We start from the raw sequence: 72089 nt of genomic DNA on the forward strand, positions 1-72089 counted from the left end.
GGTTATGTTACCCTCTGTGGTTCCAAGGCTCACCACAGACTCAGCAGTGAGAGTGTTTCCTAGTGTTTGGAAACTTCTCTCTTTTTTAAGACTCCCTTTCCAGGATGGAGCTCCATCCCTACCTCTTTTGTCTCTCTTTTTCTTTTATATTTTTTCCTACCTCCTTTCGAAGACAATGGGCTGCTTTTCTGGGTGCCTGATGTCCTCTGCCAGCATTCACAGGTTGTTTTATGGAATTTACTCAGTGTTCAAATTCATCAAATTCTTTTGATGAATTTGTTGGGGAGAAAGTGGTCTCCCCATCCTATTCCTCCGCCATCTTAGGACTGCCTGTCTTCTGTGTATTCTTGCCACCTCTTCTTAGTATCTTCTGCTTCTGTTAGGTCCATACCATTTCTGTCCTTTACTGTGCCTATCTTTGCATGAAGTGGTCCATTGGTATCTAATTTTCTTGAAGAGCTCTCTAGTCTTTCCCATTCTATTGTTTTCCTCTATTTTTTGCACTGATCACTGAGGAAGGCTTTCCTATCTCTCCTTGCTATTCTTTGGAACTCTGCATCCAAATGGGTACATCTTTCCTTTTCTCCTTTGCCTTTCACTTCTCTTCTTTTCACAGCTATTTGTAAGCCCTCCTCAGACAACCATTTTTCCTTTTTGCATTTCTTTTTCTTGGGGATGGTCTTGATCACTGCCTCCTGTACAATATCACGAACCTTTGTTCATAGTTCTTCAGGCACTCTATCAGATCTAGTCCCTTAAATCTATTTCTCACTTCCACTGTATAGTTGTAAGGGATTTTCTTTAGGTCATACCCAAATGGTCTAGTGGTTTTCCCTACTTTCTTCAATTTAAGTCAGAATTTTGCAATAAGTAGTTCATGATCTGAGCCACAGTCACCTCCCGGTCTTGTTTTTGCTGACTGTATAGAGCTTCTCCATCTTTGGCTCCAAAGAATATAATCAGTCTAATTTTGGTATTGACCATCTGGTGATGACCATGTGTAAAGTCTTCTTTTGTGTCGTTTGAAGAGGGCGTTTGCTATGACCACCGTGCTCTCTTGGAGAAACTCTGTTACCTTCATTCTTTACTCCAAGGCCAAATTTGCCTGTTACTCCAGGCAAATTTTTAGCTTTATTGATTTTATGTTAATTTATATAATTGAATTTAAATTTAATTTATATAATTGACAAGTAAAGTTGCAAGATATTTAGTGATTATTGATATACATTGTGAAAGAATTTCCCCCATCAAATTAACAAATCCATCACCTCACATATTTACCATTTGTGTGTGTGAGAACATTTAAGTTTTACACTCTTAGCAAATTTCAGTTATAAAATACAGTGTTCTCAACTCTAGTCACCATGTTATACATTAGATCCTCAGACCTTATTCATCTGCAAGCTGAAAGTTTGCACCCTTTAACCCAAGGATTCCCAACCTACAAGATTTAATGCCTGATGATTTGAGGTGGAGCCAATGTAATAATAATAGAAATAAATTGCATAATAAGTGTAATATGCTTGAATCATCCTCAAACCATCCCGCAGGTCCATAGAAAAACTGCCTTCCATGAAACTGGTCCCTGGTGCCAAAAAGGTTGGGGACCACTGCTTTAACCAACCTCTTCCTATTTCCTCTACCCTCACAGACTGTAGAAACCACTTACTACTCTGTTTCTAAGTTTCTTTATTTGTCTTTTAGATTTCACATATAAATGATACTATGTAGTATCGGTCTGTTTTATTTCACTTAGTATAATGTCCTCCAGGTTCATCACATTATTGCAAATAACTGGATTTCCCTCTTTTTAAGGCTGAATAATATTCCATTGCATATATCCCACATTTCCCTTGACCTATGCATCCATTAATGGATATTTAGGTTGTTTCTGTGTCTTGGCTATTGGGAATAATGTTGCAGTGAACATGAGAGTACAGATATCTCTTCAAGATAATGATTTCATTTCCTTTGAATATGAACTTGGAGGTAGAATTGCTGGGTCATATGGTAGTACTATTTTTAATTTCTTGAGGAACCTCCACACCATTTTCCATAGTGTCTCTACAAGTTTACATTTCCACTAACAACATACAAGTGTTCTCTTTTCTCCACATCTTCACCATCACTTGTTATCTCCTGTCTTTTTAATAACAGACATCCTAACAGGTATAAAGTGATAACTCACTGTGGTTTTGATTTGCATTTCCCTATGACTAGTGGAGTTGAGCACTTTTTCATGTACCCATATGCCATTTATATGTCTTCTTTGGAAAAATGTCTGTTCTGGGATTTTTTCTATTTTTCAATTGGGTCACTTAGGTTTCTGCTATTGAATTATTCCATAGTCTCTACTTCTTCAGCATGACTGAGTTTCCACAATGACCTGCTGACCTATATACATGCACCTTGATTTTTTTGAGTCAAACACTTAATCAACTCTCTATATTTCTTCCTCAAATAGAAGGCAGGGATAAACAGAATGAAAACCCTAAGGACACTGGATTATCTCCCCTTAAGGAAGGGGAGCATAACTCCCCACTCGCTCAGTGAGGGCTGTGTAAAGGGTCTTCCTTCCAAAGAATATGGAATGGCAAGGGAGGAAAAAGAGTAATATAATGTTGGAGAAACATTGCAAACATTATCGCAAGCCATGTGATCGAGGTGAACATTAATAGAGGTAAGTCATTTAGACAGCCTCAATACAATGTAACGAAGACAGCTCATTACCTCTGTGGCCTTCTTCCCTGAAACACCTAACCCTAGTCTAGTCATGAAAAAAATCAGACAAATCCTAATTCAGGGACATCCTATAAAACTCCTAACCAATGTTTCCCCAAACTGTCAAAGCCATCAAAAACAAGAATAGTTTTAGAAATTGTCAGTTCAAGGGACTCTCAAGAGTCTTCTCCAACACCACAGTTCAAATTCTTCAGAGCAATTCTTCACAGCATCAATACTTCAGCACTCAGCCCTCTTCACAGTCCAAATCTCACACCCATACATGACTACTGGAAAAACCATAGCCTTGACTAGACGGACCTTAGTCGGCAAAGTAATGTCTCTGCTTTTCAATATGCTATCTAGCTTGGTCATAACTTTTCTTCCAAGGAGTAAGCGTCTTTTAATTTCATGGCTGTAATCACCATCTGCAGCGATTTTGGAGCCCAAACATATAAAGTCTGACACTGTTTCCCATCTATTTCCCATGAAGTGATGGGACCGGATGCCATGATCTTCGTTTTCTGAATGTTGAGCTTTAAGCCAACTCTTTCACTCTCCTCTTTCACTTTCATCAAGAGGCTTTTTAGTTCCTCTTCACTTTCTGCCATAAGGGTGGTGTCACCTGTATATCTGAGGTTATTGATATTTCTCCCAGCCATCTTGATTCCAGCTTGTGCTTCTTCCAGTCCAGCGTTTCTCATGATGTACTCTGCAGAGAAGTTAAATAAGCAGGGTGACAATATACAGCCTGGACGTACTCCTTTTCCTATTTGGAACCAGTCTGTTGTTCCACGTCCAGTTCTAACTGTTGCTTCCTGACCTGCATACAGATTTCTCAAGAGGCAGGTCAGGTGGTCTGGTATGCCCATCTCTTTCAGAATTTTCCACAGTTTATTGTGATCCACATAGTCAAAGGCTTTGGCATAGTCAATAAAGCAGAAATAGATGTTTTTCTGGAACTCTCTTGCTTTTTCCATGATCCAGCGGATGTTGGAATTTGATCTCTGGTTCCTCTGCCTTTTCTAAAACCAGCTTGAACATCTGGAAGTTCACGGTTCACGTATTGCTGAAGCCTGGCTTGGAGAATTTAGAGCATTACTTTACTAGCGTGTGAGATGAGTGCAATTGTGCAGTAGTTTGAACATTCTTTGGCATTGCCTTTCTTTGGGATTGGAATGAAAACTGACCTTTTCCAGTCCTGTGGCCACTGCTGAGTTTTCCAAATTTGTTGGCATATTGAGTGCAGCACTTTCACAGCATCATCTTTCAGGATTTGAAATAGCTCCACTGGAATTCCATCACCTCCACTAGCTTTGTTTGTAGTGATGCTTCCTAAGGCCCACTTGACTTCACATTCCAGGATGTCTGGCTCTAGATGAGTGATCACACCATCGTGATTATCCAGGTCGTGAAGATCTTTTTTGTATAGTTCTTCTGTGTATTCTTGCCATCTCTTCTTAATATCTTCTGCTTCTGTTAGGTCCATACAATTTCTGTCCTTTGTCGAGCCCATCTTTGCATGAAATGTTCCCTTGGTATCTCTAATTTTCTTGAAGAGATCTCTAGTCTTTCCCATTCTGTTGTTTTCCTCTATTTCTTTGCATTGATCGCTGAAGAAGGCTTTCTTATCTCTGTAGTTGAACGGTTCTATGAAGACCTATAAGACCTTTTAGAAGTAACACCCCAAAAAGATGTCCTTTTCATTATAGGGGACTGGAATGCAAAAGTAGGAAGTCAAGAAACACCTGGAGTAACAGGCAAATTTGGCCTTGGAATGTGGAATGAAGCAGGGCAAAGACTAATAGAGTTTTGCCAAGAAAATGCACTGGTCATAGCAAACACCCTCTTCCAACAACACAAGAGAAGACTCTACACATGGACATCACCAGATGGTCAACACCAAAATCCGATTGATTATATTCTCTGCAGCCAAAGATGGAGAAGCTCTATACAGTCAACAAAAACAAGACCAGGAGCTGACTGTGGCTCAGATCATGAACTCCTTATTACCAAATTCAGACTCAAATTGAAGAAAGTAGGGAAAACCACTAGACCATTCAGATATGACCTAAATCAAATCCCTTATGATTACACAGTGGAAGTGAGAAATAGATTTAAGGGCCTAGATCTGATAGAGTGCCTGATGAACTGTGGAATGAGGTTCGTGACATTGTACAGGAGACAGGGATCAAGACCATCCCCATGGAAAAGAAATGCAAAAAAGCAAAATGGCTGTCTGGGGTAGCCTTACAAATAGCTGTGAAAAGAAGAGAAGCAAAAAGCCAAGGAGAAAAGGGCATGGGGTGTATAAGAACATTATGCACTTACCAGGCAATTTTTCTCTAAGTTTCAGTTCAGTTCAGTCACTCAGTTGTGTCCAACTCTTTGCAACCCCATGAATTGCAGCACGCCAGGCCTCCCTGTCCATCACCAACTCCCGGAGTCCACCCAAACCCATGTCCATTGAGTCGGTGATGCCATCCAGCCATCTCATCCTCTGTCGTCCCCTTCTCTTCCTGCCCCCAGTCCATCCCAGCATCAGAGTCTTTTCCAATGAGTCAACTCTTCTCATGAGGTGGCCAAAGTATTGGAGTTTCAGCTTTAGCATCCGTCCTTCAAAAGAACACCCAGGACCAATCTCCTTTAGAATAGACTGGTTGGATCTCCTTGCAGTCCAAGGGACTCTCAAGAGTCTTGTCCAACACCACAGTTCAAAAGCATCAATTCTTCGGTGCTCAGCTTTCCTCATAGTCCAACTCTCACATCCATACATGACCACTGGAAAAACCATAGCCTTGACTTCTCTCAGTTTAATACTCTTCTAAAATTAAAAGTTGGTTACAAGCAAAAACAAAAAATCAAAGGGCACAAAACCTCCTTGTATGTGTAAATACATTTGATGCACTTGTATGGGTTCAGATGGAAAGCAGTGTTTTTACTTTTTAAATAACAAACTGTTGTGCTGTGCTTAGTCATGTCCAACTCTTAGTGACCTCATGGGCTGTAGCCCACCAGGCTCCTCTGTCCCTGGGGATTCTCCAGCCAAGAATACTAGAGTGGGTTGCCATGCCCTCCTCCAGGGGATCTTCCCAACCCAGGGATGGAACCCAGGTCTCCAGGACTGCAGGCAGATTCTTTACCATCTGAGCCACCAGGGAGCCCAAATAACAAATGCACACACTAAAAAAAAAATTTCAAATATTACTGGAAGTTTAAAAATGAAAACTAAGAAAGTAAACAAATTAAAAACTATGTAGTAAAGAAGTGAGATACCAAAAAAATGCATTTTTTTCATTTTTTAAAAAAGTTTGTATCCATGGAAACTACTTGATGCTATTTTAGAAAATTTGTAAAGTGTAGTAAAGTATAAAAGTCACCTGTTATCTCAGTTTAAAGGTGAGAAAAAAATCACCTATACTCATGAGAATGAAATTTCAATAATAAACTATATTTTTCTCTAAAAAAATAAGGTTTTTCCATAATATAAGATGCTATTTTAGAAAAAAACTATAAATGCAGAAATGTAGAAGGAAAAAAACATCACCTAAATTCATAAGAAAACAGATTCTTTTATTGTAAAAATTGTTTTGTTTTATTCCTGATTGGAAAATAATGCAGAAAATACTGAAAAGTATATAGTATGAAGAATAAAATTACTGATATTCTCATGAGCTTTTGAGAAACTTTCTTTTCCCCCCATATTTGAGTGTACATGGCTGAGAAGGTGTGTCAGACTACACACTTACACATTGTGATGTAGGAAAATGCATATGATCAAATGTTAGGTAAAGAAAGCACAATGCAATAGTGTATTACAGTCAAAACCTCCACTAAGTAGATGAGGTTATATATCTTGAAATTATATTGACTACTTTGTACTATGCTTGATTTACTTAATTTAAATGCTTCCACTTATACATGTCATTAAATATTATTCACCATAAAAATAAAGTTAAAGGGGGCTCCTTGCAAAGTATATGTGTGTGCTACATCATGTCAGTGGTGTCCGACTCTTTGCAATGCTATGGATGTGTAGCCCGCCAAGGAATTTCCCAGGTAAGAATTCTGGAGTGGATTGCCATGCCCTTCTCCAGGGAATCTTCCCAACCCAGGGATTAAGCCCAAGTCTCTTAAGTCTCCTGCACTGGCAGGCAAGTTCTTTACCACTAGCTCCACTGTATGGAGGACTGAAAACAAAATGCTACTTTTACCCCTTTCCTCTAATCTTTGATCCCTGAGGCAGGGCACCCTCAGAGTCCAGACATCTCTCTCCTCAGCTGGTAAAAGGCTGAGGGGTTGGGTTGAACCCTAAGACATCAACCAAGACAGCAATCTCCACTGGCGCAAACACTCAGTCCTTTTCTACAGAGAAGGGTCAACTCCCCAAGCTCCACTCATATCAGAATGGATGCTGGCTTTCATCGGCACACTGACTTCTAAGACCCACACAGAAAAATAGGAGTTTGATTTATATTATTAGCTCAGCTGCTTTACTTTACTTAAGGAGGTAAAGTGTACTACTAGTACTCAAAATATTTTATGTGACCAGGTTACGATGACCAATACAAAATTATCTCTGATGCATTTTTTTTTCAAAACAGCACATTCGAAACCAAGCAAATTCATTGTGACTTTTCATTTTTATCCTTAAAAAAAAAAAAGCAACCTTTTTTAGAAAATCCCTCCTTAGTTACAATTTTCTAGGACTCCCTTCCTTTGTTTGTGTTGTATCATGAGTGTCTCATTTCTGAATGGATTGCCTTATATGTTCCAGAAATTCTTCAACATCTCTTCTGACATGTCTTCTCTTCCTGGGGTCGTTCCTATGACGGGTTTGTTTGCACCACATATTTCCTCTGTCATTTCAAAGGTAATTTGGGGGGACAAAGAGGTCAGTGCAGGTGCCATCTGCTGATTTGGGAGTAGTTGCTCCTCATTCAAAGAGAACTCTGGCACCAGTGACAAGCATGAATGTAAGGCTGGAGACCAGGAAACAGACCACTCTGGTCATCTGGATGATGAGAAATGGTGAGAGCCAGAACCAGACTCACACCACTGTGACAGAAAGGAAGGAATATATTGATCTCCTCTTGCTGAGGAACTGTGCTGTGTTGGTGGAAAGACAAACACAACCTGACTTTCTCAGGCTTTATTAACTTATTAGAGGTCATACAAAGAGCATGCAAAGAGTAATATCTCAAATTTTGCTGATTTTCCCACCTGCTTCAACAGGACCCCAGTCCTTGGTAACATCCCCCTTTGTTATTTAAGAAGTTGCCAAGAGGTGGCTCACAATGCATTTATCCTGCCAGACTCCACTGCTCCAATGAACATCTCTAGGGATCAAGTCCTTATAGAACCACACAGTGTCTTAAAATAACACCCAAGCTATAATCTGGCTGAATCCCTTGACAAATAAACCTTCTTACTGGGTCAAGCTCAGTATCTCCTTTTTCTCCAACTAAATTATCAAAAGAACTTCAGTTCTCATGTAAATAGACCTCTGGTATGATCATATCCACTCCCCAATCTCCACAGGATTTATGTGTACATAACTGAATCCCATTTGAATTCAAACTGTGACCTCCCAGCTCACCACTCCCATTATCCCTCAAGTAAACATTTAAAATGATAAAGTAGCAATTTGCGAAATTCTTAAAGTATATACATATTCACAGATAAGAAGATTACTATAGTTAAGGAGAAAATATCTGAAATAAAGGAGAATCATAGTGGATCCTTGAAGGTCCTTGAGTGACTGGAGACCCAGAGTGGATAAAAAGCAAGAGGGGTTCCAGGAAAACTGATCAGCAAGAAGAGAGCTGCAAGGCAGGACAATGTCCACACATCCAGTGAATATGTGCAAGGTGCTATGACAAAACTTGGGGACACATACAGATGATTAAGGTAGGGCTCTGCCCTCTGGCAGCTTAAAACCTAGCTTAGATAATAAGATGTCTATATAGTCTTTACAACTCTTAAATGCAGCAAATGCTGTATTCGCCACACTTAACAGAGTGTTAATATTCAGAGGAGGAAGTGACAGAAAGCTTTAAGGATGAGGTGATATTAGAGTTGGACCTAGAAGAATGGGTAGCACTATGTCAGGCTCAAATGGGAAAAAGGAAATCCCATTCAGAGGAAAAAGTACAAGCAATATATAGGGCATGTGTTAGTCACTTAGTCATGTCCAGCTCTTTGTGATGCCATGCACCATAGCTTGCCAGGCTCCTCTGTCCATAGGATTTTCCAGGCAAGAATCTTGGGAGTGGGTTGCCATTCCCTTCTCCAAGGAATCTTCCCAACCCAGGGATCAAACCTGGATCTCCTGCATTGCAGGCAGATTCTTTACCATCTGAACCACCAGGGAAGTCCAATATATGTAGGGTATGTTCCAGAAATTATGCCAATTGCTTAGCCAGACCAGGAATGTGGTAGGAGATAGGACAAGAGCATTAGGACAGGCTCAGGCTGTGGAAAAACTTGAATCCCAGGACTGTGGACTTGATTCTGCAAGCATCAGGGATTCAACGAAGAGCAAGCTATAGAGCTTGAGCTGAGTTCTGGTGTGGCAGGGGTGGGGAAGTGAAAACAGTGTGTGGTATGGAAAACAAGAGTAGAGAGGACATTTATCTACAGATACCAAGATGAGTTAAGAATCCTGTTAAAAAAAATTAAAGTAGAAAAATAAGGCTTTGAAAGACATCAAATGAACAACCAGGAGGTGAAGAACATGAAAGATGCTGCAGAGTAGATAAACCAGGATTCAGCAGTTGGTTGAGGTAACAGGTGAGAGATAAGGATGAGCCAAAAAGAATGACATGGTTTCCAGCTGGGTGACAAGGAGGTTGCTGGTGCAATTAGGAGAAATGACTTAAAAGAGAGGGAGGGAAGAGATAATAAGGACTTACTGAGGCCCATATTGAGGGACTCAACTCCTAGAATGGACTTCTCAATAGAACTTTTGGAAATTCATGGATCCCCAAAGTTCATGCAAATTCTGACTGTTTAATGTTATTTTTGTTCGTGTGAGGGATTTTGTTGTTGCTTTCGTTCAGATTTTTGGAAAGAATGCATAGACACACACACAAGTATAAATAGACTCTCAATCACATCTGGACTCCCCCCACCCCCGCCACCACAGAATCAACTGGTCTAAATGGACAGAGATTTCATGTTGAGGAGTGAGCGGTTTAGAGGTGAATATGAAAGGGTTGATGGACTGGAGAGGAACTTAAAAGCCAGATAAGGGATCTTGCAGAAAAAGGGGAACTGGTATTTTTGGAATTGGGGGGAAAAGCAATGAAAGTCGTGTTTGAGAAGATTAATTTGAAGTGGAATGCAGAACTGAATGAAGAAAAATAAACCAGAAGTTTAAAAACCAGTTAAGAAGACGCTGCAACAATCTAAGTAACAAGAGGGCACTAGTGAGAACAGTGAAGGAAGAGCCTGGAGATAACTAGAGAAGACTAAGGACTAAGTGACAGCTGAACACAGTGGAGGGGGGAAAGGCGAGCCTGGCCTGGTGATCACGATGCCATTCGCAGACATGGGGCAGCGGGCAGAGATGGGTCTTCGTGAAGAGATATGTTGACTGTTCTCAGTGTGAAGCAATGATGGGACACACAAGCAGAAGTGTTCAGAAAGCCATAGGAGTTAAAAGTAGCACTCAGGGAAAAGCTCAGAGGCGGAGGTTGGGATTCAGGCATCAACACCACCAATAAAAACCCTGAAAGAGCAGTCATGAGAAAGTGATTACTAAGAAAACCAGACTCAAACTTGAATCAGAATAAACAGGAAATTATTGGAAACATATAAATAGAAACAAAATGGCAGAGAATTTAATATAAAGAATAGTCAACCAGGCAATGGGGAATTAGAAATACCAGAGGAACAACACTGAGGTGAAACAGAGATGTAACTGCAAGGAACAGTGACCATCCCTAGGGTGGGAGGACAAAAGGAGGAGGTTGGAAGTATTACAACCAGAAGTTTGAAGGAGGGACCTTCCACTGAATAAAGACAGCCCATCCGGTGACCATATTCAGCACTGTCAACCTCTTTTGAGGAAAATAATAGAATGTCAAAGCTACAAAAAGTGTTCAAGGCACTTTTTTTTTTCCCTAAATTGACATCTTAAAGCCTTGAAAAAAGATCACCTCATTCGAAAGCCTTGCTTCTCTGTAAATAGCAGTGAGGCCCTTCCGGGTCTCAGGGGGAGGCTCTGAATTACACACATTTCTCTCAAGCTGGGCATACCCTGAATATTAGCCAGAAGAGGGGATGGCTCAAAATAACCAAAAGACAAGTTGGAAACATTCACTTTTGCCCCTTCCCTTCTTACCCAACACAGGCCTCTCTCCCTTTCCCTCTCCCATCCATCCCAGCACCATTGTTCATTCTCTGGGAAGATCCATAATTGCTCCAGCCCCAACCAGCTGTCAGGAAACAACAGGCCCAGCATACATGGCACCTGAAAGAAAGCACACTTCAGAAATCCTCGGAAGATGAGAACACGGGCACAGAAGTCATTTCAAGATGCTGCAGCCATAACCCACATTTACTGACAGACCTGGTGCTGAAGCAGAGCCAAACCTGCCTTGTTCTTAGTCCACAGGTTCTTTTTCAGTGTTTGCTTTAGAATTAAACAGTGGGGGTGAGAGAGGGAGGGCCTTATCAGAGAGAGTACTTGGGGGAAAGAGGGGGAAAACTACTTTTATTTTTTCCTGCGGCAAAGAGAAGATGATGAAGAATTCTCATGCAATTCATTGATCTTAGCTCTTCAGAGATTCTTTCAGGAGTAATTAGAAGCTTTGTTCATAACCAACAATTCTGCACTCAAGAAGAGCTGTTTCCTAGGTGAAGTGAATTGATCATTTTGAAGGAGCCAGCTGAGCATTTTTACACAACTTTAGGTTGAAAAAGTCAATTTGATAGGATGTTCTATTTCAATCACATGATGAAATACAATTTTTTGGTTTGGGCTGGTTTGGTGTTTTCCATATGAAAATGCAGCTGTTTTTTTATAGATAAATGAAACATGAAAAACCACGTCCTTTAGAATCTATGCCCATTAGAAAGTGATTCTTTGCAAATTTCATGGAGTTAGGCTGGAAAAGAAATAAAAGCCTACTCATTCCTAAGGCATTTTTGTTCAAATGTATTGTATTATGATATAAAATATACAGGAGCATCCCTGCTGGCTCAGTGGTAAAGAATCCACCTGTAATGCAGAAGACATGGGTTTGATCCCTGGGTCGGGAAGATCTCCTGGAGGAGGTATAGCAACCCACTCCGGTATTCTTGCCTGGAGAATCCCACTGACAGAGGAGCCTGGTGGGCTACAGTCCATATAGTTGCAAAGAGTCAGACAGGACTGAAGTGGCTGAGCACACATGTAATATATACACATATATGTATGTATATATGTTAGTTGCTCAGTCATATTCAACTCATTGTGACCCCATGGGACTATAGCCCACCAGGCCCCTCTGTCCATGGGATTCTCCAGGCAAGAATAAGAATACTGGAGTGAGTTGTCATTTCCTTCTCCAGGGACAATATACAAGTTTACATATATAGAACACCTCACAGAGACACAAATTGCTGGAGTATTGTTGGGAGTGAATTCTACTTTAAATTCTTAGCAAACGTCATGCCAACCTAGCATCCCACCAGTAGTCACCCCCCACTGGTTGAGAAGAACTAAAGAAGCCAAAAGTCATGTAAAATTAAAGTGTAAAAGAAATAATAAAGTCGGCCTGGTATTGGTACTTATAGAAGCCAGAGTCCAGTCAGGAAACAAATATACTAGTTATTTTTAGTGAAGAGAATTTAATATAAAGAATAGTCAAGCAGGCAATGGGGAATTAGAAATACCAGAGGGACAACCCTGAGGTGAAACAGAGATGTAACTGCAAGGAACAGTGACCATCCCTAGGGTGGGAGGACAAAAGGAGGAGGTTGGAAGTATTACAACCAGAAGTTTGAAGGAGGGACCCCAGAGAGCTGGCACGCAGATCTCTGAGGGTGTTATAAAGAGAAATAAGACTTGCTTCCTGACCTCAAAAGCTTGATTAAGGAGACACACATGTGCATCTAAAATCCCAGCAAAAATATGATCCATACACTACTAACAGAGAAGAGAGCACAAAGTCAATGGATGGTATTCATTCAAGGGAGGAGACATTCATGCTGCTGCTGCTGCTGCTAAGCCAGTTCAGTTGGGTCCGACTCTGTGCAACCCCATAGACGGCAGCCCACCAGGCTCCCCTGTCCCTGGGATTCTCCAGGCAAGAACACTGGAGTGGGTTGCCATTGCCTCCTCCGAGGCATGAAAGTGAAAAGTGAAAGTGAAGTCTCTCAGTCGTGTCCAACTCTTAGCGACCTCATGGACTGCAGCCTACCAGGCTCCTCCGTCCATGGAATTTTCCAGGCAAGAGTACTGGAGTGGGGTGCCGTTGCCTTCTCCGGGAGACATTTATACTTAGCCTCAAAACATGGGTAGAAGTAGAGAAGAAGTAATCAAAGTAGGGAAATTGAATCGAGAGGAAAGGATTCAAAGCAGAGGGAACCACTCCGGCAGTGTAGCAAGAACATACTGGCAAGTTCAAGGAAGCAATGCTAGTTCTGCTGAGCACAAACATGAAGAGAGAAAAAGAAAAGGAAGGGCAGAACATAGCATACAGGAGCTCTCATAAAGTCCTAAGGGCACCAGGTCCCAAGCCTTGGTTCCTTTGTTTCTTAAACAAAGACAGTAATATTTACCAAATTAGATTTTCGTAAGGATTAAAGCAGTGTATATGAAACCACTCTATAACAGCTTTATAAGATGTAATGTATGATTAGGATTAATCCACAGAGGAGTTGAAAGTTATACCATAACAAAGATTGAAAACTCATGGCCCATTGACTGTTTTTTCCCCCATGGCATGCAGATGGAAAAATGCTCTTTCTAAAATAAGAGCATTTCTAATGAAAATCCATATTTTCAGCTTCTCTTGAATAATATCAAGATCTGATTTGCTGGCCTCTCATACGCACATGGCAATGACGGGCTAAGCTAAGAAGCAGCTGGTCCTTAGATTCTGACCTCTCCAGTCTGCAACAGAATATCCACTCCCTACTGTCCTAATTCAGACCACTTCATTTACATCACTGCACCATCATGGGGTTTGCTGACCTCTGTGCTAAGTGGTTACCAATTTAGCAATGGTTCTGTCTGCCCAGCCATCATCAGAGACATCATGACATCTCCAATCAGATCCTAAGCCGCTGATAACCAGCAAAGCAGTGTATTGAGAGCTCCCTCCTTGTAGTGGTTGAGTTTGATGGGTTTATAGTTATCTGCTTAAATCTGAGTAGCCAAATAGTGCTGGAGATTCACACAACCATGCTGACTGAACTCACTTCAGATTTCTGCCCACAAATCTCAAACAGGTTGAAACTGCCAAAAAATTCTTCTGCATTTTCCTAGTAATTCACTTTCCTTCTCTCTAAGATCTTTATATCTACCTTAGCCTTCCTTTAAATCGCCAAGCCACTGCTAACCACACCTCATAATCACCCTTATAATTTCACCAGTCTTTCTGCATGTGCTTGACTTTCTCCTCTGATAGAACAGAAGCAACTCTGCTCCTAAATTCAACCCCACTTCTAAGACACAATCCTACAATCTCCTCTAACCTGCATTTATTCAAAACAAAACCCCTTCAAAGAAGTTTCTCCACTTTCCAAACCTCCCATTTTTCCCTCAACCTACTCCAACTAGGAAATATGGGTTTTGTCTCATTCATCCCAATGCAATGACTTCAACTAACAACTACCCTGATGATTTCGTCTTGTTAAAGTCAATGTTGAGTTCCTAGTATTCAACTGACCTGACTTCTCAGTGAGAGTTAACAGAATTGATCACTCCCTCTCTAGGCGTCTCTGATGCTTAAAAGTGAAAATGAAAGTGTTAGTCTGTTAGTCGTGTCCGACTCTGCAAATCCATGGACTGACTGTAGCTTGCCAGGCTCCTCTGTCCATGGGATTTTCCAGGCAAGAATACTGGAGTGGGTTGCCATTTCCTTCTCCAGCGGATCTTTTCATCTGAGCCACCAGGGAAGCTCCTCTGATGCCTAATTTGATCTGCTAGTCATCTTATTCATCGGCCACTCTTTCTCATTCTCTTTTGCTGGACACCTGGATCCCTAAATGGTAGAAGACCCATGGGCTTGTTCTCAGGTCAGTTCTCTACATATACTTTCTCCTTCAGTTTCACAGAATGATTCTCAAATTTATATCACCCTCTCCAGATCTTTCTCCTGACTTCCAGACCCACATATTCACCTGCCTGCCCAACATATCCACTGAATGCCTAATAAGAACCTTATGATGAAGAACCTTAAAACTTATGATGGATAGATGTTTATCTTTTAAGTTATTTTAAATAACATGGGCAGATGTTATTTTTATTCTTAACATTAATAACTATAGCACTATCTAAATACTGTACTTAATTAAAATGCAAAAAAATTAAAACGTACTTTTATTTGTCATTGTTACTTTGGTCATTTATACCCACGTGCTGATTATAATGATAGTAGAAGAATTTTTACTATATTTCAATAAGTAATTCCAGTTTAACAGTGGGACTTTATTAAGGTAAATGTTTATATTCTTAAAGGCATTTTTCTAATTAACAAGGAGACCATATATCTAACTGTAGTAACTCTGATTTTTAAAGTCACACTAAGTCTTCTGACTAGAAATTGTTTTAAGTTTTATGTTATGTCATGGAAAGGATAAGATCAGTTCTTCAAAGTCACTTTGCATTTAATTATGCTAGTTGTCAAAGGAAGCAGGTAAAAGCACTCAATCTTTCATCTTGACTATGTATTTAAATGCGTGCACTGCCTAACCCAGAAACTATTGCTAGTGTTTCCTTTAGAAAACAGATTGCTCTATCTCTTTATTCCAAAGAAAGTGAAAATTATTTCTGGCTTACTTAACAAATGCAATCAGAGTATTTCATGCTGAACAACCTGATTCAGATACATGATTTGCAATCTGAAAATTGTAGAGATGCACCAATCATCCTTGCTATTCAGCCAAAAATCTGCTTGTTGGCTTCAGCTCTGGCTGCAGGCTTTGGAAGTTTGAAGAGCCAAATGCTCACTTGAGCATCATTTCAGTTATCCCTGAATTTGTGCCTGGTCAATGATCACAAGATGACATAGGTTAATATATCTAGTCATCATGACAACATCAGTAATAGCTACAAGGCATGTCATTCTGTTTCATCATTATTATCTGTGTATTTACTTTCAAGTATAGATAAGCTTTTTAGATATAAATCAAAATGAAAATATATGACTTATATGTTGAAATTCTACCTACTTGAATCAAAAATGCACAGTACTGCAAGAATAAAATTTTGCAGTAATAAATGAAAATTAAGTAGGCTGTTAATTTTATGCATGAAAATAATCATACTGTTCAGACATCAAAACTGATAAGGAAATTGATCTTTAGTTAATATAAATATTAAGAAAGTATATTAACAATTGATTTAGTAAGAATATATCTAGTTTTGAGCCAATAAATATTTATAAAACTTTAATAAAGAATGACTAAGCATAGACATCAGATATAATCTAATCTTCTGGTATATCAGCATGAATAACACGAAACATACATTTTAAGAAGCATACTTAATTTACACTTTTAAAAATGTTACTTAACTCATCAGTATCTTAACAAAAAGTGCTTTTTAGAATTCTTCACCTCTTGTAAAAATAAACTTGGAGCAGAACAATTTTGTAACCTCAGAATTACATATGGAGGAAAAAATTGCAAAGTCACATATAACCTACATGACTAATCATTTTTGGCCCAGACATCATAAATAATATAAGAAACATGGAGGAAAAAAGGAAAGAAAGTACTAGAAAATAATGAAATTACAAAATTATTTCTTCTCTTCTATCAGCCTCACTTGGACATGAAACACTTTATTTTGAGGGGCTCCAAAATCACTGCAGATGGTGACTGCAGCCATGAAATTAAAAGACATTTGGTCCTTGGAAGAAAACTTATGACCAACTTAGACAGCTTATTAAAAAGCAGAGACATTACTTTGCCAACAAAGGTCTGTCTAGTCAAAGCTATGGTTTTTCCAGTAGTCATGTATGGATATAAGAATTGGACTATAAAGAAAGCTGAGCGCTGAAGAATTGATGCTTTTGAACTGTGGCATTGGAGAAGACTCTTGAGAGTCCCTTGGACAGCAAGGAGATCCAACCAGTCCATCCTAAAGGAAATCGGTCCTGAATATTCATTGGAGGGACTGATAATGAAGCTGAAACTCCAATACTTTGGCCACCTGATGTGAAGAACTGATTCATTTGAAAAGACCCTGATGCTGGGAAAGATTGAAGGCGGGAGGAGAAGGGAACGACAGAGGATGAGATGGGTGGATGGCATCACTGACTCAATGGACATGAGTTTGAGTAAACTCCAGGAGTTGGTGATGGACGGGGAGGCCTGGCATTCTGCAGTCCATGGGGTCACAAAGAGTCAGACAAGACTGAGCGACTGAACTGAACTGAGCCAGTCTCACTTGGATGTGAGAGTCTATTTACATATCACCAATGAAACTACAAAAGGAATTTAGCAGCAGATAAATGGTTATCCTGCATGTTAATGTCAAAGATTTTAATTTTCATTACCAAAGTGCTTTATGATAAAGATAATAGTAAGCACATTTATTATGAAATTTTAATTTTAATAGTAGGTACAGTTATTAAGAAATTTCAGAATTATTTTTGTATCCCAGAAGTTCATTCTGATTGGCTTCAACCAAATATTCCTTTCATATTCAGCTACTGGACACTGTAAACTACACAACTACTTCCACCAGAGAAACAAATGTCCTAAAGAACAAAGTGACATGAGAAATATTCTCTTTCTTTATATGCTCACCTGGATTCTAGACCCTACTGTGGAGTACCTTAGAGTTACTGAGTGAAAAAGAAGCCACAGTGTAGATAAGCTCCATAAGAATATTTATTTCTCTGCTTCTTTACAAATCGTTATACAGAGAGGTAGAAATTTGCCAAATTCAGGTTCCTTCAGGGCTGGAAAGTACTTTATCATGGATTAGACACTGGCTAAAGGCTTTCCATAAGTGAAAGCTTCTTCAGAGTACTGAAGGCATCAGAGTACTTCCCCAACAGAAACATCAACTTAAACCACCACCCATGGTCAAAGCTACTTTCACAAGAAGTGAGAAGAGATTACAGCACCTGGAGAGACCACAGACATAGAAAAGACTTATTGACAAGGATGGAAGGACAGTGCCACATTCCCGTGGCACGTTTCCTCCAGGCCTGCACAACGCAGCACAGAAAGGGATACTCTCCTCCAAGAGGAAGGCCAGTGAAGTCAGCACCCAACTTTGCTGCAGAGTCTAGCTCTAGACCCTCCCCCAGTGAATCCCAGTAGCCCCAGATTCCCAGCCAGTCCCTGTAGACCCAAGTTCCCAGCCTACTCCAGCTTTGAGCCATCCCCTATGGACCCAGACTCCAGGACTGCCCAAACATCAGGCCAGCCCCCCACAACCTCACGCTCCAGGTGTGGACCCAGGAACCAGGCTTGCCTACCCACATTAGCTCCAGGCCTGCTCCCTTGGCCCATGCACCAGCCCTCCCCCTGTGGATCCAGACACCAGGCCAACCTTGGTGGACTTTGGCATCAAGCTGGCCCCCACAGACTCAGAATCAGGCTCATCTCCATGTACCCAGGCTTCATGCTGGTCCCTATAGACTCAGTCACCAGGACTACCCCAGCACAGGCCAACCCACTCACTGTTGCAAGCACCAGACAAGCCCATCCTAGAACTCCAGCATTAAGCCCACTCTAAGACCCACCAGCTAGCCACCCAGAATCTCTGGCTGCATTAACTGGTTACAAGCTTTTCCTACTGAAGCGAGGTTGTAAGGATCCCTGCTTCTGTAAGGATTCCACTGAGCTCAGCCTTCTGATTATTTATATGCCAACAATGAGTAGATAAAAAGATATTGCATGGAAATGGTAACCAAAAGAAAGCAGGGGTGACTATCCTTATATCAAACAAAATAGACTTTATGTCCAAAAATGTAATAGGAGACAAAGGAGGTCATTATATAACGATAAAGGGGTCAAATTATCAGAGAAAATAACAATTTTAAGTATATATATATATATATATATATATATATATATATGCCCTCGACACTGGAACAACTAAATATATAAAGCAAATATTAACAAAACTAATGGACTTCCCAGAAGGCGCAGTTGGTAAAGAATCCACCCACTCAATGCAGGAGACATAAGAGATGGGGTTCCATCAGCAGATGAATGGATAAGAAAGCTGTGGTACATATACGCAATGGAGTATTACTCAGCCATTACAAAGAATACATTTGAATCAGTTCTAATGAGGTGGATGAAACTGGAGCCTATTATACAGAGTGAAGTAAGTCAGAAAGAAAAACACCAACACAGTATACTAATGCATATATATGGAATTTAGAAAGATGATAACGATAACCATATATGCGAGACAGCAAAAGAGACACAGATGTATAAAACAGTCTTTTGGACTCTGTGGGAGAGGGAGAGGGTGGGATACTTGGAGAGAATAGCATTGAAACATGTATATTATCATATGTGAAACCGATAGCCAGTCCAGGTTCAATGCATGAGACAGGGTGCTCAGGGCTGGTGCACTGGGATGACCCAGAGGGATGGGATGCGGAGGGAGGTGGGAGGGGGGGTTCAGGATGGGGAACACATGTACACCCATGGCTGATTCATGTCAATGTATTGCAAAAACCACTACAATATTGTAAAGCAATTAGCCTCCAATTAAAATAAATTTTTTTTTAAAAGAGAGAGATGGGGTTTGATCCCTGGTCAAGAATATCCCCTAGAGGAGGAAATGACAACTCACTCCAGTATTCTTGCCTAGAAAATCCCATGGACAGAGGAGCCTGGTGGGTTACAATCCATGGGGTCACAAAGAGTTGGACACAACTGAACATGCACACACGCACAAAGGGAGAAAGAGACAGTGACAATAACAGTGTCAAACTTCAACAGTGAACAAATCATTCAGACAGAAAACTAGTAAGGAAATAGTGGACTTGAACAATACTATATATCAATGAACCTAACAGAATCAGGACATTTCATCCGACAGCACCAAATTACACACTTATCTCAAGCATACATGGAACATTCTCCAGAACAGATCAGATTTGGAGCCCTAAAAGAAGTCTCAACATATTCAAGAAGGATGAAATCATAGCAAGTATTTTTTCTGATCCCAACAATGGTACAAAACTAGAAATAAATAATAGGAGGAAAATTGGAAAATTCACAAATATATGAGAATCAAACAACATACTCCTGAATAATCAATGAGTTAAGGAAGAAGTCAAAGGGAAATCAAAAAATACCTTGAGACAAAAATGGAAACACAACATACCAAAACTTACAGGATGCAGTAAAAGAAGTTCTAAGAAAGGAGTTTATGGCAATAAATGCCTACACTAATAAAATAAGAAACATTTCAAATAAACAACCTAACTTTATACCTCAAGTATCTAGGAAAAGAAGAACAAACAAATCCTACAGTTAGCAGAAGGAAAGAAATAATAAAGATCAGAACAGAAATAAGTGAAATGAAGGCTAAAATATATTGAAACATCACATTGTGTACCTTAAATATATACAATTTTTATTTGTCAATTATACCTCAATAAAACTGGAAAATATGAAAATTAAAAATAATTTTTTTAAGTGTTCATTAGCAGAGAAGTGATAATGTTAGGAAAAATATTTAGAATGTACAAGAAAGGAAAATCTACATCTTAAGAAGGTAATAAAAGGAATTTAACATAGCTTTTAAAATTAACTTCTTTTTTATTGAAGGATAATTGATTTACAGAATTTTGCTGTTTTCTGTCAAACCTCAACATGAATCAACCATAGGTATACATATATCCCCTCCCTTTTGAAATTCCCTCCATCTCCCTCCCCATCCCATTCCTATAGGTTGATACCGAGCCCCTGTTTGAATTTCCTGAGCCAAACAGCAAATACCTATTGGCTATGTATTTTACATATGGTAATGTAACTTTCCATGTTACTCTTTCCATACATCTCACCCTCTCCTCCCCTCTCCCCATGTCCATAAGTCTATTCTCTATGTCTGTTTCTCCATTGCTGCCCTGTAAATAAATTGTTCAGAACCATTTTTCTAGATTCTGTATATATGTGTTAGAACACAGTATTTATCTTTCTCTTTCCATATATATGTGTTAGAATACAGTATTCATCTTTCTCCTTAAATACTGCAAAGATATGGTATTTATCTTTCTTTAAATAAAGAAAGATATTTATCTATCTTTCTCTTTCTGACTCACTTCACTCTATAATAGGTTCTAGGTTCATCCACCTCATTAGAATTGACTCAAATGTGTTCCTTTTTATGGCTGAGCCCAACCTAGACAACATATTAAAAAGCAGAGACATTACTTTGTCAACAAAGGTCCGTCTAGTCAAGGCTATGGTTTTTCCAGTGGTCATGTATGGATGTGAGAGTTGGAGTATAAAGAAAGTTGAACACCGAAGAATTGACACTTTGAACTGTGGTGTTGGAGAAGACTCTTGAGAGTCCCTTGGACTGCAAGGAGATCCAACCAGTCCATCCTAAAGGAGATCAGTCCTGGGTGTTCATTGGAAGGACTGATTTTGAAGCTGAAACTCCAATACTTTGGCCACCTGATGCAAAGAGCTGACTCATTTGAAAAGACCCTGATGTTGGGAAAGATTGAGGGCAGGTGGAGAAGGGGACGACAGAGGATGAGATGGTTGGATGGCATCACTGATTCAATGGACATGGGTTTGGGTGGACTTCGGGAGTTGGTGATGGACAGGGAGGCCTGGTGTGCTGCAGCTTATGGGGTCACAAAGAGTCAGACACAGCTGAGCAACTGAACTGAACTGACTGAATATTTCATATATATACCACAGCTTCTTTATCCAGTCATCTGTCAATGGACATCTAGGTTGTTTCCATGCTCTAGCTATTGTAAATAGTACTTCTATGAATAATAGGATACATGTGTCTCTTTCTCTTCTGGTTTCCTCAGGATATATGCCTAGAGTAGGATTGCTGGATCATATGGTGGTTTTATTCCTAGTTTTTAAAGGAATCTACATACCATCTCCCATAGTGGCTGGATCAATTTACATTCCCACCAACAGTGCAAGAGTGTTCCCTTTTCTCCACACCCTTTCCAGCATTTATTGTTTGTAGACATTTTGATGAGGGCCATTCTGACTGGTATGAGGTGATATCTCATTGTAGTTTTGATTTGCATTTCTCTGATAATGAGTGATATTGAGCATCGTTTCATGTGTTTGTTAGCCATCTGTATGTCTTCTTTGGAGAAATGTCTGTTTAGGTCTTTTTCCCACTTTTTGATTGGGTTGTTTGTTTTTCTGGTATTGAGTTGTATGAGCTGCTTGTATATTTTGGAAATTAATCCTTTGTCAGTTGTTTCATTTGCTATTATTTTCTCCCATTCTAAGGGTTCTCTTTTCACCTTGCTTATTGTTTCCTTTGCTGTGCAAAAGCATTTAAATCTAATCAAGTCCCACTTGTTTTTGTTTTTATTTCCATTCCTCTAGGAGGTGGGTCATAGAGAATTTTGCTTTATCTTACTGAGTGTTCTGCCTATGTTTTTCTCTAAGAGTTTTATAATTTCTGGTCTTACATTTAGGTCTTTAATCCATTTTGAGTTTATCTTTGTGCATGGTGTTAGAAAGTGTTCTAATTTCATTCTTTTACATGTAGTTGTCCAGTTTTCCCAGCACCATTTATTGAAGAAGCTGTCTTTGCCCCATTGTATATTCTTGCCTCCTTTGTCAAAAATAAGGTACCCATAGGAGCATGGGTTTATTTCTGGGCTTTCTATCTTGTTCCATTGGTCTATATTTCTGTTTTTGTACCAGTATCATACTCTCTTGATGACTGTAGCTTTGTAGTATAACCTGGTCAGGAAGCTTGATTCCTCTGGCTCCATTCTTCTTTCTCAAGACTGCTTTGGCTATTTGGGGTCTTTTGTGTTTTGATATGAATTATGAAATTTTTTGTTCTAGTTCTGTGAAAAATGCCATTGGCAACTAGATAGGGATTGCATTGAATCTGTAGATTGCATTTGGTAGTATAGTCATTTTCATAATATTGATTCTTCCTACCCAGGAACATGGAATATCTCTCCATCTGTTTATGTCACCTTTGATTTCTTTCATTAGTGTCTTATAATTTCTGTGTACAGTTCTTTTGTCTCCTTAGGTAAGTTTATTCCCAGATATTTAATTCTTTTCGTTGCAATGGTGAATGGGATTGATTTCTTAATTGCTTTCTGATTTTTCATTGTTAATATATAGAAATGCAAGTGATTTCTATGTATTGATTTTGTTTCCTGCAACTTTGCTAAATTCACTGATTAGCTCTAGTAATTTTCTGATACCATCTTTAGGGTTTTCTATGTACAGTATCATGTCATCTGCAAATAGTGAGAGCTTTACTTCTTTTCCTATCTAGGTTCCTTTTATTTCTTTTTCTTTTCTGATTGCTGTAGCTAGGACTTCCAGAACTACGTTGAATAATAGTGGTGAAAGTGGACACCCTCGTCTTGTTCCTAATCTTAGGGCAAATGCTTTCAGGTTTTCACCATTGAGAATTAACATAGGTTTTTGAAGAGGATAAATGTAGCTGCCCTAGAAACTTAGAGAGCAAGCCAACAATAACAGAGGTCAAGCAAAGATATAACATCAGAACAATCAGTACTACTATCTGAAAGCAATCTGAATTTCTGTGAAAAAAAAAAAATCCAAATACCCTAGAAAGAAAAGTAATAAACTGGTTAAAAAGATTTCAATGAGAATTCTAAAAGTGCATCAGATCAAAACCTTAAAAAAGGTAGCTACACTGAGAAACTTAACTGATCTATTGTTCTTAATTACAAAAATCTTTAATCTGGGGACTTCCCTGGCGATCCAACAGTTAAGATCTCACCTTCCAAGGCATGAAGGTTTGATCCCTGGTCAGGGAGCTAAGACCCCACATGCCATGTGGCCAAAAAAGAAAACATAAAACAGAAGCAATATTGTAATTGATTCAATAAAAACTTTAAAATATATCTTTAATGTGGAATTATGTTCTATATAATAGTGAGCATCAGTCAGATTGTCAGGACTGTGTATAGAGTGACTGTGTGTAGGGGGGGAGAGCATATGGAAAATGACCAGGCATGGTAGACAACAGGGAGCTCAGCTTGGTGCTCTGTGGTGACCTGGGAGGGTGGGAGGGAGGCTCAAGAGGAAGGGGATAGATGTATATACATGGAGCTGATTCACTCTGTTGTACAGCAGAAAGTAGCACAGCATTGTAATGTAATTGTACTTCAATTTAAAAAAAAAAAAAAAAAGAAAAGAAAATGACCAGGCATGAAGAAAGAAGATCTGAAGTGCCAGTGTGCACAGAACCTGCTACTTCCTCCCTGAGAGGTGGTAGCTTGAATCAGGGACTCTGAGATGCTGAGGAAGGATGCAAAACAGTGGAGATCCCTCTTGTCATAAAGCAGTCTTGTGCCCAAGTCAGAGAGCAAAGCCTTAGGTAAGCCCAGAGAACTTTCTGTGAGTCAATAAATAAGAGGAAAGAATCAGTCTCTGAGCAAAAAGAAAACAAAGATTGAAAAGGTATAATAAAATTGGTCAAAAATGAATGAGAAAGATACCAATTATATTTAAGTGGGAATTTTTTTCTTTAAATTATGCTATTCATTTACAGTATTAAATATAGTTTTGAGTTCACTATACAAAATTATTATTTGCATTTCAGTTAAAAGATCTATGACTCAGAAAAAAATAAGCACAATGTCTTCACCTCACTGATTTCGTAAGAGACCAGTCAAGCCATTTATTAAGGAACTAACGCTACCTTCCCAAGATCTTGCAGGCTTCAAGATCATCCAAAACAACACCATGAAACCCTCCTTTGCCAAGAAGTAGCTCCCTTTTCCCCATGCCGGCCCTCGCCCCCCAGTCAAGGTCTGCCCCTCCTGGTCTTTGTTGTGTAGATCTGCAGAGGGTCACCCTGGATGTGCGGGAGAAATTCCTAGAAGACAGGAAACAACCACTGGAACGGAGAAGGCGGAATAATTCCGAGTTTACACACAGCCAGAAATAGATCGTGGGCTTCCCCTACACCCCAGCCCTGTCCCACTTCCAGCCAGAGTGGAAAGACCTCCTATAGACCGGCATCAAGTGAAGTCCTCCAACAGGTATTGCCTCAATGTGCTGTGCTTATTCACTCAGTTGTGGCCGACTCTTTGTGACCTCATGGACTGTAGCCCACCAGGCTCCTCTGTCCATGGGGGTTCATCAGGCAAGAATACTGGAGTGGGTAGCCACACCTTCCTCCAGGAGATCTTCCCAACCCAGGGATTGAACCCAGGTCTCCTGCATGGCAGGCAGATTCTTTACCAACTGAACCACCAGGGAAATCTTCAATAGTGGGGCCAAGTTAGCCTTTGACTAAAGACTGTTTAAACATTAAAAGCCAGGTTCTAAAGGTCTAAAGAATGATGTATTGGGCATCCCAGGTGGCTCAGTGGTAAAGAATGCACCTGCCAAGGCTGGAGACTCGGGTTTGATCCCTGGGTCAGGAAGATCCCCTGGAAAAGGAAATAGCAACCCACTCCAGTATTCTTGCCTAGAAAAATCCCATGGACAGAAGAGCCTGGCAGGCTACACTCCTCGGGGTTGCAGAAGAGGTGGACACAACTTAGCAACTAAACAACAACAAGGATTAATGATTTCCAAGTGATTTAATTACATCTCAGAACAAAGCCCCCAAATATTCAGTAATGCCAAAAACCCTCAGCATCCCCAAACACTTCATTTACCATGCTTGGTAAGCAGTCAAAATTACCAACATGTAAGTAAAAATCACTCAGATGCAATTAAATGACCATGAATATCAGCAGGTCCTAAAGAAAATCTACCCAGAAAATTACCCAAGGAAGAAAAGAGAAAAGGATCACATGTGAGGAGAAGCAAGTCAACAGGAACAAAGGGTTCTTTCTTGGTACTTGTGGCCTCAGCCTATCACAAGAGAGTAGATTCAGCTCTGCCTTAGAAGAGACCAAGGACCAACTTGTTCAGGATGAGCCGGCAAATTCTCTGGGTGGTATTTAACTCTGAAATAATGATAGGAGTTCAGTAGTTAACTGACTGACAGTGTAAAGGAAGGGAAGGAAAAGTAACAAAGAAGAAAATAAATGTCAACAAACACACTGGGGAAACTAACTTGCTTGAGGAACAGGAAGTAGAGTTGAGAGCGCCTTCCTAGTACAGTCGGTGAGACCCTTCAGCCTGCAAGCGTCTGATTCTGAGTTCTGCAGCCTTTTTTTTTTTTTTTTTGGTTTTCCTGAGAATATCCTGGGGAGGGAACTTGGGGTTTCTGTTGGAGGCAGAGACTTTCAGTAACTAATTGACAAGAAGAACCTACCAGAGAGGAGTTAACAGGAAAGGAGTCGGGGGCGGGGGGAATGGGAGGGTGAGGACATAACAGATGCTTCCTCCTCACTATAATTTTCCTCCTACAAGTATAGAAACTTCCAGGCTGCTAATGCGAGGGCTCCTGCAGTATTTCAACAATGACTCCACAGTCTCCCTGAATAGAATACTTACATGTGTGGGTAGAAATTATCAAAAGTTCATAGCATCCCTGTGACTGATGGCTAAGAATATAAAATATTTAGCTTTCCTCTCTGCCTTTTTCATTAAAAAAAAAAAAAGTTTTCTAAAGGAAATAGCTTAAACTCTCTGTCAGACATTGACAAAGAAGCCTTTTCACTCACATTTAGCCTAGCTCTGCTTCCATTTACTACCAGTGTGACATGGGAAGAAAAACTGATTATTAAATCCAAAAAGATACTGTATCTGTGAGCTGTTTTTTCTTTTAAAGGATGCTCCTAGATTTCCAGAATATTTAGGACAGATAGACATAATGAGTGAACTGAGTGGTGAGACAGGCTAGATTCAATTGAGACCATAACATTTTATATCAAATTGGTTACAGAGTGCTTTTTAAAAGCCTTCAAAGGTGGGATTTCAGGGACAGATTAAAAGGCTGATAAACTTGAGTGGTATGCCCTACTGGGGAATTTTGTCAAACAGACATGCCAAGAGTCGTTGGCTCACAGTCCAAAATACTATATCACCACCTCTCACCATTACTTTTAGAGGACAGAAAATGACTCAGATGGTTTTATCTAGCCCTGCTTCCTATTTATCTTATGTTAGTATCTAAAACTTCCATTTATTTTGCCTTTATTTTACATCATCTGCAATTGTAGAATGAAAGTAATTATCACCCCTGAGGCCCAGTTATTTGCTAACATTTCACAGTAGTTTTGTATAGTTCAAGTAATAAATCCTTCACTAAAATTATCAAGCCTTATCTCTCCGCCTATTTGAAGTGATTTCTCCTCAGCTGCATAATATTTAGCTCTAACAACACCCGTAAGATGAAACAAGAAAAGGCAGGTTGTCCTGTCAGCAACACACATAGCGGTTTATTGGAGTGTGCGAATTAGTCTGTTCTCCTGCTATTTGTTCTTGTGCCAACGGTGATGGATAGGGCTACAGAGAAACTGGGTTTGCTCTTATGGGGGTTAACTGAGGGAGCCAGCGGTACTTCAACATTATATAAGGTACATACCATGAAACTTTTATCTTACAGGACTAGCTATTCAATTCAATGTCAAATTTACTGAACTCCTGCATGGTGCCTGGTCCTAGGGCATAAAAAGGGTGGGTAGACATAGTCTCTGCCCTCAAGAGGTTGTCAGACTCACAGGGTAAAGAAATCACTACAATGCAATACATCTAAAATTATAAAATGATGTGCAAGATGAGAGCCAGCAGAGATGAGAGGCCTATGAGCTACCTGAGAGACGGAAAGCATCTCAGAGGAGATGAGTCCTGAAAATTATCAAAGAAATTGCAAAATTGCTAAGTGTGGATGGGGCTCAGATTCCAGGCAACGAGAACAGGATGTGTAAAGCCCAAGAGTGTGAAAGGGCCCCCAGCTTGTTCAGAGATCTACAAAAACTCACATACTGATGGGACTATGATACGGAGGGTGCCCAGAAGAGGTAAGGGTGGAAAGAAAATGCAATGAAAGGTGGTGTTCAACAGGACTAGGAGAGCTGATCGTGAAAGGTCTTGACTGTCAAGATGCAGAACTGCCTTCATCATAGAGGTTATGGGACACCACTAAGGACTTTATGCAGGGGAGTGACATGATTGGATTTGCATTTTAGAGACAATAGTGCGGAGGGAGATCTGGAAACAGAGCAGACCAGAGTCAGCTGGACACTGCATGGAATGATTCAGGAGAGAGACTGTGGGCTTGAACTAAGGCAATGACAGTAGAAGAGAATAGAAAAGAGGGGCGGAGAGATCTTCAGAAGCTGGAATCAAAATTATTTGGTGACTGGTTGGACATTGGGGGTCAGGAAAGAGAATCACTGGCAACATCCAAGTTTCCCTCTTGGGAGACTCTAGTGGGGATGATGGTACCAGTCTACAGGTTGAGAACAAACAGGATGTATCCGTCAGGTTGCACACGGAACAGCCAGGTGAGAATGCTGGTTTGGCAGTGGACAGAGGGCTTTAAGGGCTTCCCTGGTGGCTCAGCTGGTAAAGAATCCACCTGCAATGCAGGAGATGTGGGTTCGATCCCTGGGTCGGGAAGATCCCTGGAGGAGGGCATGGCAACCCACTCCAGTACTCTTGCCTAGAGAATTCCAAGGACAGAGGAGCCTGGCGGGCTGCAGTCCATAGGGTCGCACAGAGTTGGACACGACTGAAGTGACTAAGCAGCAGCAGCAGCAGAGGGTTCTAAAGCTCAGAGATGTCAGGACTAGAAATTTAAATCTGGAAGTTTATCTTATAGGAGAGAGCTAGAAGCACTAGGAGTAAAGGCACTTAGAAAGAGGGACTGGAAAAAAGGGACCGTCAACAAGGTTCTCCCTGAGAATCAACATTAAAATATGTGAACAAAGGAAGAGGAACTAAGACAGAGGGTCATACCCTTAGCTCCTAAGGATGTTATTTCATTAGGCCACATTCAATAACATTGCATGCAAAAATATGTTTCTCAAAATAAGGTACTTGATTTCCCCTGCAAAAAAATGAAGAGCTGCCGGTTAAGAAGATTCAATCATAAGAGGAGAATCAAGAGAAAGTAGTAAGCATCATGGTGGTGAATGAAGTTCAACTTTTTTTCCCCACAAAAATACAATGTTAGGAGATAATTAAACTGCATTCCTCCAATGGAAAACTTTACAGCAAGGAGTTAACAAGCGAAGAGAAAGAGTCTACAGCAGCTTCCTATCATTGCAACCACTTTCTGTCTACCCTACTTCAAGTTCAGATATAATTAAATATGTGATTGCCCCATGCATACCTGGACTAAGTCTGAATGAAACAGAAAACTCATAAACACAGGTTGAGCCACTTTTAAAAATGTAGAGCGTGACTATTTTTTTAAAACTAGAAAAATTTGCAGATGCTACAAAACTGACTAAATTGTACTCCCAAATACTCCACTTCTATGCAATCTCTAAACTGCCTGAAATTTTTTTTCCTTCTCTGGCCCATCCTGGGAGTCCTTTACTCTCCTTATGTAACATAAACCATGCCCCCTCCTGGTTTTCAACCCTGCCAGCTTGTTCTTTTTAAGAGATCAAGAATACAAAACACTTTTCCTTACATTTTATTTCATCTTCATTTTATTTGTATAGTTGAACAAGAAAGAAAAAATGATTGGTGTTTAGGATTTTAAGTGGAGAAGCATCTGGAGTAGGACAAGATTCAGGGGTTCAGAGGGTCCTGAATCTCTGACCCAGCCATCAATCTGTCTAGCTATAACACTCTGCTCTTCTACCCAGATTATTCCTCAACTATTTCTTTGCTCATAGCATTCCCACTAGAATCTAAACTCTATGAAGAGAGATTTTGCACTGTTTATTCTCAGCTACTAGAACAGTACTTCATACATAGTAGATGCTCAATAATAACATGCCAAATAAGTAAATGAATAATTTTAGGATGTCATCAGAAGGAAATTTTATCCCTAAGAAAAATCACTGCATGGTAATACCTCATAACCATGGATTTCTTTGTGGGCTTTGAAATTTTGCTTTACATTCTTGTCTTGCATGGGAGTTTTTATCCCATTCAACTTTTCTGCTGGACTTGGGTTTGCCACAGCCTGACCCACTTGGATAGGCACAGACCATGTAACAGGGTCAGCGATGTTGCCCATTTACAGACAAAGCATCTCAAAGGCTCCTCCCACAAGAAGCACAGGCATCCCCTCTATTCTGACTCAGGTGCTTCTCTTTCCTATGGGAGGCACAGGCAGGGCTCCATTTCTAGCTGCAGTCCAGGTAATGTGGCATAATGAGTTTAGCTCCAGTTTTTCAGCTGGAAATGAGGTCCAATTCTCAGGTCTGTTCACCTGAGAAAGCTAAAGTTGTGTTCTCCTCTTTTCCTCCTCTTGTTTTTAAGCTTGTATATGTACTTTGTAATTTCTTAAAATATTTTTTCAACTATTTCCTAGACCTGTGTAATAAAGAGAATTATGCAATACATCATCTTGATTGAAAGTCAGCATAATTTTTGAAAGCTCAAAAACTTGGGGAAGTAGCAGGTTTTCCTTTCTCTTTGAATTTCCTTAATGAGATATTTCATTAAGGTTTTATACCTTAATGAATATGAAAATACCCATATCTTTAGTTCCTTAGCTCCTTTCTCAGAGCTAGATTTTTTTTCCAGAAAATTTTAATTAGTGGATTGCTTCAATGGTAAAATATATTTGCATTCCTGTGATTGACTGTATTAATCCCTTATTTATGTGACAAATATTTATGTAACACCATGTGCCAGTGCTTTACAGAGGTTAACTCACCTAATGATTTCAGTAGATTGTTTTCAAAGACAGTTGCAACAATTCCTCCCATCCCTGTATGTACACCCCTTTACAATGTGATATTATCATCCTTCTTATTAAGAGGTAGCCTCTTTCTCTGTCCCTTGAAACTGGGACACTTTGTGACTTACTTTGACCAACAAAATGCAGCAGGACATTGTGTGACTTCTAAATCTAGACTTCCAGAGGTTTTACAGTCTCTGTTCTCACCCTCTTGCTGCCCTCTTAAAAATGAGAAAGCACATGGAGAGAAAGATGCAGCCAACAGCCAGCACCAACTGTCAGACAAGTGAGGGAGAAGACTCTGGGCCACCCAACCTCCCTAGCGAGCCACCAGAAGGCTGAAGCCACCTGAATGACCACAGCTAGGCTAGCAAGAGAAACACCTGGTTGACGCTTGCACAAACTGCCAGTCCACAGAATTATTAGCTTGTTAGTGATTGTTAATATAAAACCCTAAGTCATCTAAGAACACTTACATGGCCCTAACACTAGACACTTTCTTGAATCCTGGCCTGATTCTTTTGGGGCATCAGTTCAGCTCGGTTCAGTTGCTCAGTCATGTCCGACTCCTTGCGACCCCATGAATAGCAGCAACCAGGCCTCCCTGTCCATCACCAACTCCCGAAGTTCACTCAGACTCACATCCATCAAGTCGGTGATGCCATCAAGCCGGTGATGCCATCGAGCCATCTCATCCTCTGTCGTCCCCTTCTCCTCCTGCCCCCAATCCCTCCCAGCATCAGAGTCTTTTCCAATGAGTCAACTCTTCACATCAGGTGGCCAAAGTATTGGAGCTTCAGCTTCAGCATCATTCCTTCCAAAGAACACCCAGGACTGATCTCCTTTAGGATGGACTGGTTGGATCTCCTTGCAGTCCAAGGGACTCTCAAGAATCTTCTCCAACACCACAGTTCAAAAGCATCAATTCTTCGGCGCTCAGCCTTCTTCACAGTCCAACTCTCACATCCATACATGACCACTGGAAAAACCATAGCCTTGACAAGATGGACCTTTGTTGGCAAAGTAATGTCTCTGCTTTTGAATATACTATCTAGGCTGGTCATAACTTTTCTTCCAAGGAGTAAGCGTCTTTTAATTTCATGGCTGCAATCACCATCTACAGTGATATTGAAGCCCAAAAATAAAAAGTCTGACACTGTTTCCACTGTTTCCCCATCTATTTCCCATGAAGTGATGGGACCAGATGCCATGATCTTCATTTTCTGAATGTTGAGCTTTAAGCCAACTTTTTCACTCTCCTCTTTCACTTTCATCAAGGGGCTTTTTAGTTCCTCTTCACTTTCTGCCATAAGGGTGGTATCATCTGCATATCTGAAGTTATTGATATTTCTCCCGGCAATCTTGATTCCAGCTTGTGCTTCTTCCACCCCAGCATTTCTCATGATGTACTCTGCATTAGAAGTTAAATAAGTGAAGTCGCTCAGTCGTGTCCGACTCTTTGAGACCCCATGGACTGTAGCCTACCAGGCTCCTCCCTCCATGGGATTCTCCAGGCAAGAGTACTGGAGTGGGTTGTCATTTTCCTTCTCCAGGGGATCTTCCCGACCCAGGGATTGAACCCAGGTCTCCCGCATTCCAGGCAGATGCTTTAACCTCTAAGCCACCAGGGAAGCCATCCATAAGCAGGGTGACAATATACAGCCTTGACTCCTTTTTCTATTTGGAACCAGGATTAGCTTTTTCTAATACCTAACTTTTGTTTGCCTCACTCCCTGCCTGTTTGTGTCTTTTTGAGGCATATCTTTCAAACTCTGTGTTTGACTCGTATTCACCATAAAGCTGAAAACAAACCCAACAAGTACTACTGTCATTTTCACTGCAGATCTGTTTGCCTGATGTCAAATACATTCAATGTAATATACGCAAAAAAAACCCCTCTATGATTGGGGTGGTATGTTGTGAAATATTCTGGAATTAAGTAGAAATAAATAGAATTATTTATTATTTAAATACTACTTCAGTCCATATGTCAATTTTTTAAAGTTATTCTTTTATTGAATTTTTCTTTATCAAAGTAATATATTTTTTTATTTTTTTATTTTTATTTTTTTTAGTTTTTTATTTTTTAAATTTTAAAATCTTTAATTCTTACATGCAGAATTTTTTTTTTAATTTAAGGACTATATTGCTACATGAAAATGACCCAGAGTTTTCTTTGTTGTGGCACATTATTGTTCAGTTTGATATTACAGTTTACTAGACTCAAAAAATCAGTGAGGTAATTTCCATCATTTATGCCATGAAATAATTTAAATAGCATAGAATTAACTATTCATTAATGATTTAATTGAACTTGCCCCCAAAATTATCTTTGCTGGTGGCTGCGATAGCACCCCACTCCAGTACTCTTGCCTGGAAAATCCCATGGGCGGAGGAGCCCAGTAGGCTGCAGTCCATGGGGTCGTGAAGAGTCGGACACGACTGAGCAACTTCACTTTCACTCTTCACTTTCATGCACTGGAGAAGGAAATGGCAACCCACTCCAGTGTTCTTGCCTGGAGAATCCCAGGGACGGGGGAGCCTGGTGGGCTGCCATCTATGGGGTCGCACAGAGTCGGACACAACTGAAGCGACTCAGCAGCAGCAGCAGCAGCATTCACCACAGATAGTTTACTGATTTTTCAACTTATTTTCAGTTTATTCTTTGCCTTTTAGGCTATTCATTTTCTATATTTAACAGTGACATTTTCCATTTTTAAGCCTGTTAAAATACTGCAAATATTGATTTTTTTCATTTATACAGAGAGTTAACAAAGAAAAGCTAAAGCTATGACAATTCTCTTGTTATCGATTGCCTTAATGCTGACTAAAAGAATTTAAGCAACAGTAATATTCAAATGGGGCTTCCCTGGTGGCTTAAACGGTAAAGAATCTGCCTGCAATGCAGGTGACCCGGGTAATATTCAAATGACTTCATAGCTACTAAGAACTAATCAAAGTCTATGCTATGCCATTTTATTTTTTTAACTTATTTATTTTTTAATTTAAATTTATTTATTTTAATTGGAGGCTAATTACTTTACAATATTGTATTGGTTTTGCCATACATCAACATGAATCCATGGGTGTACACGTGTTCCCCATCCTGAACCCCCCTCCCACCTCCCTCCCTGTACCATCCCTCTAGGTCATCCCAGTGCACCAGCCCCAAGCATCCTGTATCCTGCATCAAACCTGGACTGGCAATTCGTTTCTTATATGATATAACACGTTTCAATGCCATTCTCCAATCTACCAGAAGGTGGAGCTCCAATATTAAATCACATAATCTTTGATAACATGTACATTTTTGTTCCTTGCAATAATCTCAATTTGCATGTTATTAAAAAGTCTATATTTATCCTAAATCAAAACTGAAAGCAAGATGACATTTTATAATAATTTTGGAAGTATACTATATAAATAGAGATAAAATGTAGTTTTTAGAAAAATAAATACCTACAAAAGAGTCACCTACATGTATAAAAGGAAAACAAATCACTATTCATTACATTTATATACCTGAAACAATTTAAGTATCTAGAAACAGAAAAGTTAAATAAATTATAATACATTCATAGTAAAATACTCAAGGAAAAAAGTAAAACACAAAACTAATTTTACCTGATTTTTATAAAAATTATACACATGCACAGAATAAGAACCTGGAAAGATACCAGGATGGTGTAATCACAGGTGGTTTTCATCATTTTTTGGCACCTCTTTTTATGACCCAATTCTCTATAAGGACACTAACTGGCTTTCATAATTTTAAAAATTATTTAGAAAGTTATTGGCATTCTTCTTAGAGTGGTATTTCATTAGTAATAAATAAATATCAGATTAATTAATGATATAGACAATGACCTTCTTACTTAAACTCCTTGAATGTGTTTTTTCCTGGCACTGTAAAAATTCAAGTTTAACATCTCTCCATTTCCCCCTTAGTTTCACTTACCCAAAATGAGTAAGATCTACAGATCTAATATACAGCTTTATGACTACAGTTAAGCATACTGTATTGTATACTTGAAATTTGCTAAGGTAGATCCTAAGTGTGCTCACCACACACACACAAAGTAACTATATCAGTATGTTAATTAACTTGATTGTGGTGATATTTCATAATGTATACATACATTAAAACATCAAGTTTTACATCCTGAAAGTGAAGATGAAAGTGAAGGTTGCTCAGTCGTGTCCAACTCTTTGTGACCCATGGACTAAACAGTCCATGGAATTCTCCAGGCCAGAATACTGGAGTGGATAGCCTTTCCCTTCTTCAGGGGATCTTCCTGACCCAGGGATTGAAGCCAGGTTTCCCGCATTGCAGGTGGATTCTTTACCAGCTGAGCCACAAGGGAAGCCCAAATAAACACAATTTTTACTTGTTGTTTATCCCTCAATAAAGTTAGGAAAAAATTCAAACTTCAAAAGGGAGAGAAAAAAAGAGATCAAAAGAAGGAATAGTGCATAAGAAAAGGTATAGACAGGGGAAACAAAGTATCTGTCAATCGATGAATGAATAAAGAAAATGTGATACACACAGAAAGACACACACACACAAAATAGATTATTCAGGCTTAGAAAGGGAAAGCCTGCCATTTGCTACAATACATGTGAAATCTGAGGCCATTATTTAAGTACAATAAGTCAGAAAGAGAAAGACAAATACTGTTTGATCTCATTTTCATATGGCATCTTAAAAAAAAAACTCATAGAAACAAAGAATAGATTGGTGGTTGCCAGTGGTGAGGGGGTGCAGGAAACATGTGAAGGTGGTCAAAGGTATTCTTTCAGGTAAACTTCCAGTTATAAAATGAGTACTTTTTAGGACATAATTTACTGGTGACTAATAACCTCGGATATGTAGACGACACCACTCTTATGGCAGAAAGTGAAGAGGAACTAAAAAGCCTCTTGATGAAAGTGAAAGAGGAGAGTGAAAAAGCTGGCTTAAAGCTCAATGTTCAGAAAATGAAGATCATGGCATCCAGTCCCATCACTTCATGGGAAATAGATGGGGAAAGAGTGGAAATAGTGTCAGACTTTATTTTTGTGGGCTCCAAAATCACTGCAGATGGTGATTGCAGCCATGAAATTAAAAGACGCTTGCTCCTTGGAAAAAATGTTATGACCAGCCTAGATAGTATATTCAAAAGCAGAGACATTACTTTGCTGACTAAGATCCGTCTAGTCAAGGCTATGGTTCTTCCTGTGGTCATGTATGGATGTGAGAGTTGGACTGTGAAGAAAGCTGAGTGCCGAAGAATTGATGCTTTTGAACTGTGGTGTTGGAGAAGACTCTTGAGGGTCCCTTGGACTGCAAGGATATTCAACCAGTCCATTCTGAAGGAGATCAGCCCTGGGATTTCTTTGGAAGGAATGATGCTAAAGCTGAAACTCCAGTTCTTTGGCCACCTCATGCGAAGAGTTGACTCATTGGAAAAGACTTTGATGCTGGGAGGGATTGGGGGCAGGAGGAGAAGGGGACGACAGAGGATGAGATGGCTGGATGGCATCACTGACTCAATGGATGTGAGCCTAAGTGAACTCCAGGAGTTGGTGATGGACAGGGAGGCCTGGCATGCTGCGATTCATGGGGTCGCAAATGGTCGGACACTACTGAGCAAATGAACTGAACTGAACTGATAGTTAATAATACTGTTCTATATATTTGAAAGTTGCTAAAAGCTCAACATTCAGACAACGAAGATCATGGCATCTGATCCCATCACTTCATGGGAAATAGATGGGGAAAATGTGTCAGACTTTATTTTGGGGGTCTCCAAAATCACTGCAGATGGTGGCTGCAGCCATGAAATTAACAGACACTTACTCCTTGGAAGAAAAGTTATGACCAACCTAGATAGCATATTCAAAAGCAGAGACATTACTTTGCCAACAAAGGTCCGTCTAGTCAAGGCTATGATTTTTCCAGTACTTTGGCCACCTGATGTGAAGAGTTGACTCATTGGAAAAGACTCTGATGCTGGGAGGGATTGGGGGCAGGAGGAGAAGGGGACGACAGAGGATGAGATGGCTGGATGTCATCACCGACTCAATGGAGGTGAGTTTCAGTGAACTTCAGGAGTTGGTGATGGACAGGGAGGCCTGGTGTGCTGAGATTCATGGGGTCGCAAAGAGTCGGACACGACTGAGCAACTGAACTGAACTGAAAAGACCTCACTTACCTGCCTCCTAAGAAATCTGTATGCAGGTCAAGAAGCACAGTTAAAAATGGACATGGAACAATGGACTGGCTCAAAATTGGGAAAGGAGTACGTGAAGGTTGTATATTGTCACCCTGCTTATTTATATGCAGACTACATCATGAGAAATGCCAGGCTGGATAAAGCACAAGCTGGAATTAAGATCGCCAGGAGAAATATCAATAACCTCAGATATGCAGATGACACCACCCTTATGGCAGAAATCAAAGAGGAACTAAAGAGCCTCTTGATGAAAGTGAAAAGGAGTGAAAAAGTTGGCTTAAAACTCAACATTCAAAAAACGAAGATCATGGCATCTGGTCCCTTACGGAGTCGGTGACAGACTTTATTTTCTTGGGTTCCAAAATCACTGCAGCTGATGACTGCAGCCATGAAATTAAAAGATGCTTCCTCCTTGGAAGAAAAGCTATGACAAACCTAGACAGCATATTAAAAAGCAGAGACATTACTGACAAAGATCCATCTAGTCAAAGACATGTTTTTTCCAGTAGTCATGCATGGATATGATAACTGGACCATAAAGAAAGCTGAGTGCTGAGGAATTGATGCTTTTGAACTGTGGTGTTGGAGAAGACTCATGAGAATCCTTTGGACTGCAAGGAGACCAAACCAGTCAATCCTAAAGGTAATCAGTCCTGAATACTCATTGGAAGGACGATGCTGAAGCTGCAGCTCCAATACTTTGGCCACTTGACGCAAAGAACTGACTCATTGGAAAAGACCCTGATGCTGGGAAAGATTGAAGGCAGGAGGAGAAGGGGACGACAGAGGATGAGATGGTTGGATGGCATCACCAACTCGATGAACATGAGTTTGAGCAAGTTCCGGGAGTTAGTGATGAACAGGGAAGTCTGGCATGCTGCAGTCCATGGGGTTGCGAAGAGTCAGACACAACTGAGCGACTGAACTGAACTGAACTGAAAAGATCTTAAAAGTTCTAAACACACACACACACACACACACACACACACACAAAATAACTGTGAAGTAATGGATATAACTATATTGTGGTAATCATTTTGCAACACATGTATCAAATCATTATGTTGCACACTTTAAATTTAAGCAATGTTATATGTCAATTCTGCCTCAATAAAGTGAGGGAAAAATAAATTGAAAAGAAAAGAAAAGGGACAAACATTCTTTACTGTAACCAGAGTTTCATTAATGGAAAGATTAGTGAACTTCTTTCGTCCTTTAGTGCAGTTCACTTGTTCCTGGAATGAGTGAGTGGGTTTATAGGCAGGTACACATAGCTTTAATGATGAGAGGAGATTCTCCAGGTTCCTAAGGGTAGGGGAAGGAGCTCTGTAACCTGGGCTCCCAGTGCAGTAATTGGCTTCAGAGGGGACCCTAGAACCTTCAGATGAAGAATCCGTGTAGCCTTTCAGCAGCTGATCAAGCTCGATTGAAAAGATCAAGATGACGTATTGCTCAGTGGTACAGTATTTGACGGCAGGTCAAGATGACTGAGGATATTTTTATCACTGATACTTTTGTTAAAAGGCATGTCATTATTCACAAGGCTTTGGTCAGAAGTTACTGCACTGATATTTTATCCTTTGCCACTTTGATGCATACACTGATTTCTTTTGAGAGCAGGGATATGCAGATGTCCTGGGGACCGCTCTCTGAGCTGGCAGGGGAAAACATAAGGACATCAGAGGTCACACACCAGTTCTCAGAAAAGATGAAAAGCCGGAAAGGATGAGAATGCTCAAGGACAATCTACTCCACATGGCAATTTTTAGTGGGTAGGCAGCCACAGTCATCAACATGTTGTTTCTAGTTTATATTCTTAGCCACTTTTTTGGAAGTATAATTGATGTGGAATAAAACTCATCCATTTTAAAAGGTAAATTTGATACGTTTTGACAGATGTATACAGCTGTGTAATCACCACCACGCATTATCACTTTATTGAACATGTCCATCATTCCTGAAGTTTCCTCCTGACACTTTACAGTCAGCCCCCTTTCCCTGTACTTCACATTTCAGATGGGTACAGTGCCCATATGTCCCAAATAGGAAGTTGTGACTCGTGATTGACAGCTACAAAGACACTCATGGGAATAATATCAGAGTAATAACTTAAGACTGCCCCCAAAATGCTGGGACACCCATTTCCATTCAGATGGAGACTAAGTAATTTCAAGTTTTAGGAAAGTAGAGACAAAGGATACAGCAGAAGACAGTGAAAACTTGGACAATAAAGAGATAGAAGCAGAGATGAAATATTAATTTTAAAAAGTTTGATCTCTGGTCAGGAAACCAGAGCCTGCATGCCACAACTAAGAGATTTCATGCTGCAAGTAAGACCTGGCACAGCCAAAATATGCAAGTAAAAAAAAATTTTTTTTAAGAGAGATTGGAAAGGGTGGTGATAAGAACAAGAGAAGAGTTGATCAAAACATAAGTATGTATTTTTAATTATTTCTACACTTTCCAAAATAATCCAAATATTGAAGTGGGTAAGGGAGTAACCACTGAAAATAGAATGAAAAACTCTAGTAGGGGTTAGAAGGGAGAGAGATGGAGGGGGGATCCAGCTCATTGAAACAATGGAGAAATGCAGGAACCCCCCTCCATTTCTCCATTGTTCTCATTGAAATCCCAAGCAAGTCTATTTCCCATGCACATCTATCCAGGCTATGCTTTGAAATAGTCACCATTTACCTCACAGTCCCAAAGCCAGTAGTCCTCATTCTGTTGTGTACATGTCTGTCCCTGGAAAACTCTCAAACACCAGGGTTTTAATCAGCACCCTTGAGAGGGCAGATCTGCCCCCATTGTGTTGACTGCACACTCCGGGGACCTTCAGCAGGGGAGGGAACTGTCTGAGTGTGAAAGTCTGGACCCTGGGCTCCTGCAGCCTCCAGAGGCAAAGGAGTTCCTTCTTCAGCACCTGCATGACTCAAACTGTGCCTCCTACCTCCCACCTCTCATTCAGAGCAAACAGCGGGTTGCTTCACCTACTCAGCTCTGCCTTTGTCTGGGAGGGGGCAACATAAATATATGCCTGCTCAGGTCTTCACTGGTGGTCCAGGAGCTGAGATTCCAAGCTCTCAATGCAGGGGGCCCAGGTTCGATCCCTGGTCAGGGAACTAGATCCTGCATGCGGTAACTACAGATACCACACGCCACACTTAAGACCTGGCATAGCCAAATAAATAAATATTTTAAAATAACAGTAAATAAGTAAATATATGCCTGCTCGATTGAAGCAGAAATTAATTTGGCAAGTTGACCAATGCTTGTCCCCTTGCCTGTAAAGGCTTTGCAGGACAGGAGTGTCCCTCAGCAGGCTGAATGACTCCTCACTTCTCTTGATGCTATTCTCCCCACTCTGGCCATCTCACTTCTCTCACTTTGGGATGCAATTTCTAGGCTGCGCTAGCTCCCAGGTGCAGTGTTTCCCCACCACACTTTCCTTGCCCTACATTTCCCTGTTTTTATTCATCAGCCAGACCCACATCCCATTCCTGGCCTGGCTCTTAAGCTAGATAATCAGGCATCTCATGGATGCTAAGGTGTTCTTGGCTGAAGTAGTAGATTTTCCTACCAGGTAACATATTTGCATTTGAATGAGTGCTCTTTCAGGGGCCTTTAAGATTCTCTTAAAGCAGTAGTTCTCCACCAGGGTGATTGTCCTGCCGGGGGATATTTAACAAATGTGTGGAGATGTGATTGTTCATGACTGTGGTATGGGGAGTTGCTGTTGCATCCAGCAGGTAGAGGACAAGGGTGCTGCTAAACACCCCCACAGTGCACAGAACAGCCTCCACGACAAAGAAGGATCAGGCCCTGACCATCCATTGTAAAGAGACGGCGAAACCCTGCCTTGAAGAAACGGCTCCACCAGAGAAGACTCTGTCAGGCAGGCAAAAGGAAGTATTTTGAGGCAGTCCAGGTTTGTGGTATTCTTCAGCTCATACTGATCTAGGCCCATTGTCCATGCTAAGTCACTTCAGTCATGTCTGACTCTTTGCAATCCTATGGATGGTAGCCCTCCAGGCTCCTCTGTCCATTGGGGATTCTCCAGGCAAGAATACTTGAGTGGGGGTGTGGTCCTAAGATGGCAGAGGAATAGGATGGGGAGACCAGTTTCTTCCCCACAAATTCATTGAAAGATCATTTGAACGCTGAGCAAATGCCACGAAACAACTTCTGAATGCTGGCAGAAGACACCAGGTACCCAGAAAGGCAGCCCATTGTCTTCAAAAGGAGAAAGGACAAAATATAAGTGATAAAAAGAGAGATAAAAGAGTTAGGGATAGAGACCTGTCCTGGGGAGGGAGTGGTAAAAGAGGAGAGGTTTCCAAACACCAGGAAACCCTCTCACTGGCAGATCTGTGGGGAGTTTTGGAATCTCAGAGGGCAACATAACCAGGAGAAAAAAATAAATAAATAAAACCCACAGATCATGCACCTAAGTGCAATTCCCAGTGGAGAAGTATCCCAGATGCTCGCTTCCGCCACCAGCAAGCAGGGGCTGAACAGGGAGGCACGGGCTGCATTGCTTAGGGTAAGGACCGGGCCTGAATGCCATGAGGGCAATCTGAGGGAGCTAACATGAGATAGCAACCCAAACCATGGGATAGCCAGAGAGAGAAAAAAAAAGTGGAGAGAGAGAGAGAACTTTCCCATGAAAAGCTCTAACATAAGGCACTGCCGGGCCGCTCACAGAGCAAAGGACTGAGCAAATACCAGAGGAGAGCTCAACGGCAGCGGCCCAGCCCATCCTCTGCTGGAGGCCGGTGGGCGACAGCCAGAGCCACAAAGCAAGGGACAAACTCGGCCCCAGAGACGGCATCATCTACCAAACCACGAGCAGGCTCGCAGTTGCTACCCAAGTCTTCCTGGGATCCTGGATGGTTGACATCCACCAGGAGGGTCGCAGTCAGAGATCAGCCCCCCAGAGGAGACACATGGCACATCTGAGCCACTGCTCCCACTGTGCACCCAGGAAACCAAGTGGCTGGGACAGGGGAGGTGATAAAACACATCGCCCCATCTGGGGAGTGTGCACTCACCAAGCACTTAGTCGCCTGAGCTGCTCCAACCTGGGAAGGGCACAAAATGCAGGCCCAACTGAAGAACCTGAACCTGAGCAGCTTAGACCTAGGAAGTACATGCAACACAGGGCCCACTTTAGACAGTTCCCCCACAGAGCAACCTGGAGCCTGAGCAGTGTAGACCAGGAAAGCACAGATGCTGTGAGCAGGGGCAAACCCAGTGTGGCCCAGACACTGCGAGCACTCCCCACACATGCCAGTGATAATTGTTTGCAGTGTTCCTCCCTCCCTGCAGCACAGTTGAACAAGTGAGCCTAAATAAATGACCACCTTCACTCCCTTGTGTCAGGGCGGAAGTTAGATACTGAAGAGACCTGCAAACAGAGGAAGCCAAAACAAACAAAGAAGAGGGAACTGCTTTGGAAGTGACAGGTGCAACAGAAAACCCTGTAGTTAGCAATGGCTACATTGGAAGGGACCTATAGACCTTGAGAAGAAGTATAAGCTGGAACGAGGAACTATCTGAAACTGAACTGACCCCACACTGCCCTCAACAGCTCCAGAGAAATTCCTAGATATATTTTACTATTATCATTTTTTATTTTTAAGTTCTTTATTACTCCTTTAATTTTCATTTTTAAAACCTACTATTACCTTGCAAAAAAAGACCCCATTTTTAAAGCAAAGTTCATATACTCTATAACTTTTGTGAACTTTTGTGAACATTAATCAACAAGAGCTCATCCAAAAGCCTCTGTATCTTTTGTTTTGTTTTTTTAATATTGTATTTTTGAGAGTCTGACCTCTACTCTAGACTTTTAATCTTTGCTTTTTGTTTTTGTTTTTTTTTTATATAAATTCTGTACCTTTAAAAATCCAATCTTCAGTACCCATTTTTATTAGGAGTGTGATTACTGGCTTGCCTGCTCTCTCCCCTTTTGACTCTCCTTTTTCTCCCCCAGGTCACTTCTATCTCTTCCCTCCCCCTTCTCTTCTCTACTTAACTCTGTGAATCTCTTTGAGTGTTCTGGGCTGTGGAGAACACTTAGGGAACTGATCACAGGCTAGACTGGTCTCTACTTTGATTCCCCCTCCTCTCCTCCTGGTCATCGCTATCTCCTTCCTCCCTCTTCTCTTCTCTATGGAACTCTGTGAACCTCTCTGAGTATTCCAGGCTGTGGAGAGCAAATAGGGAATTGATTACTGGTTAGATTGCTTTCTCCCCTTTTGATTCCCCCTCTTCTCCTCATGGTCACCTCTATGTCCATCCTCCCTCTTCTCTTCTCCATGTAACTCTGTGAACCTCTCTGGGTGTCCCCCACTGTGGAGAATCTTGTCACCATTAACCTAGATGTTTTATCATCAGTTCTGTATGGATGGAGAAATCTTGAGGCTACTGTAAGAATAAGACTGAAAGCCAGAGGCAGGAGACTTAAATCCAAAACTTGAGACCACCAGAAAACTCCTGACTAAAGGGAATATTAATCAACAAGAGCTCATCCAAAAGCCTCTGTACCTACACTGAAACCAAGCTCCACCCAAAGGCCAACAAGTTTCAGAGCAAGACATACCAAGCCATTTCTCCAACAACACAGGAACATAACCCTAAGCACAAAAATACAGGCAGCCAAAAGTCGCACCAGACCCATAGACACCTTAAAACTCACTACTGGACACTTAATTACACTCCAGAGAGAAGAGATCCAGCTCCACCCAACAGAACACTGATGTAAGCTTCCCTAACCAGGAAACCTTGACAAGCCACTCGTCCAACCCCACCCACAGGGAGGAACCTCCACAATAAAGAGGAACCACAAACTTCCAGCATACAGAAAGACCACCCCAAACACAGCAACCTAAACAAGATGAAAAGGCAGAGAAATATTCAGCAGGTAAAGGAATATGATAAAAGCCCACCAAATCAAACAAAAGAGGAGGAGATAGGGAGTCTATCTGAAAAAGAATTCAGAATAATGATAGTAAAAATGATCCAAAATCTTGAAAACAAAATGGAGTTACAGATAAATAGACTGGAGACAAGGACTGAGAAGATGCAAGAAAATTTTAACAAGGACCTAGAAGAAATTTTTTAAAAAAGAGTCAATCAATAATGAATAATGCAATAACTGAGATCAAAAGCACCCTGGAGGGAACCAACAGTAGAATAACTGAGGCAGAAGATAGGATAAATGAGGTGCAAGATAGAATGGTGGAAATAAATGAAGCAGAGAGAAAAAAAGAAAAAAGAATCAAAAGAAATGAGGACTACCTCAGAGACCTCTGGGACAATGTTAAATGCCCCAACATTTGAATCATAGGAGTCCCAGAAGAAGAAGACAAAAAGAAAGGCCATGAGAAAAAACTTGAGGAGATTAATAGTTGAAAGCTTCCCTAGACTGTGGAAGGAAATCGCCACCCAAGTCCAAGAAACCCAGAGAGTCCAAAACAGGATAAACCCAAAGCAAAACACCCCAAGACACATATTAATCAAATTGATGAAGATCAAACACAAAGAACAAATATTAAAAGCAGCAAGGGAAAAACAAATAACTCACAAGAGGATCCCCATAAGGATAATGATTGATCTTTCAATAGAAACTCTTTAGGCCAGAAGGAAAGCAGGACATACTTAAAGTGATGAAAGAGAAAAACCTACAACCCAGATTACTGTACCCAGCAAGGATCTCATTCAAATATGAAGGAGAAATCAAAAGCTTTACAGACAAGCCAAACCTCAGAGAATACAGCACCACCAAACCAGCTCTTCAACAAATGCTAAAGGAACTTCTCTAGACAGGAAACACAGAAAAGGTTTATAAACTCAAACCCAAAACAACAAAGTAAATGGCAACAGGATCATTATCAATAATTACCTTAAATGTAAATGGGTTGAATGCCCCAACCAAAACACAAAGACTGGCTGAATGGATACAAAAACTAGACCCTTATATATGCTGCTTACAAGAGACCCACCTCAAACCTAGGGACACATACAAACTGAAAGTGAAGGGCTGGAAAAAGATATTTCATGCAAATGGAGACCAAAAGAAAGCAGGAGTAGCAATACTCATATCAGATAAAACAGACTTTGAAATAAAGGCCATGAAAAGAGACAAAGAAGGACACTACATAACGATCAAAGGAACAATCCAAGAAGAAGATATAACAATTATAAATATATAGGCACCCAACATAGGAGCACTGCAATATGTAAGGCAAATGCTAACAAGTATGAAAAGGGAAATTAACAGTAATACAATAATAGTGGGAGACTTTAATACCCCACTCACACCAATGGATAGATCAACTAAACAGAAAATTAGCAAGGAAACACAAACTTTAAATGATACAATGGACCAGTTAGACCTAATTGATATCTATAGAACATTTCACCCTAAAACAATAAATTTCACCTTTTTCTCAAGTGCACATGGAACCTTCTCCAGGATAGATCACACCCTGGGCCATAAATATACCCTAGCTAAATTCAAAACAATTGAAGTCATCTCAAGCATCTTCTCTGATTACAATGTGGTAAGATTAGATGTCAACTACAGGAAAATAACTATTAAAAATACAAACATGTGGAGGCTAAACAACACACTTCTGAATAACCAACAAATCACAGAAGAAATCAAAATATGCATAGAAATGAGTGAAAATGAAAACACAACAACCCAAAACCTATGGGACTCAGTAAAAGCAGTGTTAAGGGGAAGGTTCATAGCAATACAAGCTTACCTCAAGAAATAGGAGAGAAATAAAATAAATAACCTAACTCTACACCTAAAGCAATAGAAAAAGAAGAAATGAAGCACCCCAGGGTTAGTAGAAGGAAAGAAATCATAAACCTTAGGGCAGAAATAAATGCAAAAGAAACAAAGGAGACCATAGCAAAAATCAACAAAGCTAAAAGCTGGTTCTTTGAAAAGATTAATAAAATAGACAAACCATTAGCCAGGAAAAAAGGGAGAAGAATCAAATCAACAAAATTAGAAATGAAAATGGAGAAATCACAACAGACAACACAGAAATACAAAGGATCATAAGAGGCTACTATCAGCAACTATATGCCAATAAAATGGACAACTTGGAAGAAAGGGACAAATTCTTAGACAAGTATAACTTTCCAAAACGGAACCAGAAAGAAATAGAAAATCTTAACAGACCCATCACAAGCACAGAAATTGAAACTGTAATCAGAAATCTTCCAGCAAACAAAAGCCCAGGACCAGATGGCTTCACAGCTGAATTCTACCAAAAATTTAGAGAAGAGCTAACACCTATCCTACTCAAACTCTACCAGAAAATTGCAAAGGAAGGTAAACCTCCAAATTCATCCTATGAGGCCACCATCACCCTAATACTAAAAACCAGACAAAGATGCCACAAAAAAAGAAAACTACAGGCCAATATCACTGATGAACATAGGTGCAAAAATCCTTAACAAAATTCTAGCAAACAGAATCCAACAACATATTAAAAAGATCATATACCATGACCAAGTGGGCTTTATCCCAAGGATGCAAGGATTCCTCAATATTTGCAAATCAATCAATGTGATACACCACATTAACAAATTGAAAGAGAAAAAACCATATGATAATCTCAATAGATGCAGAGAAAGCCTTTGACAAAATTCAACATCCATTCATGATTAAAAAAAAAACCTCCAAAAAGCAGGCATAGAAGGAACATACCTCAACATAATAAAAGCCATCTATGATAAACCCACAGCAAACATTATCCTCAATGGTGAAAAACTGAAAGCATTTCCTCTAAAGTCAGGAACAAGACAAGGATTCCCACTCTCACCACTACTATTCAACATAGTTTTGGAAGTTTTAGCTACAGCAATCAGAGAAGAAAAAGAAATAAAAGGAGTCCAGATTGGAAAAGAAGAAATAAAACTCTCACTGTTGCAGATGACATAATCCTCTACATAGAAAACCCTAAAGACTCTACCAGAAAATTACTAGAGCTAATCAATGAATATAGTAAATTGCAGGATATAAAATTAACACACAGAAATCCCTTGCATTCCTATACACTAACAATGAGAAAACAGAAAGAGAAATTAAGGAAACAATTCCATTCACCATTGCAATGAAAAGAATAAAATACTTAGGAATAAATCTACCTAAAGAAACAAAAGATCTATATATAGGACTTCCTTGCTGGCTCAGACAGTAAAGCATCCGCCTATAGTGCAGGAGTCCCAAGTTCAGTCCCTGAGTCGGGAAGATCTCCTGCAGAAGGAAATGGCAATCCACTCCAGTATTCTTGCCTGGAAAATCCCATGGATGGAGGAACCTGGTAGGCTACAGTCCATGGGGTCACAAAGATTCAGACACAACTGAGTGACTTCACTCATTCACTCCTCATATATAGAAAACTATAAAACACTGATGAAAGAAATCAAAGATGACACTAATAGATGGAGAAATATACCATGTTCATGGATTGGAAGAATCAATATAGTGAAAATGAGTAAACTACCCAAAGCAATCTATAGATTCAATGCAATCCCTATCAAGCTACCAACGGTATTTGTCAAAGAACTAGAACAAATAATTTCACAGTTTGTAGGGAAATACAAAAAACCTTGAATATCCAAAGTAATCTTGAGAAAGAAGAATGGAACTGGAGGAATCAACCTGCCTGACTTCAGGCTCTACTACAAAGCCACAGTCATCAACACAGTATGGCACTGGCACAAAGACAGAAACATAGATTAATGGAACAAAATAGAGAGCCCAGAGATAAATCCACGCACCTATGGACACTTTATCTTTGACAAGGAGGCAAGAATATACAATGGAGAAAAGATAATCTCTTTAACAAGTGGTGCTGGGAAAACTGGTCAACCACTTGTAAAAGAATGAAAGTAGAACACTTTCTAACACCATACACAAAAGTAAACTCAAAATGAATTAAAGATCTAAGTGTAAGACCAGAAACTATAAAACTCCTAGAGGAAAACATAGGCAAAACACTCTCTGATGTAAATCATAGCAGGATCCTCTATGACCCACCTCCCAGAGTAATGGAAATAAAAGCAAAAATAAACAAATGGGACATAATTAAACTTAAAAGCTTTTGCACAACAAAGGAAACTATAACCAAGGTAAAAAGACAGCCTTTAGAATGGGAGAAAATAATAGCAACTGAAGCAGCTGACAAAGAATTAATCTCAAAAATATACAAGCAACTCCTGCAGCTCAATTCCACAAAAATAAGCAACCCAATCAACAAATGGGCCAAAGAACTAAACAGATATTTCTCCAATGAAAACATACAGATGGCTAACAAACACATGAAAAGATACTCAACATCACTCGTTATCAGAGAAATGCAAATCAGAACCACAATGAGGTACCATCTCATACCAGTCAGAATGGCTGCTATCAAAAAGTCTACAAACAATAAATGCTGAAGAGGATGTGGAGAAAAGGGAACCCTCTTACACTGTTGGTGGGAATGTAAACTAATACAGCCACTATGGAGAACAGTGTAGAGATTCCTTAAAAAACTGGAAATAGAACTGCCATATGACCCAGCAATCCTATTGCTGGGCATACACACTGAGGAAACCAGAATTGAAGAGACACATGTACCCCAATGTTCATTGCAGCACAGTTTATAATAGCCAGGGCCTGGAAGCAACCTAGATGTCCATCAGCAGACGAATGGATAAGAAAGCTGTGGTACATATACACAATGGAATATTACTCAGCTATTAAAAAGAATGCATTTGTATCAGTTATAATGAAGTGGATGAAACTGGACCATATTATACAGAGCAAAGTAAATCAGAAAGAAAAACACCAGTACAGTATATTGATGTGTATAAATATGGAATTTAGAAAGATGGTCCTATATGTGTGTCAGCAAATGAGACACAGATGTAAAGAACAGACTTTTGGACTCTGCAGGAGACAGTGAGGGTGGGATCATTTGAGAAAATAGCATTGAAAAATATATATTATCATATGTGAAATAGATCGTCAGTCAAGTTCGATGCATGAAACAGGGTGCTGAGGACTGGTGCACTGGGATGACCCTGAGGGATGGGATGGGGAGGGAGGTGGGAGGGAGGGTCAGAATAGGGAACACATGTACACCCATGGCTGATTCACGTGAATGTATGGCAAAATCCACCACAATATTGTAAAGTAATTAGCTGCCAATTAAAATAAATTTTTTTAAAAAAAAGAAAGAAAAAAAAGAATACTGGAGTGGGTTGCCATGCCCTCCTCCAGGGCATCTTCCCAACCCAGGGATCAAATCCACATCTCCTGCATTGGTAGGCAGGTTCTTTATCACTAGCGCCACCTGGGAAGCCCAGGCATATTATAACTTGGCAAAAAGGGAGCAGTCTAGAATCTGCCATTGCTACTCTTTAGTACGAAAAAGTAGCCTCTGAGTTACCTGAGGGCGTACCTCCCAGTCCCACCCTCTCTTCTGAACGCAGGAGTCTCCCCAGACTTTAACAGTGTCACAACACAGCTGCTTCTGAAAACCCTTCTCAGAAACACACAGCTACACAAACTCACGTCCACCTGACATTTGGACACAGGATGGACACTGGCCTCTTGTTCCAGTCCATTCATCAGGCTCTTATTCTGAGTTGCTGTTTTTTCTGAGCATGTGATTCAATTCACATTAAACCCATCTGTGTCACGGAGGGGATACGGTGATGCATTTCCACTCGACAAACAGAAAAAGCATAATACTCCACTATCCTTAATAGATTCGGCCCTAAAACTGGAAAACAGTATATTTGGCAAATGTATTCACACTAAAACCAAAAACCGTTATTTTTCGACCCAGACCTGATGAGGCACATTTACACTTCAAACCTGTGGTGAAAACCTCAGCAGAACCATTTGATGTTTACATGAAAATGGACTTCAAAGACTACACTGTGTTCCTGTCCATTCTACGGGCGCAGCTTTCCAGCAGAACGTGATTATATCTCTGATTACCTACGTCTATTGTCATGGCAGTTTCACCTAAAGCTTTTGTAGAATTTAATAATTGCCTTTTGTTAAACAGGATAATAGTGCAGAGGGTTCGCAGCACACGTGAAACAACCGGGCATAATACCCGCAAGTAAGTGGCCAGGGTAATCGAAAAACAGATGAAATCCACTGGACTTTTGTGATGAAATAAACTCTGAATAGAAGAATAAAATATCATCAATGGCTGGATGTGTATTGTTACTTTGAAGCTTTTCCCAGCTACCACCACCATCAAATCAGAATGAGTGGAAGCTAACACCCACTACTTTAAATAATTATTGGATGATTTTTTCTCATTATTTGTCATTCAGACTGTTCTGAACACCATCCCACTTAGTGTTATAATTAGTTCTCTGATAAACCTTTTGCAAAATAAATGGTTCTGCTTTTGTGGTAACAGAGGTATAAGAATTGGGTAGGTAAGGCAGGGAAAACAATATGGTCTCCACTTCATGTGCCAGGAAATGAAGCTGTGTTTCAATACTGATCATGGACTCAGTAAATCACGTTTCTCAGACTTGCTTGGAAATTATGAAATTCATCATATATACATACACAGAACATTATCACCAGAAATGTTTACTACCATTTTAGATTTAGATTCCCATTAAGGATTTGATTATAAGCATTAATATCACAAAAGCTAATTGAGATAAGCACATACACAAACAAATAAACATACCTCCTCGTGGCCATAACGAATATATTGATTTCTGAGAAAACTTTCTGAAGGAGGGATAGGGAAGAAAATTAAGTCACCAGTTACCAATGTTACTGGATAAAATATTAACACTAACAGAGGCTCTATAAACTATATTTTACCAACTCATTCAACCTAAACCCCAGAGAGATTAAGCAATTTTCTTAAGATCACATAGCTAGTGAGGAGCAGAAATTTGTTTCCAAACAGTTAGGGACAGTTGTTGTTGTTCAGTTGCTAAGTCGTGTCCAACTCTTTGTGACCCCATGGACTACAGTACACTAGGCTTCCCTGTCCTTCACTGTCTCCCAGAGTTTGCTCAAAATTAGGGATAACTTGAACTTTTAGCAAGTTTGTGTTAAAGAACTCTGAACACTTCAAGGATAGAGATCACAAAGACATACAAGACAAACTCAAATTTATCAGTTCTTTGTTCCCCAAGTTGAGTGTTTCACATTCTTTTCAGATATTGAAACCCCATTCATCCTATCTTCTCCTATTTTGATCATGTCATTTGATGACATAAGAGATAATGGGTTATCTTCTTAACTTTCAAAGGCTCCTTCCATTGGGTCTTGACATGGTCCCTCTCACTTATCATCACTACTCCACCCAGTGAAATCATTTTGAAATGAGCACCTCTGTTATTCCAATATCACTGCACAGAATGCTTGGCCCTCTGCTCTCTGCCTTTCTCAAAGACAGATGCCAAGGCATGCTCTTACCCTGTCCATCTCCTCTGTCCCTTCCACAGAGGATGGCACTAGTTCTCCACAGCACTCTCCCCACTGAAGCCACTCACCCCAGAATGTGCCTCAACAAAGACTTCCAGGTTGCCATACTGGTAGAAATCAATTTGTCATTCCTTGTTGGGTTCTCTGGACTTCAACGTCCATCCAGCTCAAGTCTCCTGCACCCAATTTAGTTTCTCCAAATACCTGAACCCATGAAACTCTCTCCTTCCTCTGAATTTTTATTGCGTACAACTCTTATTTTACACTTAATTACTCCCTATTTTCTTGCTCATAGCATTCATGAAAACAAGAATCACTTAATTTCATTTTTCAGTAATTACAATGTTGCATGCACATGATAACAACTCAATAAAAACTACACCATCAGCAGTATGTGATGCATGACGTATGAGCATTTGTGTATTCTGAATATTAAAATAACTGTCTAGATTGGCTAATAATGAGGTAGAATGCCAGTTAGGAAAAAAGTTAATGTTTATCTGCTATTAGAAATAAAGGAAGATTATCTTCTATTAATTATTCATGCATGATAGCCATGTACTTTATTTTCTCTATAATTAGTATGATTTTCAAGTACAAATGGCAACCCACTCCAGTATTCTTGCCTGGGAAATCCCATGGACATAGGAGTCTGGTGGCCTGCAGTCCACAGGGTCACAAAGAGTTGGACACAACTGTGACTTCACTTCAAGTACAAAAGCTGGGTGGAGATAGAGTAACTTTCTGGACACCACTATAATTTTATTAACAGTTTGCAAGTCCCTACTTCTACCTCATAAAAGAACACATACTGGCCAATTCAAAATAACCCAAACTCTTCCCACCAAAACTTGGCCTCTAAAATTTTTGCCACTCCCACCCAGCTCCTGCTCCCTCTTTTCTCCTTGCTGGATAGTGGACTGGCTTCCATGACATCAGCAAACGGGGGCTTGAGGGAATGATGTCCAGTTCCATGCCAACCAGTTTTATTGGCCCTCCACTGATTGTCTTAATTAGATTTGGGCCACAGCATCTTTGTTTGGTGCCTCTTTGTTAGTGCCCTCTGGCCTGACATGAACCTTCAGGCACCAGTCCACACAGCCTTCATCCAACTCCTTTCAACCACACAGCTCCCACTAGTGGCTGAGTATCAGTCCTCTCAGCCACTACCACGGCAGTCCTGGGGCGGAAGGAGAGAGCAGATCACTCAGCTGCTTTCCACACACACTAGTATTTGAGGGACTGGAATTTGAGGTCCTTTATACAAGAATCCAGCTATTACTACTCTTTTCTCGCTTATTTTCCATTCTCTTGTCTTTTTGTTTCCTTTATCAGAAGACATGTCAACTTCATCATCCAAGCTGCCTAGAGAAATTCTTATATCTATATAATATTTTTAACTGATAAGAATTCTTTCTTATCCTCTGAATCTTTGTTTTTTCCCAAAGCACATGAATTTTACCTTTTTATTTTATACTGGAGTGTAGTTGATTAGCAATATTGTGTTAGTTTCAGGTATACAGCAAAGCGATTCATATATATATATATATATATGTATATATATATATATATATACACACATATATATATATATACTATTCTTTTTCAAATTTTTTCAAATTCTTTTCCCACTCAAGTTATTACAGAGTATTGAGCATAGTTCCTCGTGCTATAATGTAGGTTCTCGTTGGTTATCTGTTTTAAATATAGCAGTGTGTACATGGCAATCTTAAACTCCCAATTTTTCCCTTCCCTTACCCTTTCCACTTGGTAACCATAAGTTCATTCTCTAAGTTGGTGAGTCTTCTTCCATTTTGTAAATAAGTTCATTTGCATTATGTTTTTGCAAATCTTCCTTTTTTAAAATTGCACTTTGTTCTTGTTTCAGTGACAAAATATCATCTCTCTGAGAATATTAATTATAATTTGTCTTTTAGTTTTCTTCTGTCCCCTCCACTATCTCTTTCTCCTCAGTTTCCTTTTTCTTTTTTATGTTTGGTCAGTGTCAAACATGTTAGAGGCATTCTTCAAATGACTCTGATTCTTGGGTGTCCATATTTACAGAGAGATACAGCACTTTGAAACTAACTGAAAAGCCCATGTCTGGAGAGAAGCCTCATTGAAATTTCTGGATATTCCACTGGAGGTCCTCAATATATTATGGATATCCCCTCTGTCTTTGTCCTTGTAGTTTGTGCCCTTTTATTCATTAATGTCATGAATGTAGGGAGAAAAAATGTCAGCGGTATAGTATGCACATAAATTTAGGTGTTCAGTCAATCAGATTTTCCCTGGCTTGTGTTAATATAAAACTAAATAGACACTAGGCTTAATGATCACCAAGCAGACAAAATCAACAAAGCTACATTCTTTTGCTAAACAAAACTTAATGTAGCTAACATCATGAATATATGTAAAACTTATTTTGTGTTAATGTCTCCGATGATCATAAACAAAACTTAAGTCATCTTCCTAAAATTTTATAATTACTTTTAACTGATTTTCTGCCATCTGGAAATCCACAGTGTAGTAACCAATCATTGTAAAGGTTAAACATCCTCTTCATTTTCACTTTATAAGCCATCCTGTAACACCATGCCTCGGAGCTTCATAACAGTTTCAGGTTTGAAGTGTCTCTGTTCACAGTTTTTTTCTCACTCAATATTCATGTCAAGTCTCTGAATTTTCCTTTGACACTGGCAATATCTTGGGTAGTCAAGTAACATTCCCCATGACTGAGGGTGCCTCTTGTTCCTCCACCCTCCAAGCTGTGGGATCAGAGTTCTCGTCCTTTGATATCTAACATCTATTCACAATACAACCCCTTCCATTCATAAGAAGTTAAAAAAAAAAAAACTCACTGAAGAAATTCATCTCTTTTGAGCCCAATAGCATTTGCTCAATTTGAAGATTAAATTTTCAGAATTCTAAAGACCTTTTCTCTCTCAAGGACCTGACTCTTGTAAAGCAACAGTACACTACCTTTCCATCTATTATTTCTGCTGTGGGCATTTAAATGCTTTTTTGGAACTCAAACAGAGCTAGAAAATACTATTTAGTTTTGGGTTGAATCCACCCTCCATCTAGGACAACAAATGCTACTTTAATGGCAGGTGTAAAGTCTCTTTGTCCATGAAAACAAGCAAAAAAGGAAAACCAGAGTTAAAATTGTTGAGCTGTATTCCATTAAAAATAAATGTAATTGAAAGGTTGTAAATCAATCATATATATAACTAGAAGGAAGACTAAAAGACAAAATTAGTAAAATCATCTATATCTAAAATAAGCAGTCAAGGTGTATGTACAAAACAAAAAGATATAAGATATTATGTCAAAACAGTAAACATGGGGATAAGAGAGTAAAAACACAGAGGTATAAAAATGCAGGTAAACTTAAGAGATCAGCAACTTAAAATAATCAAGTATATAGATTGCTATATATAAACCTCATGGTAACTACCAACCAGAAATCTATAACAGATACACACACTCAAAAAAAGACCAAAAAAAACATTCAAACACAGCACTAAAGATAGTCATCATATCACAGGGGAAGAGAGCAAAAGAAAAATGAAAGAATTAAAAAGGGTCTACAAAAATAACCAGAAAACAATAAAATGGCAATAAGTATATACCTATCAATAACTATTTTAAATGTAAATGGACTAAATGTGCCAATCAAAAGACATACAGTGCCTGAATGGAAACAGAAAAACAAGATCAATATACATGCTGCCTACAACAAAGTCACTTCAGATCTGAAGATACACAGAGAGACTCAAAGTAAGAGGATGGGAAAAAAAGATCCCATGCAAATGGAAATGAAAAGACAGCTGGGGTAGCAATACTCTATCAGACAAAATAGACTTTAAAACAAAAACTGTAACAAAGAAGGGCATTACGGAATGATTAAGGGATAAATCCAAGAAGAAGATATAACAACAGTAAATATATACGCATGCAACAGAGGAGCACCTAAATACATAAAGCGCCTTCTCTCTGGTGATTTCCTCCCACGAAGAAGCACTCGAGTTGGAATTCTCAGGGTCACACAATGAAACGTTAAAATACCGAGACTTACAAACACACTTTTATACCAACTGAACGGCAATGGAAATGATTAAGATTTTTCACCAACGGTAGCATTTAGTTCCATGATGGGGAAGATCCAACCTAGTGCAAGTTCAGCTCAACAGAATAAGTACATGATGAAAAACAGCACTGGGTAAAACTGAAGATGCAAAAATTTCCTATTTACCCTCAAAACAGAAACTCTGTGATAAAATCTTCATCTAAAAGAAGAGTTCCATGAAGAACAGTTTTTATGGTCCAAATTAAATGTCTGTATTTTACAAGGCTGCCTCTAGGATGTGCAGGGCCCTGGCCAAATATTTCTTGTGGACCTCTATGTATAAAAATAATCTGATTTTAAAATGTATAACTAAATTCATGGGACCATATGAAACATAGTAATTTATCAATGGACATATAGAATAATGGGTTGAGAAAGGTACTTATGTATTTAGTGTCCATTTAGTACATGAAGATATTAATAATTCAAAATGTCCAGGCACCATCTCTTCTCATTCAGGTTCAAGAATCACCTCTGTGTTATTGTCTAATGCATCTTTGCTGGCTAATTTTACATCTCTCACTGAAAAAAAAAACTGTAACAGTGTTATTTCTACTCATAATAACATAGCTTTTCAGAGTATGTTTGCATTGATTCAGGTCTTCTTGATTCTGCAGATCCCTAATACTAATACTAATACTAATACTAATAATGGGCACATCATTAGACATGCTGCTGATATAGCTCCCATGCCACAAGCCATGTGAATATAAGCTTCAAATGACCCTCTTAAAATGTGTTACTATTCTTTATTGACAATAACCATGAATGCACATCTTAACCAGAACACACAGGAAAATTTATCTTCTGACCATTAAAAAATTATTTCTTGGAATTTTACAGGATAAATGTAAAAGAACGTATCTTCCAATCATATCTTAACTCCAGGCCATGATCACTGCATTCCGAGAATGTAATCCCTGTCAAATTGTATTCTTGCCTTTCTTACAGGCCACCATCCAGGAAAACAGGCAAGGGATCCTTGAACCAAGCAGAAAGAATGGTTCAATTTGCTCAGAGAATATCTGTCCATCATTTGGCATGGCTTACAACAGACTTGGAAGAACAACATCACCAAATCAATCAGCCATGAAAGGACACTCACTGAAGGGTTTATGGGCCTTGCAGAGTTATAATCTTGAAAGGAGTTAGACAGGATCACCCCACGAGGGCTGCCTAACATGTAGCAGAGTCTTCAGAGTATGTAGGTACCACCTGGGTGCCAGGTTCAGTGAACAGACAGGTTACAGGATGCCTGCCACTACCCTTGCCACCCTTGTCCTCAGAAGATGTAGCTAGAAAACAGCACTACAATCAGGACACAGGTGAGGACTGACATATGGGCCCATACATGTCCAAGAGTTGGCAGTGGGCTATGGGTAGTCCTGAGTCTTGAACTCCTTCCATGTCCACTGGTTACTATATTGTGAATACCATACCAGCCAGAGGAAGAAAGGAAATTAATTTTCACAGGCCAACCCTCCTTCCTGAAAAAAGCCCAACCACAGGGCCTGGAGATGCCACCATAGGTACAATTTCCAGGATCTTCTGGACATTACCTGATATGTGGATGGTGTAGGGGGAGGAAGTAGAACGTTTGAGAGTGTCCTAAAGGAAGAAATGGGACAGGGTCCCCTGGAGAAGGACTTTGAAAATTTCCAGGAAGACACACCAAAACAGCAGGCCTTCTGAGACTCAAGGCCTAGGGCCAGGACCCACCTGCCCATGTCTAAATATGGTATTGGTTATTATACTAGGAATTGTCACTTAGGGGAAAACTTGAGACTTTCTGATGGATATGAAGCTTTTCTCAAAGAGCTATGTTTTATTTTCATGATATCCCATCTATGAACAATATCTCATCTACTAATATCTGAGTTCTTAAAAATATGTTTTTTCCTATGAAAATCCAATCCTTTTTTAAAATTTTTAGATGGAGTCAGTTATCCCATTAATACTAAAATTGAAAAAAAATTCTACTGAGGTTACTTTGTAGCCAGAGGGATGAGTTGAAATCTTGGCTATTCCGTACAGGATATATGGCTTTGAGGAGTTCAATTCACTTCACTGAGTCTATTTCCTTATCTGTAAAATGGGGACTATTGCCTCCTTCAAAGACTCATGAGGATTAAATAAATGCCCACAAAGCACCTTACATAGCCCCTGCCATAGAAGGATTCAATAACTGTCTCATTCTGTTTTCTCTTCTTTTAGAGAAGAGGGATTTTTAATGAATAAAACAGTATAGAGCCAAAATTAGTATTCATGTCACATCCAATTTTGTCCCTAGCATGTGTCCCCATTTGCTTTTCCATGTGTTGGTTCCTCACGATTCTAATTAGGTCACATCAAATGCACTGTAATTGACCATGGCACTTGTGCAGGTCCACATTTTCACACACAAAAACTGAAAATAAATTAATAACCAGCAATTTTGACAATTATGGTCAATTAAATTGTCAACATAACATTTGACATATATACTTTCTGTTTAAAACTAAAGAACTGTCTATTAAAATGCAGATTAGCAACCAACCACAAAGTTCTCATAGTTTTCATACAAAAAGGGAACTAAAGATAAAAAGCATACATGCCACTGTGATATCACCTAAACTTTTGCCTCCTTTGCCCCCCGAAAAAATTCCCATCAGTTCTCAGTAAAGAATCAAGTATTTATTATGTATTTTAATTGAAATTGTTTATAATATAGTTTTCTTTTAATAGAAATTAAATACAAGAAAATGCATACAGAACAGAGATTGAGAGGAAGATACTTGAAACAAATATGACAGTGAGGGATTTCTTAATTATATAATAATAAAAATAATAAAAATTCCAATAGGAAAAAATAAACAAAGGACACAGAGAGATAATAACCATAAGCAAATACATAGCTTGCTTAAAAACATAGTAAACTAGTCTATTTAGTTGTCAAAGAATTATAGATTAAAACTAGAAGGTATCATTTCTGAACAATTAACTAATTTAAATACTTTGAGGATGTTGAAATTGGCTGTCTCACAATTACTGCTTCAAGTATAAACTTGCAACTTGTTGTTGAAAGTGCAACTTTTTCAGAAATTTATTAGTAATGTTTATAACCACTTTAAAGGTGTGTAACCTTTGATGTAGTGATTCCATTTCTGAGAATATAAAGTAATATGTAAAGTAATCCCAATAAAGTAACCCAAAATATGAAAAAGCTATTTAATTAAAACGAGATTCCTACTGCCTTTTAAATGACATAAAGTTACAAAGAACCTAAATATTAAGTAGTAGGAGTATGTTTATATATAGTACCACACAGTCATTCTGTTGAATTACTAGCATTAATAACACCTTATAATGAGAAGGAAAGTAATCTGGAAATATGGTTATACAGAAATGTTTGATTGAAAAAGAAAAACACAAAAGTGTATATTTGTCTTCATTTACATTAAACTCATAAAGTATATAATGAGATGGAGAAATGGAGTTGTCAGTGGAGAAATGACAACAAATAAAGTAAAAAATTGAGTTACAAGTTAATGTGTACAGTGATCTTAATTTATGTTATATTTCATATAAGTATTATCTATTATTTGAGCTTTTACTTTCCAACTTCCTTCAGTGAATTTACATTGTTTTTAAATCAAAAAGTAATTAATTATTTTAAAATAAAAATATAAGAAAGAATTAGAAGGAAATATTCCCCCAAATACCAGTATTTGTTTTAGAGTAATGGGATTAGATTTTTTTTTATATAAATCAATATATAGTGATGATGCTGAATCTCAACCACAGATACAGGTCCGTCTTAAATCCAAAAGTCTCTTGGGAGAAGCTGGGGCCCCTACAACTCTGGCCTGCCCAAGCCAATCTGGACTCACTGCACATCCTGCCCAGTGCATTGGCCTGTCTCCCATGCCCAAAGGAGGGAAAGCAAATGCCTCTTTCCATGGCCACCTCACAGATCCAAATGGAGAAATGGCTGGGTATGCCCGTAAGAGCTTTCAAGCAAGCTAAAAAGTGTATTTAATATTAGAGATAATTTTGAAAAATAATGGCAATAAAATACGTTTTATTAAGTAAAAATCATAAAATAATCCAAGCAATAGGAAATCATCACATACACTAGCTACGACACTTAAACAGAGCCTCTTATAAACTGCAGGATTAACTGATGTTGAAAATAAACTCAGTTAATGAATTGCTACAATAACTACTAGTTGGTAATAAAAAATGAAATGAAAATGACAAGACAAGCAGATGCTTGTATGACCTTTTTCACTGATCTTCATCATATGCATCACTAGACAACAATAGCAACAACAAAACTTTGCCATGAGTTAGCATCAAGTCTCAGAAATAGACCCCATACTCTTATCATAGATACTTTAAAAAGCACAAGTTTAGTATGACATCATGCATCTAAGGCAGAATTCCCGTTAGTACTACCATGCACAGAGGGCAAAATAACGTTATACAGAATATCTGGTGCAAGCGTGTGGAAAGTCTACCTGCATGGTTACTTACGGAGTGGCAGGCTCTTCAATTGCATTATTTCATTTCATCTTCCAAAACCCCTAACTCATTTAGTGTTTTTAGGCGATACCCATTTTTTCACATAAGGAAAGTGAAGCTTAAATAGAGCAAATTAACCAGAACTCAGCTGATGAATATGGAGCCAGGATTTGAATTCAACCCAGGATATCCAGCTCCAGAGCACTCGCTGTCAATTACAGTGATATAATGCCTTGATTTTTAACCCCAAAATAGCCTATAATGAAGAATCAGATAGATTATCTATAATCTTCAGATAAAGATTATAGCCTCAGCACTCACTGGAAGATAGGCTAATAAAGATTAGAGTCTTTATTTGCTTGTATTTATGAATGCATGTGTTTTAGCCATACTGGACTGTACACTATCTCACAAAACTGTGTCTGCTTGTAACAATTTCTGCAGCTGGAGTCCCCTTTACCCTTTCCACCCACATCAGACTTAAACCCTGCTTATCACTCAAAGTAATTCTCAAGTGTTCCCTTTTCATTAATCCCACCAACTGATGAATTTCTCTTTGATCCCATAGTATTTTGTTTGTATTCTGCCTTGTATTTTAGTTATGTTTTCTTATTTACCCTATTTTTATATTATTATAGTGAAGCTACACCTTCTTCATCTTAGTATTAATAAATAACCTCAGAGTACCTGACACTCCTTCATTGACAAGTGGGATCCATTTTCCCATCGAACAATCTTAAAGGCAAGCACAACAGGATAAAATGCTTCCAAGTAAATTAACTGTATCCCAACGCAAAACTCAAGTATATTTACTGGGATACAGAGTGTTTAGCACTCTTAACAAGGTAAAATATAGTGTTTGATACTCAATCAAAAATTGTTAGATATTCAAATGAAGAGAAAAATTAATTAACTGAAACCAACCCAGACTGGCACAAATACTGAAATGATCAAACAAGAACATTAAAATCAGCTCTTAAAACTCTATCACACATATGGCCACATTCATGACCGTGAGACCTGTGCAGTCACACGGAACCAACCTCTTACTAGAAAGACCCCTTTGGTTTAATGCTCTGCTATTACCATCTTGACATTTTTAATAATTTTGAACAAGGGGACTCAAACATTTTCATTTTTCACTAGGACCCACAAATTACATAGCTTATCCTGATTCTGTATGTTCAAAAAGATTTACAGAAATGAAAAATATTTTCAAAGCCCCAAATTGAACCTTTAGAAATGAAAAGTATAATATTTGAGATAAAAAATATATTGAATAGGAATCATGATAAGCTAGACCCTGTAGCAGAAAAGACTGAAGACATAGTAATAAAAATAATCCAAAGAAAGAAAAGTGAAGCAGGTCAGTTGTGTCTACCCCTTTGCGACCCCATGGACTGTAGCCTACCAGGCTCCTCCAACAGTCAAATTTTCCAAGCAAGAGTATTGGAGTGAGATGCCATTTCCTTCTCCAAAGAATCTTCCCGACCCAGCGAACGAACCCAGGTCTCCCGCATTGCAGGCAGATGCTTTACTGTTTGAGCTCTAAGGTTTCCTTGTGGCTCAGCTGGTAAATAATCTGTCCGCAATGCAAGAGACCTGGGTTCAATCCCTGGGTTGGGAAAATCCGCTGGAGAAGGGAAAGGTGACCCACTCTAGTATTCTGGCCTGGAGAATTCCATGGTATCACAAAGAGTTGGACACAACTGAGCAACTTTCACTTTCCCTCTTTCCCTTTAAAACTAATCCAAACTGAAATGCAAGTAGAAAAGGAAACTGTAAAAATAAACAATATATAGGTTAGCTGCAGAAAAGTCACAATGAATCTAATGTATGTGTGACTTAAGACTTCAACGTGGAAGACATAAAAAATATTTAAAGAACTAGTAGCAAAATTTTTCCAAATTTGATGAAAACAACAAGAACACATATTCATAAAGGTATATTGTATATATATATATATATATATACACACACACATATATATTTACATGAAACACTTTGCTGTACACTTGAAACTAACACAATATTGTAAATCAACTATACGCCAACATAAATAAATAGATAAATAAAACCAAGTTACAAAATCTTAAAAAAAACAACAACACATAGGCCAAAAGGTAGCTTTGACTTGGAGGGTATTACACTTAGCATAATAAGTCAGACAAAAAAGACAAACATTAATACTATATGTCTTCACTTATATGTGAAATCTAAACATAAAGCAAATGAATAAATATATCAAAATAGAAACAGACTCACAGATACAGAGAACAAACTGATGGCTTCCACTGGGGAAAGCAGTAGGGAGAGGGGCAAGATAGAGGATGAGAATTAAGAGGTACAAACTACTAGGTAGAAAGTAAGTAAGATAAACGATACAGCACAAAGACTATTTCCAACATTTTATAACTTTAGATGGAGTATAATCTATAAATATATTGAATCACTATGTTGTACACCTAAACTAATATAATATTGTAAGTCAGTTAAACTTAAATTTTTTAAGTCAGATTCAAATCTAACCATATATAATTACATTATATGTAATCTGAACACCAATTAAAAGCAGAGATTGTCAAATTACATAAAAACATAAGACCCAACTATATGCTACCTACAAGAAACAAACTTAGAATATAAAACACAAATAGGTTAAAATTCCAAGCATGGAACATGATATATCATGGTAACTGCAATCAAAACAAAGCTAATATCGCTATTTTAATATTAGACAAAGTAAATTTCAGGTCAAAGAATCTTACCAAAGATAAAGAGAGTCATTTCATAATTATAAAATGGTCAATTGATCACAAATATATTAAAAATTATAAATATTTATACACCTAATAACATCTTCAAAGTACATGAGGAAAAATTGATAAAACTACAAAGAAATAGACAAACCCACAATGACTGTCAGAGTTTTCAGAACCTTTCTTTCTATAATTGATACAACACGTAGACAGAAAAATCATTAAGGCAATAAAAGATTTAAACAATACTAACAAACAACTTGACCTATTTGACATTCATAAAACACTCCACCCAACAATAGCAGAATACACTTTCTTTCCAAGTACACTCAGAACATTTACCAGGATAAATCATATTCAGGGTCATCATACAAGTATTAGAAATATAACAGGATTTAAATCAAGTAAAGTATGCTCTCAAATAACAACGGGATTAAATTATAAATCAAATGCAGGAAAATGTCAAAATCCCCAAATGTTTGGAAACTAAATAATACACTAAAGAACCCATGGGCCAAAGAAATCAAAAGTGGAAATTTTAAATATTTTAAACTAAACATAAATGAAAACACATTTCTAAATTTGTGGATGCTGCTGATATCGTACTTAGGTGAAATCTTTAAGCAATAATTAGAGAAGAAAGGCTCATAAGACAGGTTTCTTAAGAAAGAAGGAGAAGAAAAAGAAGAGCAAATTAAACCCAAACTAAGTGGCAAGAAAATAATAAAAATTGGAGCAGAAATCAAAAAATATAAAACAAACAAAAACAATAATAGAAATCAATGAAGCCAAAGATATTTATTTGAGACTATTTTTAACCGATAAACCTCTAGCCAGACTAATCAGTATCAAAAATAGAAAAGACAGTAATGAGAGATGTGAAATCACTACTAATTCTATGGATACTCCAAGGATAACATGGGAATATTATGAACAACTTTATGCCAATAATTCAACAACATGAATGAAATGTACATATTCCTTGAGCAACACAAATACAAAAGCTCGCTCAAAAAAAATAGATAGGACATTAGTAGGACTGGAGAATCAAGGACTTCCAAAATTCTCTCCTCTGTAATGCAACAAGAACACACAAAAATCGTATTTCAGAACTCTGGCAATTAACCAATCTGCAAAGCATTTATTCAAGACAAATAATAGAATACCAGTAAGGACAGTGAGGTTTGTGGCATTTTAACTTGCTGTACTTCCCTCCACGTCTCTCCAGTTCTGCAGGAGCCTTGAAAACTAACTGCACACAATCATACCTGAAGTCAGTGGAGGGGGATGAAAGAGATTTGGAGCTCCTCAAGGTCACATTCTCAGATAATTATTTTACCTTTCTGGTGGTTCACTGGAAGACTCACCTCACAGTGGGTCTTGGCTTCATATGCCCCGAGTCAGAGCTCACCTATTGTAATCAGCATTCTTCAGTTCAGTTCAGTTCAGTTGCTCAGTTGTGTCTGACTATTTGCGACCCCATGAATCGCAGCACACCAGGCCTCCCTGTCCACCACTATCTCCCGGAATTCACTCAGACTCACGTCCATCGCGTCTGTGATGCCATCCAGCCATCTCATCCTCGGTCATCCCCTTCTCCTCCTGCCCCCAATCCCTCCCAGCATCAGAGTCTTTTCCAATGGGTTAACTCTTCGCATGAGGTGGCCAAAGTACTGGAGTTTCAGCTTTAGCATCATTCCTTCCAAAGAAATCCCAGGGTTGATCTCCTTCAGAATGGACTGGTTGGATCTCCTTGCAGTCCAAGGGACTCTCAAGAGTCTTCTCCAACACCACAGTTCAAAAGCATCAATTATTTGGCGCTCAGCCTTCTTCACAGTCCAACTCTCACATCCATACATGACCACAGGAAAAACCATAGCCTTGACTAGACGGAGCTTAGTCAGCAAAGTAATGTCTCTGCTTTTGAATATACTATCTAGGTTGGTCATAACTTTTCTTCCAAGGAGTAAGCGTCCTTTAATTTCATGGCTGCAGTCACCATCTGCAGTGATTTTGGAGCCCAAAAATATAAAGTCTGACACTGTTTCCACTGTTTCCCCATCTATTTCCCATGAAGTGATGGGACCAGATGCCATGATCTTCGTTCTGAATGTTGAGCTTTAAGCCAACTTTTTCACTCTCCTCTTTCACTTTGATCAAGAGACTTTTTAGTCCCTCTTCACTTTCTGCCATAAGGGTGGTGTCATCTGCATATCTGAGGTTATTGATATTTCTCCCGGCAATCTTGATTCCAGCTTGTGCTTCTTCCAGTCCAGCGTTTCTCATGATGTACTCTGCATAGAAGTTAAATAAGCAGGGTGACAATATACAGCCTTGATGTTCTCCTTTTCCTGTTTGGAACCAGTCTGTTGTTCCATGTCCAGTTCTAACTGTTGCTTCCTAACCTGCATATAGGTTTCTCAAGAGGAAGGTCAGGGGGCCTGGTATTCCCATCTCTTTCAGAATTTTCCACAGTTGATTGGGATCCACACAGTCAAAGGCTTTGGCATAGTCAATAAAGCAGAAATAGATGTTTTTCTGGAACTCTCTGGCTTTTTCCATGACCCAGTGGATGTTGGCAATTTGATCTCTGGTTCCTCTGCCTTTTCAAAAACCAGCTTGAACATCAGGGAGTTCACCGTTCACGTATTGCTGAAGTCTGGCTTGGAGAATTTTGAGCATTACTTTACTAGTGTGTGAGATGAGTTCAATTGTGTGGTAGTTTGTGCATTCTTTGGCATTGGTTTTCTTTGGGATTGGAATGAAAACTGACCTTTTCCAGTCCTGTGGCCACTGCTGAGTTTTCCAAATTTGCTGGCATATTGAGTGCAGCACTTTCACAGCATCATCTTTCAGGATTTGAAACAGCTCCACTGGAATTCCATCACCTCCACTAGCTTTGTTCATAGTGATGCTTTCTAAGGCCCACTTGACCTCACATTCCAAGATGTCTGGCTCTAGATTAGTGATCACATCATCATGATTATCTGGGTCATGAAGATCTTTTTTGTACAGTTCTTCTGTGTATTCTTGCCACCTCTTCTTAATATCTTCTGCTTCTGTTAGGTCCAGACCATTTCTGTCCCTTATCGAGCTCATCTTTGCATGAAATGTTCCCTTGGTATCTCTAATTTTCTTGAAGAGATCTCTAGTCTTTCCCATTCTGTTGTTTTCCTCTATTTCTTTGCATTGAACGCTGAGGAAGTCTTTTTTATCTCTTCTTGCTATTCTTTGGAACTCTGCATTCAGATGCTTATATCTTTCCTTTTCTCCTTTGCTTTTCACCTCTCTTCTTTTCACAGCTATTTGTCAGGCCTCCCCAGACAGCCATTTTGCTTTTTTGCATTTCTTTTCCATGGGGATGGTCTTGGTCCCTGTCTCCTGTACAATGTCATGAACCTCAGTCCATAGTTCATCAGGCACTCTATCTATCAGATCTAGACCCTTAAATCTATTTCTCACTTCTACTGTATAATCATAAGGGATTTGATTTAGGTCATACCTGAATGGTCTAGTGGTTTTCCCTACTTTCTTCAATTTAAGTCTGAATTTGGCAATAAGGAGTTCATAATCTGAGCCACAGTCAGCTCCTGGTCTTGTTTTTGTTGACTGTATAGAGTTTCTCCATCTTTGGCTGCAAAGAATATAATCAATCTGATTTCGGTGTTGACCATCTGGTGATGTCCATGTGTAGAGTCTTCTCTTGTGTTGTTGGAAGACGGTGTTTGCTATGACCAGTGCATTTTCTTGGCAAAACTCTATTAGTCTTTGCCCTGCTTCATTCTGCATTCCAAGGCCAAATTTGCCTGTTACTCCAGGTGTTTCTTGACTTCCTACTTTTGCATTCCAGTCCCCTATAATGAAAAGGACATCTTTTTTGGGTGTTAGTTCTAAAAGATCTTGTAGGTTTCATAAAACCGTTCAACTTCAGTTTCTTCAGCGTTACTGGTTGGGGCATAGCATTCTTACCAGGAGTATTTGCTGAGAAAAAGTTAGTAGCAGTAGTTTGACATCATGGATGCCTGATAAAGTTAGACTACAGCTGAGCAAACAATATGCTAATTAAAACGCTTAGAAGGGAAAGCTAGGGAATGACATGCCCATAAGGGATGTTATGAACTGAATTGTGCCCCTCCTCCCAATTCATATGTTGAAGTCCTAACCACCTATATCTTAGAATGTGACTCTATTTGGAGACAGGACATTTAAAGAGGTAACTAAGGTTAAATGAGGTCATAAGCATCAGACCCTAATCCAATATGACTGGTGTCCTTATAATAAAAGGATGTGCACACACAGACCAAAAGGTCATACGAGGACATAATGAGAAGGCGGCCATCTCCAAGTTAAGGAGAGATGCTCTAGAAAAAAATCAAACCTTCCAACACACCCTGGTCTTGGATATCTAGCCTCTATAACTATGAGAAATAAATTTCCGTTGTTTAAGCAACCCAGTTTATGGTATTTTGGTAAGGCAGCCCTACCAAACTAATATAGGAGGATTTGGAAAAGCCATGCACATGTGTAAAGCTGTCCACATGCCCAGAGCTGTGTACATGCTCAGGAAAAACTTCAGAAGGCCATAAGGTCTCTTCCCTGGCTGCCCTTGAGACCCTGTGCAAGAAGAGAAGACTGAAGCAGAGTTGTAAATTGCACAGGTGTTGAAGGTATGCCCCAACATGCATACAGAATCCCTTGGGGAAAACAAAGATTTATTGGTTCCAGGCATTTAAAGAACTCACCATTCAATTACTAGCTGAACCACTGAGTTGAGTAGAAATTTCAGAGGTGACACATGACAAAGAATACAGTCTTTACAAAACTGGTTCATAAAAGTCATTAAACAAGCAGCAATAACAATAAACCCTGATGGCATGGCAGGAGGGAATCTGATTTCCAAGCTTGACACATTATATTATTTACAATGTATAATGTTCCATAACAACAACAAAATTACAAGACATCCAAAAGAAACAAGATTTCACACAGAGACAGAAAAAAGAAAAAATAGAAACTGTCTCTGAGGAAACCCAGATACTGAACTTACTAGACAAAGACTTTAAATCAGCTACATTAAAGGTGTTCAAATAACTAAATGAAATCATGTCTAAAAAACCTAAGGAAGTATGAAAATTATGCTTCACCAAAGAGAAAATATCAGTAAAAAGATAGAAATTACTTTTTAAAAGAGCTAAATACAAATCTGTCATTGAAAAGTACAATAACTGAAATGAAAATTTACCAAAAGAGCTCGACAGGCTTAAGGATCAGTGAATTTGAAGTTACATCAAGTGAAATCCAGTTTATGAAACAGAAAGAGAAAAGAATAAAGAAAATAAACAGAGTCTGCTCTCAGATTTTCAGGGCCAAAAAGAAGAAACAATCCAAATGTATACCAATTGATGAATGGATAAACAAAATATGGCATATTCATACAATGGATGGTTATTCAGATATAAAAAAGAATGAAGTACTGATATACTTTATAATACAAAAGAGCACAAAAATTTTATGTTAAGTGAAAGAATCCAAATATAAAAATGTCACATGTTGTATAATTCATTTATTTGACATCTCCAGAATAGGCTAATCCATAGAGACAGAAAATAAAAATAAATTAGTTGTCTCCTCAGCCTGGAGGTGAAGGGAAAATGGGAATTGACAGCTGATATGCATGGGGTTTCTTCTGGGGGTAATAAAAGTTCTGGATTTAGATAGTGATAATGGTTGTATTTCTTGGTATACATACCAAAATCCACTGAACTGTATACTTTAAAAATGTAAACCTTGTATGTGAATTATATGTCAGTTAAAAACTTGTATGAGAACAAAATGATTAAAATATAAAATAGATATAATTATTAACAGATAAAACAGATAACCTGAAGAACTCCATATCTATTAACCAAAGTGAACTTGTACTGTAAAAGTGGATTCTATAGTGAACTCTACTAAATATTTATGGAAGAATTCAACACAAACTCTTCCACAATGTTATTAAATATGCAATACTTCCCAACTCATCCTATGAGGCCAACATCACCTTGCTATTGAACCCAGACAAAGATATTACCAAAAAAAGAAAACCACAGACCAATATCCCTCATCAAATGAGATGTAAAAATTTAGCAAGTTGAATTCAACAATATATAATAATGATAATACATCAAGATAAAATGGGGCATAATATATGAATGCAAGATTGTTAGATATTCAAATATTACTAAAATTCATCATATGAATAAACTATATATTTAGGTATATTAAGATATAGAAAGATACAGATATATATCAATAAGTATAGGAAAACTATTTGACAAAACATCCATTCCTTATTTTTTTTTAACTCAAAAAAGTAGAAATAAAAGAGTACTCTCTCAATCTAATAAAGGGCATCCATGAAAAAACCTACAGCTTATATCATACTTAATGGTAAAAAACTAAATGTTTACCCCCTAATGTAGGAATAACACAAGACATTTTATCTCCCCACTTCTGTTCAATATTGTACTGAATGTGTTGGCCATCATGAAAAGAGAAAAAGAAAGTGAAGGAGGGAGGGAAAGAGGAGGGAATGGGGGAGGGGAGGAAAGGCATCCAGATTAGAAAGAAAAAATTAAAACTGTCTTTATTTGCAGACAATGTGATTGCCTATATAAGATGAAATCTATCCAAAAAAACTATTAGAAATAATAAGTGAATTTAGCAAGGCTGTAAGATATAAGTTCAAGACACAAAAATCAATTGTCTCTCTATGCTGCCTGCATGCTAAGTTGCTTCAGTAGTAGCTGACTCTTTGCAACCCTATGGACTGTAGCCCATCAGGCTCCTCTGCCCATGGATTCTCCAGGCAAGAGTACTGGACTGGGTTGCCATGCCCTCCCCCAGGGGATCTTCCTGACCCAGAGACCCAACTCACATCTCTTACATCCCCTGCACTGCAGGCAGATTCTTTACCACTAGTGCCAACTGCTTTTCTATATGCCAGCAAAAGAATAATAGATAATTTTTTTAAAACAATGTTATTTACAATGCCATCAAAAATATGAACTATAAAAGGATAGATTTAACAACAGTTGTCCAATACTTGTTCACTGAAAACTATAAATATTGCTCAGAGCAGACCTAGATGAAGAGTTATACCAGGTATATAAGTTGAAATACTCAATATTGTTAAGATGTCCATTTTTCCAAATTGATCTATAGATTTAATGCAATCCCAGTCAAAATCCAAGCAGGCTTTTTTTGTAGAAATTGACAAGCTAACTCTAAAATTCATTATAATGCAAAATACATAAAATAGCCAAAACAGCTTTGAAAAAGAACAAAATTAGAGAACTAACATGACCTCATTTTGAAATTTACTACAATACAATAATCAAAATACTACAATGACAGATCAATGGAACAAAATACAGAATCAAAAAGTAGACCAACACCTATATGAACAATTGGGTTTCACAGAGGTGCACAGAAATGCAATGCAGTGGGAAAGAATAATCTTTTTCAACAAATGGTAATAGGCCAATCAGATATCTATACGCAAAAATGAACTGTAATCCACACCTACCCATGCCTCATACCATATAAGTGATTGACTCTGGTTGGATAATTGACCTAAATATAAAACCTTAAACTATAAAAATTCTATGAGAAAACAAAGAGGTAAAAAACTTTGTGACCTTATCATAGGCAAAGATGTCTTAGACAAGGCACCAAAAGCATAATCCATAAAAGAAAAAAAATGGCCTTCATCAAAATTAAGAACTGCTGGAAATAAATGAAGTTCTAAAAACATACACCCTTCCAAGACTGAATCATGAAGAAATACAACATCTGAATTACTATTATGGAGATTAAAACAATAATCAAAAAGCTCCCAACAAACAAAAATCCAGGACCAAGTGGCCTCATTGATGAACTCCACTACACAATTAAAGATTTAATACCTGTCCTTTTCAAAACTAAAACTGAAGAGGAGGAAATGCTTCCAAACTCACTTACTCTAGCCAGTATTATTCTGATACCAAAACCAGACAAGCACACACAAAAAAAACTTTATAGGCCAATATGCCTGATAAACATAGATGCAACATTCCTCAATAAAATACTATCAAACCAAATTCAACAATACATTAAAAAGGATCTTACACCAAGATCAACTGGGATTTATTCTAGGGATGCAAGAATGATTCAGCATCCATAAATCATTAAAAAAATGAAAGAGAAAAATATGATCATCTCAATAGATGCAGAAAAAGCATTTAACAAAATTCAACATACATTTATAACAAAAACTCTCAACAAGGTGGGTATGGAGAAACTATACCTCATAATAATAAAGGCCATATGTGACAAGCCCCCAGCTAACATTATACTCAGTGGCAAAAAGCTAATGTCCATACTATCTAAAGCAGTCTACAAATTCAATGCAACCCCTATCAAAAGGCAAAATGACATGTTTCACAGAACTAGAAAAAATAACTCTAAAATTTGTATGGAACCACAAAGGACCCTGAAGAACCAAGGTAATTTTGAGAAAGAACAAAGCTAGAGATATCATGCTCCCTGGTTTCAAACTATACTATAAAGCTACAGTGACAAAAAATATATATAATACTGGCATAAAAACAGACATGTACATCAATGGAACATAAATGAGAGCCCAGAAATAAACCCACTCATACATGGTCAATTAACTTACAAAGGAACTAAGAATGTACAAAGGGGACAGTTATACAAAGGATAATATACAAATATACAAAGGACAGTCTCTTCAGTAAGGAGTGCTGGGAAAACCAGACAACCACAGGCAAAAGAACAAAAAATGGACCACTCTCTTAAACCATACACAAAAATTTATTCAAAATGGATTAAAGACTAAATGTAAGTCCTGAAGCCATTAAAAATCCTAGAATAAAACATAGGCAGTAAGCTCCTCGACATTGGTCTTAGCATTAAGATTTTGGATCTGACTCCAAAACCAAAGCTTACAAAGCAAAAATAAACAAGTGGGACTACATCAAACTAAAAAGCTTCTGCACAGAAAAGGAAACTTTCAACTATATTAAAAGGCAACCTACTGAACAGGAGAAAATATTTGCAAATCATGTGTCTGATAAGGGATTAATATGCAAAATACAAAAAGAAC

The sequence above is a fragment of the Ovis aries genome, chromosome 8 (assembly GCF_016772045.2).
Source record: "Ovis aries strain OAR_USU_Benz2616 breed Rambouillet chromosome 8, ARS-UI_Ramb_v3.0, whole genome shotgun sequence".
NCBI classification, from domain to species: Eukaryota; Metazoa; Chordata; class Mammalia; order Artiodactyla; family Bovidae; genus Ovis; species Ovis aries.